General features: G+C 46.0%; 2 protein-coding genes across 4 annotated transcripts in view; one reads left to right on the forward strand and one right to left on the reverse strand.

Annotated features, from left to right (window-relative positions):
* HMGCS2 (3-hydroxy-3-methylglutaryl-CoA synthase 2) overlaps positions 1–6408 on the forward strand; it is a 20971-nt gene extending 14563 nt beyond the window's left edge. The window contains exons 7-10 of one of the 2 annotated variants that reach the window (XM_015149389.3): positions 1443–1549; positions 2156–2281; positions 3920–4031; positions 5946–6408. In XM_015149389.3, coding sequence (XP_015004875.3) covers positions 1443–1549; positions 2156–2281; positions 3920–4026 — 340 coding nt within the window. In that variant the 3' untranslated portion in view covers positions 4027–4031; positions 5946–6408. The remainder of the gene's footprint in view (positions 1–1442; positions 1550–2155; positions 2282–3919; positions 4032–5945) is intronic. The other variant, XM_001114146.5, reaches the window with a different exon arrangement.
* Positions 6409–10103: 3695 nt separating this feature from the next.
* Positions 10104–40302, reverse strand: PHGDH (phosphoglycerate dehydrogenase). 2 transcript variants are annotated; one of them, XM_015149371.3, is made up of 12 exons: positions 40082–40302; positions 30981–31132; positions 28867–28932; positions 25404–25458; positions 25207–25305; positions 17929–18061; positions 17252–17400; positions 15455–15607; positions 13804–13936; positions 12434–12564; positions 11281–11518; positions 10104–10438 (listed from the first exon to the last, which is right to left on the reverse strand). In XM_015149371.3, the coding sequence occupies exons 1-12, from the start codon at positions 40217–40219 to the stop codon at positions 10284–10286; spliced, it is 1602 nt and encodes a 533-aa protein (XP_015004857.2). In that variant the 5' UTR covers positions 40220–40302; the 3' UTR covers positions 10104–10283. The 2 variants fall into 2 exon arrangements, with proteins under 2 accessions (XP_015004857.2, XP_015004870.2); XM_015149384.3 differs by lacking the exon at positions 40082–40302 and adding an exon at positions 36294–36575.
* Positions 40303–64095: the final 23793 nt, after the last annotated feature.

Below are 64095 nucleotides of genomic sequence, written 5' to 3' on the forward strand. Positions count from 1 at the left end.
TTTGTATGCATATTTTTGTCTCATTTATTTAAAATCTCTATATGTAGTAGAGCATGGTGGTTAAATGGGTCTGACTTTAGAGCCCACAACTTGGGTTCAAAATTTTTTAACCACTTATTAGGGTTGACCTTGGACAATACTTAACCTCAATGCACCTCATTTTCCCCATCTGTAGCATATGTGCAATCACGATACCTGTGTTCTACTGTTTTTATGAGCATTAAGTATCTAAACCAATTAAAATAGCAGTGCTCAGCAGGTGCTCAAATGTTGGATGTTATTTCTATTCATTTTCTGTTGTGTGGGTTTTATAAGGAAGTATTGCATATAACATAGGAAAGGGCTAGGTGAGGTGGCTCATGCCTGTAATCCCAGCGCTTTGGAAGGCTGAGGCAGGAGGATCTCTTGAGCTCAGGAGTTTGAGACCAGCCTTGGGAACACAGGGAGACCCCATCTCTACAAAATTTTTTAAAACAATTAGCCATGGATGTTTGCGGTGGCTCATGCCTGTGATACCAACACTTTGGGAGGCCAAAGTGGGAAGATCATCTGAGGTCAGGAGTTTGAGACCAACCTGGCCAACACGGCAAAACCCCTTCTCTACTAAAAATACAAAAATTAGCCAGGCATGGTGGTTCGCGACTGTAGTCCCACCAATTCGAGAAGCTGAGGCATGAGAATTGCTTGAACCCGGGAGGCAGAGATTGCAGTAAGCTGAGATCAAGCTACTGCACTCTAGCCCAGGTGACAGAGTGAGACTCTGTCTCAAAAAAGAAAAAAATAGCTGGGTGTGGCGGCTTGCACCTGTAGTCCCAGCTACTCAGGATCCTGAATCCTGAGGTGGGAGGATCACTTGAGCCCAGGAGGTAAAGGCTACAGTGAGCCATGATCACACCACTGCACTCCAGGCACTCCAGGCTGGGCAACAAAGCAAGACTCTGCTAAATTAAAAAAAAAGAAAGAAAGAAAGAAAGAAAAAAAGCAGGAAAAAATGCTTATGGGTGAACTTGATCAAATTATTACTCACAGGGGATGATCAAAAATTATGACTGCTGAACCATTACCAGTCAACATGTGAGCCTGAAGGGTGAGTCCAGTGGTCTGATCTCCACTTGGAGGCACTTTCAGAAGGTGCTGAATTTATCCTGTCCTCATGAGAGGGTAGAAGCTCTATGTACACCAAAAATTATCTTGTTGTTTCTCTGCCTTATATAGCTGGGATATTAGCTGCTTTCCTTTTGGCAAGATTTCCTACACATAGGCCTGTCCCTGAGGTCTACCAGAAGTCCCTCTTTATGTAGGATGCCTGGAACCCATTTCTAGTTATGTGAGGTAGACAGGGAGAAGATCGGGATGATAGGCTGTTGTTCTATTTGCAGTGCAGAATATATTATATATATACATATATAAAATGTGGTTTTTATTTGATTTTTTTCCCATAGCCACTCTGCCCAAGAACTGGCTGGCTCCAGGATTGGTGCCTTCTCTTATGGCTCTGGTTTAGCAGCAAGTTTCTTTTCATTTCGAGTGTCCCAGGATGCTTCTCCAGGTGAGTCTCATCTTTCTAGTAGGCAATCCTGACAAGATTCATCTGGTAGAATAACCATCTTCTTCCCCACCATTGCCGAGGCTGCCATCTTGAGAGAGTTAATGTTATTATTAATAGCAAAGGAAATCACTGAAGGGATTTAAGCATGGAGTAAGTTGGTTTAATTTATGTGTTTAAAGCACTTCTTTAGCTACTACTTAGAGACTAGATTGAAAAGGAACAAAGGTGGATATGGGGAAACCACTTAGATTGTTCCAGTAAATAGTTCAGGCAAGAGGTAATGGTTGCTTGGTTGCAATTGATTAAAGAGAAGTTGATGGATTTGAGATACCTAATAAGAATTTATTGATTATTTTGTGATTGATGTGATTAAGGACATGCATCTAAGTACCATGTGGCATACACCTTGATCAAATCAGTGTGTCTGCCTGCCCGTTTTGCTAACAAGTATGTTTGCTTATCATTTCGTGGTATTCTAAGCCACACACACTGCACATTCCTCCAGGGTGTAACCTCCCACAGAACCTGACTCTCTGTTGGACTCGTGATTGGCCATAGTGATAATGACAATGAAGAAGGTATAACAATCTTGCTTTTGCTTACCAGGCTCTCCCCTGGACAAGTTGGTGTCCAGTACATCAGACCTGCCAAAGCGCCTAGCCTCCCGAAAGTGTATGTCTCCTGAGGAGTTCACAGAAATAATGAACCAAAGAGAGCAATTCTACCATAAGGGTAAGAAAAGGGGCAGGAAGAGAGGAAGAGAAGGTAACTCATCTCAGACCCCATTCCAGTAGCTGGGAGTCAGGGATTCCTCAGAAATCTAGAATGTGGTAGTCCAGGGTCAAGACTTCTATGAGATATGGTTGGGAGAAGATTTGCTAGAAGATCTGTTGTCCAAAGGGGCAAGAAGTAGTTGCGAAAACAGAGGATAGAGTTGGGAAGAGGGAGGCAGGATGCAGCTTCCCAGTATAGAATATAGCTAAACACCCAGAATGTGTAGTCCCATGGAAGCCAGAAGTATAGTCTTTGAAAATACTGTCTGCAACAGTTGACAGAGTGCAGACTTTAGAGCTAGATATCCAAATCTAACCCTGAGCTGTGCCACTCACTAGCTGTTTATCTTTGCAAAAGTTGTTAAACTTTTCTCAGTGGTCTTACTTCTAAAATCATACTGATTTTGCAGGATTTCCAAACAAATTAAATGAATTACTCTACATAAATATGTTATCAACTAATATTACTGTCTCCTCCAAATTGCCCTCTTTCTCCACCAAACATAAAAACAAAATATTGCCCCAAAAGCGACAAATAAAAGGAAAATGAAACCCAAATGTAATACTAGAGAGATTAGTTAGTGGTTTTAAAACCATGGTACTGCACAGTTTTACCATGGTTTCTATAGGTTTTATATATATTCTCAAGCAAAACTTGAGATACATGTTTGTAGCATGGTCTCAAAAGAAGACAGAATATATGGAATTGGAAACGTTCCAGAAAACCTAGACCTAGTGGTCATTGCTCTCTTCTGGACCAGTGGATATGTTATAGCAAAGAAAGACAATGAGAATAAATATAGACCCAGGCGCAGTGGCTCACACCTGTAATGCTAGCCCTTTGGGAGGGAGAGGCAGGTGGATCACTTGAGGCCAGGAGTTCGAGACCAGTCTGGCCAACATGATGAAACCCCATCTCTACTAAAAATATAAAAAATATAAAAACATGAATATAATATGAAAAAATAAAAATTATATAAAAATTAGATGGATGTGGTAGCACACACCTGTAATCTCAGCTACTTGGGAGGCTGAGGAGAACTGCTTGAACCCAGGAGGCAGAGGCTGCAGTGAGCTGAGATCACACCACCACACTCTAGCCTGGGTGACAGAGCGAGACTGCGTCTCAAAACAAAAAAAAAGAAAGAAAAAAAAATAGGACCTCTAGGACAAACATTCATGGACAAAGCAGTGAAATACTGCAATGAATCAGAACCAGAAAATTTAGTTTAGAAGGAAGTGTCTGTTAGGAAACAGGAAGCTGGGAATTACATCTCAAAGTAGGAACTATTGGCAAAAGGATGGGATGAAGGTTTCAGTGGAGGAAGGCTATGCTTGCTGTAGGAAAATTTTGTACTCTTATAATAAAAGTCTTAATAGCCTTTTATTAAGGCCTTAAGTGCTAGATTCAAGATGGCCGCTCCTCTGGTTCCACGGGTCCAGTGTTCTATTTGGTGGACTGAGGGTGACCTTGTAGCCCCTTTCAGCACAGCCAAGAGAGCTTCACTGTGGAGGTGCAGACATCTTCATGACCATTTTCTCTTCCAAAAACTCATACAACTCTTTGTGAGTACTGCCTCTTCTCCTCATTCCACAGCGAATTTCTCCCCACCTGGTGACACAAACAGCCTTTTCCCAGGTACTTGGTACCTGGAGCGAGTGGACGAGCTGCATCGCAGAAAGTATGCCCGGCGTCCCATCTAAAGGTGGTGAGTGAGAGTTTGCAGAGTTGGTGGCATAAAACCCTAAAGTCTTCCTCCGGGTAACAACACAGAGAGAGAGAGGGTGGGGACATGTGCAGGGAGAAGAGAGTTTAATGGAAGAGGATTGGGGTGAGAGGAGAAATGGGAGCATTATTTGTGGTATTTTTAAAAGGAAAAGCAAGTATTCAGAATAGGAATCTTGCAGTTTGGGAACATTAACCAGGCCAGGGAGGGTTCATAGCTTTCAAACTAATCAGAAGTGGAGATTTGCACCATAAAGACCAATTAAAACTCTTGAGGCTCTTTGCCTTGGAAGGCAAAAGCCTGGGGGGAGAAACATGTTCTGAAATCTTGAATGTGAGAAATAAGAGTGGGATTTGTTTTCCTGATCTGCTGAAGATAGGAAGCTCTCCTAGAAGAAGCTTGACAGATTAGCATTCAGAGCATCTGTTGAGTGAACAGGCTATGAACCTGAACCTACAGAAATCATTACTCTAGGGGGATGAGATCAGCAGATCTGATGAGCAACAGAACAACCAAGATGAGCAGCCCCAGAGCCTCAGAAATGGTACACACCAATGTGTGGGAGACAAATTCATAAGGAAACGGGTGGGTTGAAGAGTCCCTTAAAGCCAGGCACTTCCGCTGGAGGGAGTTTTAGGCTAAGGGTCGTGTAACAATTCTTATGTCATGGGATTCCTTCTGGGGAGAAGCAGTGAGGTTCAGGAAATTCATGGACACAAGGATAGGGAGAAGAGAGCAAAATGAAAGAGGATTGTGGGGAGAGGAGAAATGGGAGAATGCTTTATGATCGTTTTAAAAGGAAAGCAAACATTCAAAATAAGAATCTTGTATGAACCCAGGTAGCTGCCTTCAGTTGACCGAATAGGTAGGATAAACGGAATGATAGAGTGAGAAGAGATTTATTTTACAACCCGTACATTTTAATTAGTGCAGTCTCCATGCTCAAGTTTTTAAGATTTTCCCCTCCTTTTGGTAGATGGAGAGGGAAGAAGAAAAAGGTGTGCCGAGGCAGGGATGGAGCAGAGGAAGAGAGGGAAGAAGTCAGTGGGAGGCGGAGATGCACAGATACAGCCACCTCAGAGGAAGCAGAAGTGCAGCTGGAGGGATCCTGGGTTCATTCCTCACCGCTGGGATATTCGCAGGTGCTAGGCTGCTGCAGCCCAGGTGTTGTTAGGGCTAGGAGAGGTGGACAAGCGGGCTGAGGGCCGCAGGATGCCGTTGAGAGGGCGAGCTCAGTTAGCAGGCCCTGAAGACTGTGGTACTGCCTGGGAGCCTGTGTGCGTGTTGGAAATACGGTTCTTAAGGGCAGGTCAGTAGCAAAGAGGGGCTGTTAAATGTGTCGACTTAGTTCATTTATCAGGAGAAATAGGGAGGGAGTGGGGAAAGGGAGAGAGAAAGAGAAATTTGGAATTTTTAAAAGAGAATTTCCACATCAGGCTCCCTCCCTCTCATGGTAGACAAGCTTCTCACAAGTGCTTAGGCAGCATTATACCTGAAAAGAAAAGCTGGAACTCTTGAACTTTTCTCATATTGATTATTAATATGAGCAGTGAACTTCCAACAATGAGATTTTAGCAGAAATGAAGGGTTGCTGTCGATGCAGAGCTCGTGGTGGAGCTCTGCAGTTCTCTGCACTGCCCTAGCCTGCCCCTCCTGCTTTCCTATCACAAGCAGATGTGCGATGGGGGACCCTGCCTACCCCCAGGCTTGGCTCCAGTAGCATTGGGCACAGATCCCTCAGGTGTCCAGGCTTGGCACTGGGTGCCTAGTGGGAGCACCCTCAGGATACATTTAGGAGAGCCCCTCTGCACAGCCACACCTCGGGCAAGAAGCAGGCACTGGGGGCAGGGTGCCCAAGAGGAGACCCATGATTGAGTGACCTTTTGTTTATTTAAGTTCTATAGATCCGTGGAGAGCTTCCTGGGAAACGTATGCTAGCAGAGCTTCTGCCCGTGAATCATATTTTGAAGATCCCACTCTTAGCTGGTAAATGAATTTGAATCGACATAGTAGCCCCATAAGCATCAGCCCTGTAGAGTGAGGAGCCATCCCTAGCAGCCCCTTCATTCCTCTCCATGCTGTAATCACTGTCCTGGGCTTGTGGTGCTAAGGACTAGGGGTCCTTTGTGGAAGAGCAAGATGGAGCAATGGAGCAAAGATCTCTTCATGAATCACTGGCCTCCAGAAATGTGCATGCGGATCAGCTGTTGCCTTCAAGATCCAGATAAACTTTCCTGTCCTGTGTTATAACTTTATTATTATGAATATTGTTAAACTTCGGTGCCATTCCTGTGAATCTCCAAATTTTGTATCTTGTTCTAAGCTAATATATGGCAATTAAAAAGGGAGAAAGAGGAAATGATTCCTGTGTTTCTTGGAACCCAGAATACAAACCCAGCTAACAGGCAGCAAGCCTGCTAGACCTCCTGGGTCAGAGGGCTGGGTCCTTGCCTCACAGGCTGCCTCTGTCCCCTCGCAATTCCATTGTATTTCTGCCACATGCCAAGTACTATGACAGAGACAAGGCAAATAAGAATGGTAGAACACAGCTTCCTCCAGCCCTGATCTAAAGACACTGCATAGACAGAGAGCAGCAGACAGGGGCCAGCAGGAGCTGTAGTTAAGATCTTCTTGGTCATTCCTTGCTGCTGTTATTTGAACAAATAAACACAAGGCAAAGGTTAACAAGTTTTTGCCTTCTACAGCCAAAAGTAAAAAACTAAATAAATGTTGATACCTGGCAGGAAATTATTCCATTACAGGATCTTTCCCCCTTCGGGGAGGGCACTGCTTCTTCTAGGGTCCTCTTATAAAATAGCAATGGTTCAGGGAGGTGGGGATTGAATTGAGGAAGGGAGTGGGAGGAGAGGGAAAGTATCAGGGTGTTGTCATCACTTCCTTTTAGAAAGTTTCCTCAGCCACCCCCGTGAGGAAAGGGCACCATGGAAAACAGAGAGGATCTTTTCTATTGGAGGGGAGCAGAACTGGTGGGGGCAGGAGAGGAGGCCTCAGGGAGCGCTTAAAAACGGCCCCACGGGAATGAGAAGCTGGATCTGTTCCCTTCACTGTTTTTCTCAAGGCTGGTCATGCCACAACAAATCCCGGATAAGCCCCAATTTGTTCAGCGAATCCAGCATCAGCTGACTGCCTTCCCAGGCCTCTCTCAAGGTGCCTGCAAAACTCTACTCATCACACCAGCTGCGGCCACCACTTACCAGCCTCTCTTTGCTTCCCTCCTGCTGCCTGCACCTCCTCAGCAAGATGTTTAGGGGCCCTCAACCTGGTTGGCATCCCTAGCAGAACAACATGTGCCTTTCGGTGTCCGTGTGCAGGGGAGAAAAGCCAGCATTCATCTTAGCTCTGGAGACAAGAGGCCTGGGGCCTGGCCTTCTATCCACACAGGAGCTCACTGTGGGGTGTTGGTGCTGAAACTGGCTCCCTCAGCCTCAGTCAGCCTCAGCAACCAGAACTTCCCATACGTCCTGCATCAGAGGCCAGGCCTGTCTCCACTAGGGAAGCATTTGAGCACAAATAGGATATTAAACATACTCGACAACCAGGTTGTCAAGGGCTGACCAACTGAATGGACACTGCCCACACCCCGTACACCAGCTGGGCATCAGCACTGGTTCACCCGCAGGGCCTTAGTTTTTGCCACCATTGCACGTGCAGAGGCCCCGGCTCCCTCCAACTTCCTTTATTCACCGACTTTTATTCTGAGCCCGAGGCCTTCCTCTGGCAGCTCTGGGACACTGATCCCTGCCTGCTCTGAACAAAGCCCTCTCCCCCATGTAAGGTCAGCACACGAGGGAATGAGCTGCCAATGACTCTGTCAACATTTTCACCCTAAAGTCTACAGATATCCTGCAAATAAAGACTTTGCCTGTGGGCAAAAATTCACGCAGGGTGACCTAGGGCAGGAGAGAGGATGGCAGATTGGGCAAGAATTGGGCTATGATACACTCATTCAAACGGGAATACTCAACATGTGATGTTAAAACTGATGGAAAGGATGGCCCCGCCACTGACTGAGAGACAAGCGCAGGCTCTAGGGGGACACACTGATCACACCTTCAGGAGTCAGCACGCTGAGGTAGATTCTGTGTGTGGCCCAGCTTTTGCCCTGCCTCCACCCTGAGCTCACAGCCAGCCTTCTGCTTCCCAGCCAGTGTGCACAAGAATGAACTTCTACTCTAGAAGTTCAGAGTGCAGTGAAGGGCAGTGAAGAGATGCCACATGCCACAGAGAGCACGAGGGAGTCCATGGCACCCTCCCTGTAGCACTAGCTGGGTTTTTCAAAAATTTCATTGTATATGTTTGAGGGATAGAACATGATGTTGTAAGATACATATATGTAGTAAAATGGTTACTGTAATGGAACAAATTAGCATGTTCATTATTTTACAAAGTTACCCATCCCCACTGCCATCATGGCAAAAGCAGCTGCAATCTACTAATTTAGCAAAAATCCTCAGTACAATACAATATTATTAACTATAGTCCTCATGTTGTACATTAGATCTTTTGACTTACTCATCCTATGTATTTTCTTTTTTTTTTTTTTTTTGAGACTGGAGTCTCGCTCTGTCGCCCAGGCTGGAGTGCAGTGGCCGGATCTCAGCTCACTGCAAGCTCTGCCTCCCGGGTTCACGCCATTCTCCTGCCTCAGCCTCCTGAGTAGCTGGGACTACAGGCGCCCGCCACCTCGCCCAGCTAGTTTTTTGTATTTTTTAGTAGAGATGGGGTTTCACCGTGTTAACCAGGATGGTCTCGATCTCCTGACCTCGTGATCCGCCCGTCTCGGCCTCCTAAAGTGCTGGGATTACAGGCTTGAGCCACCACGCCCGGCCTATTTTCTACTTTACATTCTTTGATCTATATCTCCCTAGACACCCCCCTCAACTGCTTTTCCAGTCCCTATGTCAATAGATGTGACTTTTTTTTTTGATTCCACATATAAGTGAGTACATGTAATAATTTTCTTTTTGTGTCTGGCCTATTTACTTAGTCATCAGGGAAATGCAAATCAAAACCACGGTGAGATACCACCTCATACCAACACTGAACTCATGGTCAGACAGCTTCCAAAGCTGACGGTGGCATTCACACCCAGGCCCATTCTCTTCAAAGTTAGCTACAGCAAGGACAACGCCTCTGAGCTCACTGCAGACGATAACACAGCCCTTAATGCTGGAGTTCTTACCGACGCTTAGCTCCATCACAAAACGAAGGAGGCCAGAGTGCTGGACTCGCCCCTGCCAGTGCCAAGCAACTGCCCCATGTCAAGCCTTCTTAGCCAGGCCAGGAATCTCAGAAACAGACACTACTGGGCACACACTAAGAATGGATCATCCCTTATTAATGGGGGAAAAAACTCTCTGAAGTGAATCTTTTGGGTAGAGTACTGTTTAGCTGTATTTTTCATGAAAATAATCTTTCAAAAAAAAGTGACATGTTCATCAACCCACACTGAACTTACTTTGTGAACTTGCCAAATATTCTCATATCCCCATGATTTTACACTTTCCTTCCCTTATGAAATCCTTCTAAACATCTCCCGAGATACCAATCTCCTTAGCTCAAATAACTTCCTCCTCTGGACTCAAGAGAATTTCCTATACGCCTCTGTTGTAGCATCACTCACCGCTTCCAGTGACCTCTGCATGCTCTGTCCCTCCCACCAGACTTCTATGGAAAAAGGGTCAGGTTTGAATTCTCCTCTTAAAGTAAAGCACCTAGCCCAGTGCCTGGTACATAATGCTGGGCTTGTGTGTTGTATCTTACTTATTAATGTGCATGTACATTCCCAGATGGAAGGGATCTGAAATACCGTAGCACTGTGAAATACATTGAGCTGTGTAAAAGTGCCTCTGAGTAGCCTTAGACAGACAAGAGAGAGATCATCTTCAAGCAACTCACAACCAAGCCATTTGCCCATCCCAGTCTTCCCCCACATCCACTACCCTCCCGCAGTCTAAAGCAAACCCTACGTCTGCCTTTGGACGCCCTCTGGTGGCTCTTTAGGATAATGACCACACAAAGATGCAGGAGGAGTTGGGGGTTGGCTCTTTATTAAGATAGTTATTGCTGTACCACAGGGTCAGAGTGCAGTGTAAGCAGTGTCAGAGGCCTGTGTTCAGCCCAAGAATGTGGATCTTCTCTCCCTGTTGATCACAGTGGGTAGGTTTCTTCAGAAAAGCCCCAGAGGCGGGGACCAGTGAGTGAGCCCCAAGGTTAGAAGTGGAACTGGAAGGCCTCGGTCACGTGCGGCTTCCAAGCTTCCAGGCTGGGCAGCAAGGAGGAGATGCCCATGACGTGCCAGGTCTCCCCATCTGACACCAGTGATGTCTGGTAGGACAGCAGCCGCACGCCTGCCTCTGCCAGGAGGCCTGGAAATAGAAGAAACTCCTGGATGGCACAGGGCATAGGGGAAAAAGGAGCGAGGGATTGGGAGCAGAGTCAGAAGTTCTAAGCTTCTGTGATCAAAGGTGCAATGAGGGGACGATGGTCTCAGAGTCAAAGAGCTGAGATGGGAGAGCGAGAGGGCATCTGCCCAGCTTCCATGGATATTCCTGACTCTCTGGGAACACCGTGACCATCAGCTGTAGCTCTTGACTTCCTGATTGCCAGTTGTATCCAGCCAACAGCAAGGGAGAAAAGCAGGAAAGTTCCCTTGGGCAGCCAGCAAGAATAGTGAAATTAGGCCCTTCAGGGTTTGAAGGCACACCCTCCGCCAAACATGGATGTGCTCCGAAACACCTACAGCCCAAGTCCCCGCGGACTGGGGCAGGTCCGAGATGCCCACCATGGCTAGAAGCTTCGTAGGCTTTGCTGCAGCTGGGCTGGCCACCAGGGACGGCCATGGGGCCAGCAGGCAGGAGTAAGAAACCTGCTCTCAATGTCCCTGAACTCCTGGGCTATGGCTCCACAGGCAGGTCCAGTGTGCTTAACACGGCGAGCTGGGAACCCACAACTGGGCAGGAATAGAGGCTCTGGCCCCACCCCTGCCATGCTGCTCTATGACCCTGGATAAGGCACTTTCCCTCTTTGAACTGAGTATCCACTCCCTGAATGTTCTGGAAACTGGCATGACAAACTCTCTGTATGGTGCAGATCCAGAGACACCCTGGGGCATGAAGAGGGGCTAAAGGACGGTGGGTAGGGTCCAATTCCAGGGCAGACTCCACCCCAGCCTCAAGGACACCAGCCAGCCCTACAAGGCCCTCCTCACCAATCATGGTAGGCAGCATTGCAGGGTCAGAGGTCTGAGTTCGGAATAGGAGCAGGGGCAGGCCCCTGCGGAGAGGCACTTCTGGCCTGAAGACAGCTCCATTGAGCCCCTGCAGTACAGGTGTAGTGCCCTGGACCAAGCCCACAGCCTGGTAAGGGGCGCCTGCCAGGGCCACGGCCAGGAGGCATTCCCCGAAGCCTTGCTCCCCTGGTGCAGCGGGGCTGTGAGAGGTGGTGACCTGTGTGGAGAAGGCAAGGCGACAGTTACTCCTCCTGGCTGCACCACACCCACCCTCCTCTCTTGGCCGAATCACGCATTGGTAGGATGTAGGGCTCCAGCCTGGATAATGTGCTCAGTAATTCAGGACCAGAAGGGAGGGGGCAAATGGGCCAAGCTGTGTGCCCTTCGGCATCAGCTTCCTGGAACAGCCAATGACCTCCTTAAAGAGAGGGCAAAGAGGTCTGCCAGGCACAGGCGAAGGCTTGGAGGGAAATAGGGAGGAAAGAAAAGGAGGGAGGCAGGGCTGTGAGGAGACTCCACTCTGGCCCCTCCTGCTCTGACACTGCTTCCTGCATAGCATCAGTGGCATGACTGGCATGCAGGAGTGGAGTGGAGCAGAGGGGTGAAGACATGGAAGTTTTACTGCCTATCCCTTCTGCCAGCTCCCACTGACTGAGCAACAGGCTTTGAAACAGACTTTGATCTAAACAGGGAACCAGAGGGGAAGGCGCCAATAGGAAGCCGTGCGAGGCAGTAGGACATGCTGCTTGCTCCCAGAGCTTGCAAGTGAATCAAGAACCCGGGTACTACGGCATGAGGAGCCCTGAGGGGAGTTAGGCAGAGTCAAACACGGCCTGGCAGCCATGTCGGGCAGAGGCAAACACACTGGCTCGTCATTTTCTTTGGCTGTGAAATGGGGCCGCTGCTACTGCCTCCGTTCCCACAGCACTCATACACAAAGCAGTGCCATTAGCAACCCTTGGGGCCAGGCAGTCTCCATTTTGCAGATGAAGAAACTGCAGCTACCCCTCACAGGTAGACAGGCCGATGCAAGGCTGGCACCTAGGCCTCCGCTCAGCGAACGGGCTCTGGAAATGTGGGGAAGACTAGGGCTGACAGGGATGGGGAGGTAGCGTCGGGGAGGGGGGCGCACATCGAGGCCAGCCTCTTTCACCAGCAGCTTGGCGTTAACCAAATTCACATCCGCCTGCTTGGAAGCCTCTTTCAGGAGGCCGACAATGACTGCGGGGCTTAGGCAGTTCCCAGCATTCTTCAGGGATGTCCCTGGGGACAGAGAGAAGCCACCATGAGGTCACTGTTTGTTGAGCACCACAGGAGGGGGGCAGGAAGCCACTGGCACCTAGCTCTGGACGATAGGCTCCTCGCTATCCTGGGGACTCCAAGGAGTCTGCCCCAGGCAGGTCCACTTGCCCTTCAGTGGGCTCAAAGGAGGCATAATCTGGGCCCAAGCCAGGAAACCCAGGATGTTTTAACCACCCTGAGAAACTCCTCTCCAAAATTCAGTCCAACTCCACTCCACTCCCCAACCCTGCACCTGGCTTGGCCATCCTGGCCTACCTCTTATTCTCCCAGGGGACACTGGCAAATTCCCTACTCTTACCCCTCCCTGACACTCAGAGCCTTGCCAGCCTCAGGAAATCGAAGCAGAAAGAAGCAACTGAAGCAACTGCTGCCCAGCTCCCAGGCTTGTTTCCTTCAGGGCTCGGACACCCAGGCCAGTGGGGACCCCCTGGCTCTGCCCTTCCCTGGTATTGTCAATGCCTGGGGTTTAGCTGCCCTCACCCTGCAATCTCTCCCCAAGAGTGAGACGCCCAACAGTCCGTGGAGAAAGACACACTTCTACAGGGTTAAGGAAACTGGAGCCCTCCTCGGTCACTCAACCACATCTGCACAGTACTGGATCCACTGCAAAGGGGACCACAGCCTGCTCAGCAGCCCGAGAGGTGGACAGAGGACACTGCTCTCATTCCCACTCCACAGCTGAGCAAACACCCTCAAGGGCTGTCAGACGGCCCAAGGGACCACCTTGGTTAGTCACAGAGCACAAAGTGTCCTCCCGCCTTCGGTTCATCTGCCCCTAACTCTCACTTTATAACTGAAGAATCCAAGCCTCAGAAGGGAGAGTCACACAGCAGGCAAGAGACAGGGCCCAAAACCAGAATCCAGCATCCTGTTGCTTAATGAGGGCCTCCCTCCGGCTATCCTACGCCCTCTCACACGAAACTCTATCTCCTGTAGAGGTCTCTCTTGTACCCAAAATATCTACATCTTAAAAATGCTACATAAACATGATTTATGAATACTCAGTACATCTTTCCAATGACTTTTTCTACCCCTCCCTTTACCACCCTCCCACCAGTAGTAAGGGAGCTATACTCAGGGCCCAAGCCATCCCCACTGCCTCTCACTAACCCTGTGTCCTGTAGCAGATACACCCAGCAGGGCAGATCCCACACCCCCTCATGCCCTCCTTCCTCTCCCTCTGCAAGGTCCCCAGCTCACCCTGTGTTATCACCTGGATGGTCCCTTTGGGGGACCCAGCCCAGGCTCGCATCAGTGTCCCCAGAGCTTCTGCCAGACCAATCCAAGGCTTGGTGTGTGGAGAGAAGGCACTGGTCAGCGCCTGGGCATTAACCTGCAGAGAATGGAGGAGCGGGGCTGTGGTCTGGAAGAGGCATGGCAGAGCCTGAATCAAGATCTGGCCGCCAAGACCCAGCTCCACCAGAAAGACAGTATAGGGTCACTCATGCTTGGTGCCTGGTGGGTGACAACTTCCACCAGTCACTAACAACAGGACAAGGACTTGTTCCTACAGATGAGGGGAGCTGTAGAGCCAGCAATGGACACAGAAGGCCACAACCACTCAAAATGGTTCCTTTCGCCGAACTGTGTCCGCCCCAGCCCCCTCCATGGAAGTGGTGGGGCGGTGGGGGCGGGGGGAGTCCATGGAAGTCAGCAGGGCTAGGACCAGCAGCATGCGAGGAGGCCAGCAAAGACTCCGACCTGTCCGCATCCTCTGTCCTCTCTGCTGTGTGGGCTTCCTCAGGATGGAGGGGGCAGAGAGGCCTGGAGGGCTGGGCTCTCAATCCAGAGGTGGGAGGACAGAACCAAAATCCCCGCCTCTCCTGCCACAGTGCTGTCCTCACCAGCAAAAATTGCCCAGCTGAGGGTCAGCCAGGACAGCTGAGAACACCCAGCCCATTTCCCTGACTCTGACTCCATGGCCTGGGCCCACCCACACAAACTGCAGAGAGGCTTGCGTCACGTTTTTCTGTCCTCAGGGAGCTTAGAATTTAGGTTAAGTAGGAAGATTAGGAAAAAACAAAACAAAACAAAAGAAAACAAACAAACAAACACCCCATGGGACTGAACCTTAATAACAAGAAAGAAAGTGGTTCTCAGAATTGAGAAGGGGCTGGAAAGGCCAAGCAAGACTTCAAAAGGAGGCAGCAAGCCCCTGGAAGGAGAGCTATGCCTCCCTCATGCACCTGCGTCTCCCAAGAGCTATGACAACGTCTGGTATCCAGTGAAACTTAAGGAATATCCACAGACTGAATGAATGAGGCAGGACTTGAAGTGTAGGTCAGGTTAAGCTCGTAGGAGACGCACATGTCAGGAAGGGCTTGACAGAAGCAAAGACAAGAAGTGGTGGTCTTATGCCATGATTTGGGGAAAACAAGGGGGTCAGCCAGCATGGCGGGTTCATTTGGGAGTAGGAAGGGCAGGCTGTCAAGGCAGGGTCTGGGGAGCTTACAGGGTGCAAATTTTCTACACAGGCCACCCCCTCAACCACGTCCCCACCTGCTGCGTCCAGCTGGCACCTAAACAGCACTCCTTCATTCCCAAGGCATGTGGAGAACAAAGGAGCCTTTCTCTAGAGGCTGGGCCTGGGAAGGGCCACAATCTCTGCAGCAAGACTACGATATAACAGGCCTGAGCCGGGCTCTCTGCTGCCAAGGCCTCTGCTATCAAGGCTGGAGACGGGAGGCTCCCGCCCACCCACTGCGGAGAGTGCTGACTCAAGCAGATTTCCCTTATCTTTAGCTCCCAGGGCTGAATCTGTTCACCCATGCTGCCACCAGCCCCTACAAGATGTCTGCCTTCCTCTCCTTCCTCTGACTCCTGGCCCCCAGCCCCAGGTGGTGATACTTACAACCCCCGCGAGAGATTTCCCCTTCACCATGTCCACGAACTGCACAGCTATCTCCTCCCCACAGCGGCTCTGCGCCTCCTTGGTGCTGGCACCCAGGTGGGGACAGCTGATGACATTCTCATGGTCCACCAAGGCCCGGTCCCGTGGTGGCTCCTGTCCAGAAAGAGATGCCTCTAGGCTGGCTGCCACGGACTTGTCACACCCTCTTGGACCACCCCAGGGAACAGGGAAGGTTGGAGGGAAGGCAGTCAGGAGTGCCGGTGCCTTCCACTTCTGTTTTGTCAGGGTGGTCACTGGACTCAATACTGGGTTTCCTCATGAATGTTCCATCTCAGCAGAGTGGACAGAGCAGAAAGTGTGAACCAGATTCAAATCTCACCTTCACCACTTAACCACCTAGGTGCCTTGGGGGTGAACCTTGATCTAAGCTTCAGTTTCTTTGTCTGTGAAATGGGTTGATCCTATCTCCCTCATAACATTACTGTGGGGATTATGCACGTTTACCATGGGAGGTTGTCAACCCATGGGAGCTACTGTTGTTGTTACTGGGCTTTTCCCTGAAACTCACCCCCCCGCATCCATGCAGCACTTGCTGTCGATGTGCGTTGCTGGACTTGTAGCACAGTGTCCTGCTCTTCCAAGACACTCCACGCAGGTAACTGCATCTTGGCTCTCATCAGAACAGGTTGTCCATCTGTGGCACCTCCACCCCACCCTCCAGGGTCTTTTCCACCTTTCTGCTCACTGAGAAGATTGCCCCTGGGAATGTTATTTAGGCATCTTCTGGCCATTCTCCTCAGCTCTGTTGGTCCCATTGAATTTTGACCATTTAACCCTGTGAGTCCTGGCCACATGTAACCAGGTAACCCTGTGAGTCCTGTACCACCAGGAAATGGTACAAGGATGCTGAAGAGAGCAGGAGGAGATGCTATATTAGGGAGGATGGTGATACAAAGATGGACAAGGCTTGCCCTGCCTTCAGGGAGCTTATGATCTAAGAGTTGAGAAAGATGACCAATGTTACAAACCAAAAGGCACTGTGTGCCCTGGGCTGGGAGTACACAATGAGTGCTACAGGGGCTCAGAGAGGGCCAGTGACCTTCCAAGGACACACAGCTAATAACCTGCAAACCACAACTACCTAATCCAAAGTCCATGCCCTTTCCCCTTCCTCACCGGGGGAAGATCCAATGTTGGGGGCAGGATCTTTCAGGAGAGGAGCCAACAGGATTCAAGCGCAAATGCACTCTTCCCTACTGGATCTGGCATGAGGCCGAGCCTCTGCTCCTGCTGGGAGAGCAGCCCACCCCGAGGACCCTGGGGGAATACTGCCAGTATCCTCGGGCTTCTGTCCACCCAGGAAGAGAAGAAGGAAAAAGGAGTGCCCATGGACACTGAAAAGGACATCTTGGCAACGGGACTGCATATCCATCAGTGTCCCTCAACTATAAACTAAAGCCCCCTCTCTCCCTGCTCCAGACCCTCAACCTCAGAACTGATTTGTGGCTCTATCTTTGTCAATATGTTAGCAGTCTGAGAAGCCTGGAACCAGGAATTGGGTCCCCTTTAAAACCCGAGTTTTGAAGAAAACCACATAGCTGCCTCCATACGAGGCTCCGCAAGGACTCCTCAAACCACAAAGGTGTGTTTTCGGCAACACCGTTTTCACCTGTTTACCATGGATGAAAGAGACTATAAGCTACAGGCCTTCTGTAAAACGCCAGGCTTTCCCTGCCATGGGCCTCTCTGCTCCCTCTCTCTCCCCTCCTCCTGACTCTGAGGCTGCCAGGCACTTACTTCCGTAAACACGTCCAGTGCAGCCCCGGCACACTGGCCAGACTGCAGGGCCCGGAGCAGGGCGCCTTCGTCCACAATCCCTCCACGGGCACAGTTCACCACACGCACCCCCTTCTTGCACTGGGCAAAGGTGTTGTCATTCAGCAAGCCTGGAAGAAAGCGAAGCATCTTCCTGCTGGGGCAGCACCAGGATCCCCACGCTCATCCCTGGCTGCCAGAGGTCGTCCCTTTCCTCGAGCCAGCTCTTTCTCAGAGCCTCTCTCCTGTAGGATGGCAGCTTCTTTGCTCTCATCTCTTCCTCCTCAGATGCTCTGGGGCAGGAGTCCCTGTTATGGATCTGGGCCAGACTCAGTTTAGAAACATCTTAGAAATTCTTGAGATATTACTGTTTCAAGTGGGTCTGGGAATCAGAAAGCCCTGTAGGGGCTGCAGAAAGCATCCATGGGGGTCACTGGTCATCCCTGTGCTCAGCTCACCTAGACCCCAAGCACTTCTAGCTGGCTCACTCTCCCCTATCCGATGCAGCGGTGTCTAATAAAGCATCAGGCTCTGCAGGACCCAGGTGGACCTCTCCCCGCAGCTCATTACCACTGTCTGGAGAAGGCCCAGATGGAGGGCCCATTTGTTAACTGGTCTGTGGCTTCTGTGACCAATCCACAATGTAAGGACACACCTACCTGTCGTGGAGGGCAGGAGAGGAGTGTGCACAGTGATGAAATCACAGAGAGGCCAGATCTCCTCCAGGGGCAGCTGCTCAACACCAAAGGAGGCCGAGACCTCTGGGGAAATGATGGGGTCATACCCTATAGTCTGGTAGGAAGCAAGAGAGAGGGAGAGTGCCATTCTTAATTATTAGTAGTGTTATTATTAAGAATGGCAAACATTTTTTGAGCATTTACCATATATTAAGTACCATGCTCAGCTTAATTAATTCTCCAGTTAATTTACCATACACTAAGTACCATGCTCCCTATAGTAAGCACCATCTGCAATATACTAAGTACCATGCTGAGCTTAATGAATTCTCATGACAACACAATGATGCTGGGACTGTTCTTGTCTGCTTGAGAGCTGAGGGAAGCAGGGCTTCCACAGTGAGGAGGGGCACAACCAGAGCTCAGAAGAAGGTGCGTCTGCCTCCATGCTCTGACCACACACAGATGCAACAATAGCGCATGTACGTCTGGACAAGTTGGAGCTTGGAAGTCCTTAGAAAGCGGGGAGCCCTGAGGGAGGGAGGGAGGGCAGTCATGTGGGGAGTGGACAGCCAGGAAAGGGAGGAGGAGAAATGGCAGCTGCAGCTGGAGGGTCCAGTCCAGAAAACAGACAGGTGCATCAGGTACTAAAACAAAGTGAGCAGAGGCGAAGGAGGAGGGCAACAGGGGTACAAGGCAGGACCCGGAGTGGGAGTGAGACTGCATGTCCTCTAAACCAGGAAGCCTGGCCTGTGTCCTCCCCCAGTCACTGCCCACTGTGTGGAAAGGTACAGGTCAGTTCCCCTGGACCTGGGTCGTCAATCCTAAATGAAGGAGCTGGGCGGATCATTGCAGCCATCCCTCACTCTCACGTGCAATCACTGGGAATTATTTGAAGAAAAATCCCCCTGAACTCCGAGAGAGAATATAAAGAGTGAGCCCAGGATTAGACAAAAACAAAGAACACACAGCATAGTACTTTCACAGCGGTTGTCTCTGGGTAGTGGAATTATTTTTCTCCTTTATACTTTCCTGTGGTTTTAAGTTCTCTACTACATTATTCATAAATTACTTTTGAAATTAGGGATACAGAATAGATACTTTAGAACATAATGGGAAAGCTGGGTGCTATGGCTCATGCACTTTGGGAGGCTGAGGCAGGAGGATCATTTGACCCCAGGAGTCGGAGACTAGCTGGGGCAACATAGTGAGATCCCACCTCTACAAAAATTTTTAAAAAAATTAGCCAAGTGTGGTGGCACGCACCTGTGCCACTCAGAAGGCTGAGGCAGGAGGATCACTTGGGCTTAGGAGGTTGAGGCTGCAGTGAGCCAAGATTGTGCCACTGCACTCTAGCCTGGGTGATAGAACAAGATGTCTCAGAAAAAAAAAATAAATAAAATAAAATAAAAAAGAACATAATAGGAAAGAGGACTTCAAATTCAGTAATTATAAGGCAGAAGCTAAAATGGTATGATTAAGGTGAAGCCTCTGGATCCTTTTCTTCATCATTAGCCTTGTGGAATAAGGAAAGCCAAGTGGCCCCACACCAACCTCCAGCTCAGAACGCTGGTGGTCTTTTTCAGACACTGCGGCTCCCCTCAGCTCTAAGCTACTCATTTCTGGTGGGAGGAGACAGTGTCCAGGGGAGGAGATGGGATCCCTGCCATCCCCTGCCATCATTGTCACAAGTCTTCTTTGTCTGCTGGTCCTGAGGCCGGCCCGAACAATGGCCCTGTTCATCTCTAATCCAGATGTATATTTTTTTTCTCATATGGAGCGGGGAGAGGAAGGGAGCACCAATAGAGATCACAAGGTCCAGGCTGACTGACGTCTACTCCATGCTCAGGAGCCAAGAACGACCTGGGGGCTGGCAGGAGGAAGGACGCTGCAGGCTGAGCCTGACCTCCTCCACAGACAGGTGCCTGGGGCTGGAGGGAGGGGCCTGGGGAGAGGAGCAGGTGAGCATCTTCCTCAGTGGTCAGCGAAGCACTGACCCAGCTTCCTTCTTTCACAGAGAGTATTTCATTTATCTGCAGATGACTGCAGGGAAGGAATCTGGCTGAGCAAACCTCTGTTCTCATTTTCCACTTGAGATAACCAGGACAGAGAAGAGCTGAACTCAGCTGGGGGTTGGGGTTCTGATACTAGGAGACAATGTTGAGGGGATGGAAAGGGTGACAACAGGCCCAGGACACACGTGCCTGCCAGGGTCCTGATGTGTGCTGGAAAGGGTCAGATGTCCTAATATACAGACATTGGAGCACCTCTGGGTACACACGATTCAAAGACTACTCCCAGAGAGAAGCCTTGGGGAGAAACATGAAGGAGTCCCCTCACCTCAATCCCAGCCCCAGGCCAGACTCCTGATGTTGAGGCAACAGAGGAAGCCTCATATTCTAAGCAGGACTCCAGGGCAGCTGGTGGCTCCTACCTGCCTGAGGCCACCGAAGGCAGCCCTGAGAGGCTGGTATGCTGGCTGCAGGGCCTTGCTGGCTTAGCAGAGCAAAGAGGAGAGCAAGGAGGCCTCCCAGTTAAAGAGGCTCTGAAGAAGAACCCTCACCGTCACCTGCTCTCTCTGCCCCATAGCTGAATTTTCAGTTTAGCATGGGAACCCTCCCTACCAGGGCAATGAAATCTTAAACAGAGACCCAAATATACAAACAGGTCAATTCAAAGCTGCAGAGGTGAAGGCTCAAAGTGCCACCACCTGCTGTCTCCCTGGGCCCCTCCTGGCTCCCACCTGTGTCCTGAAGGCACCTCGCCAGAACCTGAGGCTCTGAGTTTGAGAATCACTGCTCTGGGCAGTAAGCATTCCAGGTAACACACTGAGATAGGAGCTGCCTATCCTGAGAGTGTCTGTCCTTGGAATAGCTAAGCATACTGGCATGGCACAGCGACTGTTTACCTACAATGGATCAAGAATAAAGTCAAGTGGTACTGAGCAAAGAACGCCAGCCTGGAAGGCTGAGCCAGAATTCACCAGTTAGTAGTCGCATTATCTTCAGCATATCATAGAACCTTCCTGGGCCTCAGTTTCTTTATCTATAACCCTGGGATAATAATTCTGACCCCGCAGAGTCATTTCAAGCACAGGAACTGACACAGCAGACCTCAGCAAACATTAGCTGGACCTGAAAGAATCTGTGATAACTGGTGCCTCAGGTTCAACATCCATCCCTCTGGGCTAAAGCTGGATTCATCACAATGCTGGCTACAAAGAAACTGTTAAAGAGATGCTTGTCTGTTCCCTCTTCAAAAACCTTGATAAGAAAGCACAAGGCTCGCTTCTTGATTGGTTTGTGCCTCTTAACACATTCTAAGGAACACACCAGCATGAATGAGTTGCGTCTCTGAGGTCACGACCTATTATTCAGCAACACTACTGAGAAAAAGTCTCATGCAGACAGAACAGTCTAGAGCGTAAGACCTGTATGACTCAGACCACAGGCAGGCTGCAGGCTGATCAGGCCAGAGTGTGAGGAATGTCACCTCCCTTGCTCCGGGAGCCATACTTCTTTTAATGCTGCCAAATGTCAGGTTACCTTTTCTATCAGCTATGCCGCTGATAACCACACTGCTCTTTTGTAAACCAAAGTCCTGCTCCCCTAGAAAAGCTTTTGACAAGTGCTTCTACACCTCAAACTTGTCTAGCTGCTTTTTGGACCCACAAGTAGGGTGCAGAAGTGCATTCTAGCTAAATTTCCTGTGAGAGTGCCCACCCATTCTAGCCTTCACAGGTCTTTTCGGACCTGATTCTGCACCCTTAAGTATTAACTACCTCTCCTTGCTTCCTGCCATCCACAAATGACACATGGTTCAAGCTGTTGATGAGAACGGTGGGCAAGGCAGAGCCTGGCACTATCGCATACAATCTCCCTCCAAACTGAGGTGGCCCATTCCACAAAGCACCAAGCACTAATCCCTTTAATAGCACCAAGCTCAAGGGGCTCCATCTGAACCCCGAGGGAATCATGAAAGATGTCTTACTGAAGTCCACATCTATAAACAAGCTAAATGCCCATGATTGAGAGACTGGCCAAATAAAAAGCAATTTATCTGCGCAACAAAATTCCACACAACTGTTTAAAAACATGCTAGATTTAGTTGTTCTGAGATAAACATGTTTTTTTTTCTTAACATCACCAAACAATATTCTATTCTTTGCAGCCACAGAATCCTTCCACAGGCATGGAACTGTACGCATTCTGTGCAAATGCATAGAAAAGTCCGGGATGACATGCTAAACTGATGTTTACCGTTCAGGTGGTAATCAAGTATAGCCTTGTCTATGTTTTAATTTATATGAGAATGCATTCCTTTATTACACGATTAAAATATAATTTTAAATAGTCCAGGTATATGACATCTACGGATTTCCATACCTTACCAGTTTAATAATGGTTTCCAAAGGCAGAATGAGGTTAGTTTGAAATAACTTGTGTTTAATAAACACTTATCCTCTTTTCCTGTCTGGATGCTTATACGTCTCTTTCACAATATGTTCAAGAATCTTCCTTTCCCTTTAGAAAATCTTGTTCTCCAAGATCACTAGAACTGGTGAGCTCTCCGCCCTGAGACAAAATTCATCCAGACTCAAAAGTATGATAATGACGTGGTCGAGGTAAGCAGCTGAGCATGAGGAGAGGCCACTTAGACCCTCCGGAATGATGAGGTCCAGGCAGCCCCGGAGGCGCTGAAGTGGGAGGCAGAATGATCCCAGCCATGTTTCCGGGCTTTACAAAGAGCATGTTCTGGAAGCAAGACAGTTAAGAATGACCCTCCAGAGACATCTGGACAGAAGAAATGCAAAGCGAAGGCACCGGCACCCTCCACACCGTGCTGGGAATGGGAATTAAACATTCAGTGGGTCACCTGCCCTGAGGCACAGATTAACACTGAAATAAGCAAGCCTTAGACATCTCTTTCAATCAAACACATGCCTGAGAGGTGTCAGACATTTCCTGACACTGATGCTCAAGGTCCCAGATACCCCTGCACCTCTCGGAAGCAGCCCAGGGTAGAGAGTTGGGCAGTGCCAGATGGACAGACAAGCTTACCTATCACCTCAATCATTCAGGAATGAGGTGGGGCTTTTCGTTTGGTTTAAGTCACTGCCGAAGTCTCCATGATGAAGAATGTTGCTGAGCCAGGAATTTGATGTGTAGTGGTGCCACGGAGAAGGAAGGCCCGGGAAGAGGAGTCATGGGGAAGAGGACCCCCTGGGGAAGGGGGCAGGAGCCTTGGAACGGCCACTGGTTTGGAGCCTGTCTCCAAGTTACTGCTTCATCAATGAAATGCTCACCCATTTGGCTATGAGTGCTCTCAGTTTTACTTAACCCCTGACCTCTGCCTTTTAGATCAAAATTCTCCATGGGCTAAACCTTGACCCTTGATCTCTTACAAAAGAGGATGGAGGAGGGAGTGCTCTTTGTGGCTGATGGCATCCCACCATCCCTGCACAGAGGGCAAGGCTGTGGTTTGTTTACATGATCAATGATCCTGCTGGGCTACATCTGCCTCTCTCAGGAGTCCAGGGGTCAAGAATACACCTGGCCCTTCTCAGTGCAGAGGCTTAGGAAACATATCTTGCTGACTTAAATGAATAAGGTGGAGAGTGGAGGCAGGAGAGAGGGGATAACATTCAATGTGTACAATGCGATGCGCACCAGGCTCTAGGCTACTGTCCATTTGCTATGAGTCATTAGGCATAAGCTTACAAATTCTAGATGTCAGTGTAAAATTAAAGGTTAATCTGTTAAGATCCCTTCTAACTCTAAGAAGGTAGGAGGGATGTAGAAAAAGGGAGACGAGAGCTCCATAGCAGTTCTATGTACACTTTTCTAGATCTGACATGATCTGGTTGTCAAAACGAATTTCCTAATGTTTAAATAAAGACTCCGTGGCTGCCATTTGACTCCATAATCCCTGTAATTCCCTAAAACAGAAAGCGAACAGAGAGATGTCCGATAGCAGCCTTAGTGGGTTCATCTCTTTGGCCTATCTGGGAAGCCCTGCAGATCCCCTCTCTTAGCTGAACTGCCTCTCTCATTTGCAGGGGCTGCAGGATTAGCCCACGTGGATGGTACTGCTAGCAACTGCAACCCTCCCTTAGCCAGAAGCCTACTGAGCTCCCAGAGTAGGAAAAGGAAGAGGCCTGGGGGAAGACAGGAGTCAGGTGTGATTTCTGAGACAGGTGTGAGGTCTTCCAGCCACCATAGGCTCTACAATCATATCACAGTGTACATACAAGCATTTTTAAATCTTTTCTGAAATATGGAGGGAAACTGGAAGGACAGATGGACAATGGATGTAATCTCTACTGTGAGGCCATAAACCTGTTCCTGTTTTCTAAATTATCACAGGAAAGCAGACACAACAAAACCAGGAAGGAAAGGAAGGACGGGCAGGACACAAACACCCTGCCTGTGATGTAGGATAGGTAATCACGGAAGTGCAGCAACCTTGGTGATCCTACAGTCAACACAATAAGCCTTGGAATTCATATTATAACTGAGCTCATTCAAGCAAAGCTGTCTTCAGTAGGGAACTTCCCATCTAGACAGCCTGTGCACTTTGATTTTTCCTGTCCTCAAACTGACCCCTGCTCATTCTAATAGTAAAAAACACACTCCTGGGTGGAGATTTAAGATGCTGATAAGACATGCGCAGAATGAACAAGCATGTACAGCTAGTACTCATGTGCACCCAGAGGACCACCCGAAACATGCTTCCTAGTAACAGCTCTTCCCACCTCCTTATGAATAATCACGTAAAACTCCCATAAAGGGAGTTTCTCCAGCAATAATCAACACTACCTCATTCTTATGAGCAGCCCACCCTAAATTCTCTCTCTCTCAAGGTGTACTGTCTGCTCTGCACTGAACTTTCAAAATATTCTTTTTCCTTTGCAATAAACTCCTCAATGCTGCACTGCACCTCTTGTTTAAATTCTTTTAAACTAAGAAGACAAGAACCAAGGTCTCAAAACAGCTATCAACATCTGGCTCACCGGGACTCAGGGCTGGCTATTCATTCACCAGAGAGCTAAAGGACCCCCACCAAGTATTCCCAGCTTTTGAGTCCAGATTAGCAGGCCAGTGTTCGCTCCCTCCTTGGCTTTAACGTTTATTTAGATGGGGGCTCCAAGGGAGGGTCAGACCTTCCTAGAACAAAGCTTCTGACTTCTGCCCAGACATGCTGCCTTTCCCAAAATTGCTGCAGAAAGTCCCACATCACAGGGTTCCAGCAACATCCTACCTTCATCCCAAAGGACTGCATCCGGGTAGCCACCTCTCTCCCAATCCTGCCCAGGCCCAGAATTCCCAGGGTCTTTCCATTCAGCTCTGTTCCCATGAACTGCAACCAAACAGGCAAAAGGAAAGAAGCTGAAGTCAGCAACATGAGTGGACCCTGGGCCCTGAGCCCAGGTGGGGCGAGTCAAGGCCGCTGCTCACCTTCTTCCGCTCCCATTTGCCATCCTTCATCGAAGCCGTTGCCTGGGGAATCTGCCTGCAAGGATAGACACAGGTTCAGAGGGTCCACCTGGACTCCCGCCAGCCCAGGAAGGAGACACAACAACAGGTTTGCGCAGTCACTGCCCGTAACAGCCACTCCCCCAAGAACTGGGTCTGGGGGTTCAGATTCAGGAACACTGATGTAGGGTAAAGGGAAAACAGAAGAGAGAAACCCTTGGCAAGATCTGACTTAGAAAGCCTGGGATTTCTGTGACCAGTCAGGCGTCTGGGAGGAGGTACGGATTCCACCTCAGCCACTGAGGCATCAATCAGAATGAGTTTTTTACTTTAAGCGATTGCCAATCCTCCGGGGTCTGTAGGGATAACTGAGTGGGGTACTGGGCAACTCTGATGACATCGAGTACTCCAGAAGCTTAAGGAATTATTTTCATCTTCCAATCTCATCCAGCACCATAACCTATGACGTCTTCTATTATTATGAAGAGGACACCTAATGACCTATGCTTCCTTGAGAGTTTCTTAACTCCGAGGGCCTTAGATGAGTCTGGAGTGGGTGGGTGGATGCCAAAGCTTAGACACTTCCATTCTGTCCTGAACGCGTGGTCCCAACATTTTTAAACATCCACACCACTTTCCTGTCCCACCACCACCAAAACACATACACACACACACACACACACACACACACACACACACACACACACACACGCTTCACAGCCTGTCTCCTCCTATTAGTTCAGATGGAAGTCTGTGTTTTCTGGAGGAGACAGAGGAAGTGGCAATTAGGACAACGTTAGAGGTGAAAGGGCGATATGTGTCCTGTGGGCATGGGTCATCAACACATCTCTGGAGGCCAACAAGGAAGAAATGAGGAACAATGTTTAAGGAGCACTTTCTCTATTTTAGACATCCTAAAATAAATGTTTAGACACACATTAACTCCTCTAATATTCACAGCTGCACGGAGGGAGGCACTGGGCGTTAAACAACTCACCCCAGATCACCCAACTGGAGGCACTTGAACAGATTCAAAGCCAGCAAAGTCAAGCCCAGCACGGCCAGCCTCCTGAGTACTTAAATGTAGGCCTTTAACCTCCTGCCAAAAACCTCGGAGTGAGCGAGCATGCGCAAAGAGAAATCTCAAGATGCTACTTCTGTGCTTTCACTTCACTAACTTCTAACACAAAAACATTCTCTCATCTCTACACATCACTAGGACATCGATCTCCCTCTGAGGGTAAGGCTGAAGGTGGAGTCTGTCCTCCTCAACCACAGAGGCGCACCATCTTCTGGGTAAACTCAGAAGAACTTCAGTACCAAGCCACATGGGGGACAAGCTGCATTCACCTCACTGCTCTGACCCACCAGGCGGGTAATAAGGACAGGGACTTGCCTTGAGGAACTGTTCACTTCTTGGGAAAGCTTGCCTGATAAAATGCCTTTGACCTAGTGAGACAGAGCCCCTGCCTGGCCCCTCTCTCCTCTCCCTCACATTCTGTTTTCTTCCCACCACACTCCACAGTGTTATCTAAGATGTATGCATGCGACACCACAGAACACAAGAAGTCCCTAAACCCTTTCTCTGGCTGCTGCCCCCAGCTGATCATGGAGCCTCTCCAGGTTTCAACACTTTGGAATCCTTACCAGGCCAGACTGGAGAGGACTCTAATGTGGACGAGGGGCCTCACAACAATTAAATGGTTGCTGGCCTGACTTACTAGAGGAAGAGACGGTAAAGCAGGCAAAAATGGTGAAACCTACATTTGTTGATTCTCTCCTTCCTTCTTTTCTGTGTGCTGTTCTTCTGCACCTCAGGAGCCTCCTCCATCAGCTCAAAGTCCCCACTGTGGGGCCCGGCCACGCCTGCTCTCCACCCACATTGCCCAACCCTGTACAGTCTACATATAGCATCCACTCTCTCCTACAGTCCCCTCTGCTAGGAACAGCCTGAAGAAACGAACGTATTCCTTCCCAATAGGGTGTGCGCATTTCCTAGTTTTGATGCATCTTTGATGAGTGAGGGCATGGGAAGCCGTTGACAATGGGGAGCTTCTTTTAAACCACAGCGCTTCACCGATTCCTTTAAACAAAGCTCGTCCTGGAAAAGGAGGGAAAGTATTGCTGGCTCCCAATCCTTTCCTTCCAACTCCAGAAAAAAAGTGAGGTAATTAATTAGAAAGCCACATTGAGATCTTTTCCCTTACTCAAAAAAAAAAAAAAAAAAATCACTGAAGGTAATAGCTACAGTGAAACCAGGGCACCAGGCTTCTATACTTCTCCAGGGGGAGAGACGCTCAGCCTAGATGTTCTGGCAGAACCAGGCTGCCAGCTTGGGAGCCCCTTCTAGGCTGAGACCCTACTGCTGTGTAAGCTATCCCTGTTTCTCCTTTCCCTGCACTGCCTCCCTTCACCTACCAGTGAATATCAGTGAATACCAGACAGCTCAGATGGAAACTGTGGGGGAGTTAGAGCAGAGGTAAACTCCTCCAGATCCTCCTCCAGCAGGAGGGAAAGCAGGTCTTGCCGTGGGAAAAGTAATTTCTTGGTCCCGGAAAGTTTCAGGACCAGGGAGAGAAACAAGGAGTGCTTGATGCCTATGTCCCCTGGTGGTGGGAATCCATGGAGCTTCAAAGGGACCTAGAATAGCTTCCTCCCCTGTTTAGTGGGAGGCTTGTTCTTCCCCTTGACCACATAAATGCTTGAATTGCCCGTTCAACAGAAGTGCTCCATGCAATCAGTTTTGCCAAATTACTAAACGACATACTGAGACTCAAGTACATTCTGTGCCATATCCATTTGATTTCTAGGCTGCCCCATCCACTCAAGAGGCCTGGGACTCCTGCTAGAAGAGCAAGAGTCTTGCCCATTTGAGTTCCATTGCGTTATGAACCCACAGGAACACACAGGGACCCTGAAGCAGGTTCTTATTCCAGTCTATGACAATACAGATTTGTAAGGGCAGTGGCAGAGATAAGCCCTGAGGGCCAGGGGAATCAGAGAGGGACATGGTCTAGCTGGGGAAGCCAGAGAGCTTCTTGGATAAATTAACACTGAAGCTTAATCTTGAAAAGTAAGCAGAGGGTACCTAGAAGTTGTCCATACCCTGCTGCCTGGAGCATCCTTCCTTGTTATCGCCAGGCAGCAGGGTACGGAGAACATTTGCAAGAGTTGGAGGCTAGAGAAGGCAGAGTGTCTGCCGCATGGAGAATAGAACACGAGTAAAGAGAAGTGCACCTTTGTGCACTAGGGAACCTGTGTAATGAATGTTGAATAGAGGACCTCATGGTCTTAAAGGTTCTTTGCAGTCTGCATGTCACCTTCTCAGCAGTCCGCATGTCGCTGAGATGAAATGTTTCTAAGTTTTTCTGGGTCCGTTTGCTTGGCAAATGGTAATAATTGGCAGATCGGAGAGACTAGCTTTGCTGAGAAGTCAGGGACTTACCTGGCCAGACACATGATCATCCCACAAGTGAGTTCTGCGGCACTGAGGCTGTTCCCATTGGGGGTGCTAAAAATAAAAAAAAGGGGGACATCAATAGGCACAGACCCAGTATTCCCACTCCTGCCCCAAGAGAAAGCCTTGAGTGCAGGCTGTGCTCGTTCTCTCCTGCTTCATGAGCTGACCACGCCACTGTCCAGAGCTCTCTGATGTACTCTTGCCCTAAGCAAAGGGCTGGAAAGAAACCCCCTTTCCCTGGGTTTATGTTTCCCTGCAGAGGGACCTCCATTAGAGAAACATATCTGGCTTCTCTCTACCCAAACACTCACTTCTCCCAAGGCAGAGAAGTGTCTTATATGATCAGATTTGCGTGTGGTTCAGCCCTTTTCTTTCTCCTATTTCAGGATTTACCTGCCTCCAGAAAGCACAAATTCCCTGCTGCTCTTACCATTGATCTTACCAAGGACGAGTCTCTCAAATTCAGGGCTCAGCCCATTGCCTGCATATCTTCATCAAGTTACCCAACCTTTTTTTTTTTTTTTTTTTTGGACAGGGCCTCGCTCTGTCACCCAGGCTGGAGTGCACTGGCATGATCACAGCTCACTGCAGTCTTGACTTCCCAGGGCTCAAGCGATCCTTCCAGCTCAGCCTTCTTAGTAGCTGAGACTACAGGCTGGTGCCAACATACCTAGCTATTTTTTTTTTTTTTTTTTGTATTTTTGTAGAGATGGGGGCGGGTCTCACTTTGTTGCCCAGGCTGGGTTTCGAACTTCTGGGCCCAAGTGATCCTCCCACCTTGGCCTTCCAAAGTACTGGGATTACAGGTGTGAGCCCCCACACCCAGCCCCACCCTAGCTTTTATTAGTAATCTCCGCCTGTCTGACTACTCTTTCTATCTCTCTACAAGTTCTGAACTGAGAAAGCCTCCTCATACCCTAAGTCACAGGGCAGTGCAGACTCTGCCCATTTTATAGAAAAAAGAATAGAGGTGGCAACCCACAAAACTATTTTTCTTTTCTCAAAGGCTTTTTAAGTTTTTGAAAGAATTTCATATACGTGTTCACCCTGATTATTCCCCTACTGAGTCTGTCTTTTTCATCTCTGGAACGAAGGTTAATAAGGTTACAAGAAGAAAAAGTCAGGAGATCCTGTATAAGATAAAGGGACTCTCAGAGTCATCTGTCTGCAAAACCACCTGGTTTCTCATCCTCCCACAGCAGACAGGCTGTATGGGGGAGCAAGTAGAGGCGCAGAGGCTGGGGCCTGGCTGCCTCTGGGTCCAAGGCAAGAATGTGGGATGGGTTACCGTTTAACATTTCTACTGTTGAATATTGACCTCAGTCAGGTGACCAATTAACCTCTGCCCTACAGGGGGAAGTGCAGCGCAGGGGAGGGGAAAGGTCTTAAGGACAATGAAGTCCACAGGAGAAGAGAAAAGTCTTAAGGACGAAGAAGCCTGCGGATGGCCTTGCCATACCATCTAAGTGACAGAACAGGTACAGTACAGCACTGGCGTGCTGATGACCTCTGCCCCTTGCTTTTGCTGAAACAGCTTTAAAGGGGACCCTTCTCCTCTTGCCCTAGAGCACTGAAAGAGAAACTAGTGTCTTAGCTCCAGAAGGTGGCAGGGAAGTGGAGAGGACAAGGATTCTAGTCACTAGTCTACTAGCAAAGGTTGTGCCTCTGTACAAGCACAGTAAAGTAGAGCTGACAAAAACCTGCCACAAACAGCATTAATAGAGGCAGGCGGGGCTGGATGGGAGCAGGAAATGCAGATAAATTCACTGACCTTCCGATTCCTGAACCAGGTCGCAGAGGTGCAAGCACTGCGCATGGAGTGGGTCCGTGAAACATTTTGAGATTACGCAGGGACTCTCAATTTCAAAAACTCTGGAAGCCCCTGATGGTATTGGTGACGTAGTGGTGAGCACAGCTGCCTTCCAAAAACCTTGGAATCACTATGCTGTGTGTGTTGACCATGCAGGCTCCAGACCAGGCATCCTCCTGGAAGCCCTTCCAATGGACTCAGCTTTCTCTCAAGTGAGTTTTTTCTCCCGTGGTGCGGTCAGTCTCCTCACTCACCACCGCTCCCCGCCCCCGCAGCTTCCATGACTTACTTCATAACCAAGACGCCCTTCCTTGTTGCAGCCTCCAGATCCACATTGTCCACACCTGTGCCAGCCCTGCCCACCACCTGGAGTTTCTCAGCTGCGTTGATGACATCAGCGGTCACCTTGGTGGCAGAGCGAACAATAAGGCCTTCACAGTCCTGAAGCAGAAGAAACATGTGGGTCCAGAAAGTCATTCTGTGAGAACTCCTAAAACCTCAGGCACATCATTGCTTACTCCTGAGTAAGAGATGCATTCCCAGAACCTTAGGAAGTCACTGATGACTGCCAGCTCATAGACATCTTTGGTATACTCACTAGGGAAATGTGGGCTAGGACTCATGCTGGTTTTTACTTAGAGTGGAGGAGACTGTGCCTCTAACACACCAAGTGCTTTGTTTGGCATGCTCAGGAAAGGGCAGCGTTGGCCCATGGGCTCTGGGCACCTGGCTTATCTCTCTAGACAGCACCGTGATGCCTGTAGCCTGGATGTCCATCAGACACATGCTGGAAGTCAGGGGCCATTTCCTGTGCCTCTCCGTATACCCTATCATTCCTGCATACTGCTTGCTCAAAATGGGGGTTCCTATAAGCTGACTGATTTTGACATATCCAAAGAAAGAAAGGCAATGTCATCAGTGCACGCATCTGATAGGTTCTGCCATTGGTCAGGCCTGGGTTCATATCCAAGGTCCCTGCCTTCCCAGCTATGAATCAGCTTCGGCCTCCTCAAGTGTGTGAGGAGGAAGCAAGAGAGAACAGGCACAGCACCTAGCACAGTATCTGGCCGTGCTTAATGAACATCACTGCTTCCATTAGACACTGAGCTACTGAAGGGCAGAGGTGGGATCAAATTCTACCTTGTAAGTCCCTGTCTCTGACACAGGGAAGACACTCAATAAATGTTGGTTGGCTGAATGAGTAAATAATGAATGAAATGAAATGTTGAAAGAAAAACATTTCCTAAAAAAGAGACCAAAGGAAGAGGGGCAGGGGAAGAAGGAGAGCAATTAAATTCATCTAGGCTTGCTCAGACACTCAGGCAATATTAGACTAAAAATATACATATGCAAAAAATAAGACACTGAATTCATCACAGCCACTATACGTGAGCAAAGTTAGATCCCCAAGACCATCTTCCTTATGTTCACCCAGAATCCTGTGGTATGTGGTTCCTTCCAGAATAAGAATATTCTTGCTCAAACACAGAATGAGAATCCCTAGGAAACGGAGCAGGTGAGCAAGTCCACACTCTGTCCCAAAGTGGCAGACCCCAGGCCGGTGAGAAAGCAGCAAGTGTACTTGCAAAAGCACCAAGCTAGGAATCAGGAAAACAGAGTTCTAATCCTAAGTCTGCCAACAATGAGTGGCTCACTGTGGTAATTCACCTCCTTCTATACCCCTACTCTCTATCTGTAAAATAAAAGAAATGGCTCCTCAGATCCATTTTCCCCATAGAGCTCTCAGCTGGATCCCGTGAAAACCTTCTTTTCCCTTCATTCCCACTGCATGGATTCTGGAGACAGGGAAAGGCCATGAGAAGTTGGCTCCTAGGGTAAGGGCCCACATTGTGTTTGTCGTGCAGAAGCCTAGAGCACAGGAGCAAATATGGACACAGTAAATGTAAGGAGAGCAGTGGGTAATTTTATCTCCACTGAGAAGAGAAGAGGAATGATGCTTAGGTCGCTGCATAGAATATTTAAGCCTTAAGAGCTTCTAAATACCGGAATAATTGTTCAAGGGCAATAGTAGAACGATTCCTCCGAGGTGTTTATGCATCGCGTATCCTCACTGCTTGGGGGCTATGCCTACCAGCAGAGAGAAACATGCAGGCTGCCTGGAAGACACTCCAAGCCCTTTTATGTCTGAGGTTCTGAAGTAGAACCTCAGAGTGGGAGATTCGAAGAAATGTTCCCCAGCATCTGGTCCAACCCCATTGTACAGCAGAAACACTGAAGCCCAACAGAGTTAAGCCCGCCCACTTCCCCTTCCCCTCCTCTGTACTTCTCTTTCTTCATTTTATTGGATGCCTGCCATGTATGTATCTGGCATTATGCTAAACTGATGATGACCTAGGTTTATACAAGTCACACGGGCACCCAGGGCTTAGAGGAAGCAAACAGAAGCCACCTCAGTGCTGACTGCCCCAATGCTGAGGCCAACACCAGGTGAGCACCTGGAGGTACTCTGATTTCCCCCGATAGCAGCCTAGTTAAGTATCAGCCAAGCCAGGCAGAAAACGGGATACTGACATCTTTTTCACATTCAGGTCCACCACACAGGCTCCAAAGAAAAGGATTTCCCTGCCTGGACACACTTTACTGACTTTTCAAGGCACAATAAAGTTATCTTTCAGGAAACATTTGCCAACGACCCTGAACTAACTGTCACTGCCCCTACACCCCGCCATTTTTGTTGTGATCACCAATATAATATGTTTCATATCAGTTGTCCTCTCTTAGACCTGCAGTTTGGTCTCCTTAGTTATATTGTCTATGCCTAATGCAGGGATTTTGTATTAAAACTTTATCTACTCTATACCATATATCCATAGTACCAGCCTCACCAGCACATAAACCATTTATCGAGCCCCTGCTGGGTACCAGGCATTACACCAGTTGCTTTACATTATTCTCTCCACAACTCCAAGGAGAAGGGGTATAATTATCCCCACTTTCCAGATGAAGAAACAGAGGCTTTGAGAGGTAATCTGCCCAAGGTCACTCTTACAGATCAAAAACCAGCCAAGAACTGGAAAGTCATTGCCACTGGCTAACTCTGAGTCTGTAACTGAAGAAGAGTGGGTGGACCTGCCAAGATGTCAAGAAGATAAGGCCAGAGCCAAGGCAATGGCCAGTTAGGTGCAAAAACCAAACCATAAAATCCGTTGGAGAGATTTACTAGTAACAATAGCTACCATTTTTTGAGCAAGTACTTTACGTCCAGCACTGTGCTTCACAACAATCCTAGGACAGACGTTACAATTATCCCTATAGTACAGACAAGCAAATTGACAAAGACTTTAGAGAACTTGCTGAAGTCATATAGCTAGCATATGGCAGAAGCTGGAATCAAGTCCAAATCTGTTGAGTACCAAAGTCCAAGTTCCAACTACCTTCCAAAAACAGCATTGAGACACCTAAACCAGGAGAGACACTGCCAGAAATCATGTGGCTTCTCCAAGATGGCGGAAGCTCCCTAACAAAGGTCCCTGGATCTTCTGGTGACCTGCTCCTCCCAGCTAGCCTGCCTACCGAGGGATAATAGAAATAGGCACAAATGCCTCTGTCGAGAAGAGCAAGTTGCCTGTGGCCTGTAGGCAAGCTCACAGTTGGTACTTCACAATGAAGTGTTTTATACACTTCCATTGAATAAATGAATTCAGTGACGAGAGGCCCATAGAAATCACCCTCATCAGTCCCCCATCCTCACACCTTCACCCTCCTTCCCAAATAACTTTAACACTTCACATGCCTGAATATCGCCGCTCAGAAATCCCTTCCTTTGACTGCGATAAGGAAGCATAAGTTCTATTTCCAAGAGTGCTCAAGGATTTTCAAAAATCTTATTAAAAGAAGTTGAAAAAAAGCAGGAAAAACATGTTCAGAAATTGACAAATCAATCAACAGAACTAAACAGACACTAGACAGAATATGTGAGAATTTAGAAAATAAAAAGTAGAACTCAAAGTGATGGGGAAAGGAAGAACTAAACAAGAAATAGTGTTATGAAAATTCAGGAAGAAAAATAATAGATGGCTACTTCACTTCAGATTTTTAAAAATCCAGATGAATTAAAGAATTTTTTAAAATACAAGCATTAGAAGAAAATGTCAGGGGATATTTTTATGACTGGGATTGGGAAAACCTTTCATAAACAAGGCACAAATCCCAGAAACACTGGAAGAAAATATTGACAAATTCAGTTACATTCAAATTTTAAACTTCTGCATGGAAAAAGATCCCATAAACAAAGGCAAGTAGTGGTCCTGATACGCGGAGAAAACGCCTTTCACCATATGTAACAGAACAAGGATTCATTGCCAAAAGTGAAGGAATTCCTACAAATCAACTTCTTCTTCTTTTTTTTTTTGAGACAGAGTTTCGCTCTTATTGCCCAGGCTGGAGTGCAATGGCGCGATGTCGGCTCACTGCAACCTCCACCTCCCAAGTTCAAGCGATTCTCCTGCCTCGGCCTCCCGGGTAGTTAGGATTATAGGCATGCGCCACAAATCAACTTTTTTAAAGGATAAAGAACACAATAAAAAAATAGGTAAATATATAAATAGGCAATGCACAGAAGAACTACAAAGTGGTCACTCGTTTCACTAGTTTACAGATTCCTCAACACTAGATATCAAGGTAATATAAATTTTTAAATGTGATATTTTCGGGCATCGTTTTGGCAAAAAGAAAATGAATAATATTCGACATTGGTGAGCATGGAGGGAAACAGGAGTGTACACTGCACGGCCTTTTTGGAGGGCAACTGGACAGTGAGTGGGTATGCACATTTTTAATGGGCATTTCTTTGCAGCCAGCAATGACACCTTAGATAATTGGTAACACACTGAGGAAACACAACCTCCTTTCAAGTGGTGAGCCAGGACCAAATGTCAAAGTGCAACTGACAAGAAGCAGGCATGGAGCAAGAGGAGAAGGGACCACCCAGAGTCATCTATCTTACCATCTTTGTCTCTTTAGCATCAAGTTCCGGAGCCCACATCTCAGGCCCAGTCCTGCTCCAGAGGCTCTACCCAATCATTCCGTTGGGCCTTAAGGGTCCAGCCTTCTTCAATGCTCTCTCCAAAGCTGCCACAATGCTCCTCAAACCTTGCAAACCTACTCTCCACAGACAACACTAGCTGGAGAGCATGCAGACTCCTCAAAGTCCACCCGCTCTTGTAGCCCCTGAACAAGCACAGAAACAGCACTATTTTTCCTTTCATGAGCACAGCCTCTCTGGGTGGATCTCCCTTGTGAAGATTTACGCTGTAGTCTCTGGACTTTTCCCTCAAACCAGCTTTCTTTGGTGCCAGGGAATCTAAGAGTCCCCAGTCAGACTCCTACAGATGAGCATCAGGTCTCACCTGTCCCAAGGGCAGAAACTGTCACTCAGGAGACCTTGGTCCCACATTAGAACCAGATATCCCACACCAGTCAGAGTTAATGAGCTCCCAAGGCCTCTTACAACCTCAACTACCCACTCTATCCACTCATTCAATCAGCACATATTCACAGACAGCCTGAATCCAACCTACCTCCTGCTGAACCCTCAAACCCCCTGCACCCAGGCCCCTTCCCTCCTCAGGCCACAACTCACCCCCAAGCTGCCTGCTCCTGTCCTCTACTTATGCAAACTGCAGCCCTAACCAAATGCACACATCCGCTCACATCCTCTGCAGTTTGCGATTAAAACTTCTCCAGCGCCCAGAGATCCTTCCTCCTCTTTGTCGTTCCCTGGGTGAGGAAGCAAGTCTCTCTCTACACAGCACCAAATTCTGATGTTCACTGCCCTCTGCGTGTGGCTTCTGTGTCTGCACTGTGGCTGGAACAGGCACTTCCCACACTTCCTACAGGTCCTCCCACTCCCCTGTCCTTAGCTGCTGTTCAACGAGAAAACTGCTTGATTTATGGCTGTTCCAGACAAACTGCTAACTCAGCAGTGGGAACCCATTCCCATTCCTCAAGTTCACACATGCTTCCTTTCCCAAGAGGACAAGCTTGGCCTAGGAGGTAATTCTAGCACGGCTGTGCCTCCGACGTAAATCACAGGACAAGACAATGAAACTATCCAGGTCATGTTCCCCAGCTATAGGGGAGGCAGGTCTACCCTGTTCTGCACAAGATGTGTGATCCTGATTAATTTGGTGGTTATTTAACTTTTGCAAACTAAATCCTTGTGTAAAGTCTGGGAACTTGCTATTTTAAGGAGGCTTTGAAAAGAAATCTTGCATGGAAAGATTTACTCCCTTCTTAATCTTTCTTAAAGTTCTGATATGAAGATATGGATGTGCTTCAGTAAATTAAATATCATTACCAGTGTTTAGTTTAGTGGTCCTGACCAGCAATGCTACTTAATGAAACAGAAGAAAATACCAGAATGCATCATATGTAAAAAGAGTAAGTATTTCATAAAATTTGTGTGTGTCTGTGTGTACACATATGTATGAGTGTTTAAGTTATGACATAAAACAAATTTCTTATTGTGGGCCACAGTCAAAGTTTAAAAGCTATTGATACATGGTAATATTATTTAAATATTTTCCTGCATATTAGGTATATTTAAGATGTGAGTTCCAAACAAGATGCTTTATTATTTTAAGCCAACGTTTTCCAAACTTTTTCACTGAGACTCATTGTAAGAAACACATCTTTTTTGGTGGAGGGACAGGACAGGGTCTAGTTCTGTTGCCCAGGATGGACTGCATGGTGAGATCATGGCTCACTGCAGCCTCAACCTCCTATGCTCAAGCGATCCTGCCACCAAAGCACCAGGTTGGGAAGAGTGACAGCAACCAGGGCCTCAGCCCTCCACCCTGCTCCCCAGTAGCTGAGGCTACAGGCTTGTGGCAGGTTGCTTAGCTAATGTTTGTATTTGTGTAGAGACAGGGTTTTGCCATGTTACGTTGTCTGATCTCAACCTCCTCGGTTCAAATGACCTGCCTCCTTTGGCCCCCACAAAGCATTGGGATTACAGGTGTGGGCCACCATGCCCGGCCAAGAAACACATTTTTAAGTCGTAATTTCATACTCACATACCACACACATACAACTACACACATAATTGAAACAAAATTCATGAAAAAATACTTATGGCCTTACTATCTGCATTGCTGTCTGATATTTCCTACTTTGTTTTTTAAAATGCTAGTCATGACCCATTAAACTGAACTATGACTTGCTTCAAGTCTGAAAAGCACCACTGAAAGGGCAGGGAGGAATGATTATACTTCCTGACCAGGGGGTGAGTGAGAGGAGACTGCCTGCCCAGAATACAAGGCAGTGGGAACCAAGGCCAGGCCGGGTTCTAGCAATGGGGCCAAAGCTTCCTTCAGCATTAAAGAGATTTCAGTGGGGGAGGGCAGGAGACACTATGCCAGACACCTCTTCATGCAGAATAAAAAGGCATAGTGTAGAAATGAGGGCCCTTCAGTGGGCTGACCAAGGAGATTAATTGGCATTCTGAACCAAACGTGTTGCAAAGACAGACAGCAAAGCTGAGCCCTCCCACCAAACAGTCCAACAATGCCCAGCAGTCAAGTTCGCCAACAAACACCCCTCCTCTCCTGCCAAGAGTTTTCAGTGCCTTTAAAATGTTCTCCAAGTTTCAGCACCAGATTCCCAGCATCCACCCAGCTGATTCCTGACTTCGTAGAACAACCCCTCATTACGGAAGAGGCCTCCCATTCCTCTCAATTCTGCCCTCCTCCCTCCCTATCCCCACCCCCTCATTGGGGTATCAAGTTTCTAATTTCCTTTAGAGAGGTGAAAGCCCTTGATTGCCACCCTCTCCCCAACTTGGAGCTCTGGTGGAGGTGAGAGTCAGAGGCGGTTCTGGAGGACACCCCACTGTCTTTCCTGGTCGTTCCCCAGAGCCACTGATACCATTTCACACAAGAAATGAGGTGACAGATGTGAGGAGTCTGCCTACTGAGGTCCTGAGCTCTTGCCCACCAATTCGGTGCATGATGATCGGCCCCTTCTCTCCCTTTTCCAGCAAGGGAGCAGGCAGAGGTTAGGGAGCTGGATGGTCTAATTCGGCGCTATGCTCTGTGTCATCTGCTCAACTGTCTCCTGCGTGTTAGCCACGCTCCCTAACCAGGCTACAAACTTCTTGAAGGCAGGGACCAAACTCTTCTGAGTACAGGGCAGGACTGGATACTTGGATATAGTGCCACGCCATGGTGACAGCATCCATGCCAGCAGATACAAAGGCAGACAAAGAGAGCCAGGCAGTTTCCAGGACCACGTGGTTGTGGCACAGCTAAAGCAAAAGCAGCAGCCTCTGCAGTCTAAGGGGTCCTCGGAGGAGGAGATGGCTGAAGGTGGTGGACAGAGCTGAGGCTGGCAGAAGGTGGCTGTGCGATTTGGAGGGTGGGGGAGAATATACCGGATGAGGTGAGGTAGAGACTGGGCAGCTGGGTCGACTACAGAGGTCGAAAGTGCAGGCACTGGAGTGAAGAGTTCACAAAATAAATATCCTGAACAAGGCCACAAAGCGCAGCAGGCCTTTTCAAACACGGTAGATAAAAATTTGAAGTAGATTAATTACATATCACAACAAACGGAGATAAAAATTTACTAAGACTATAAATCATCTGGGAGCGTTTGGGATCGGATTCTAGTCGAGTCTGGTCACTCCCAACCAGCGATAAACCAAAGGTGGGGAGGAGGCTAAATCTGGATCCCAGCGCTCCCCGCCCGTCCCCCTTTCCTCCGAAGGCTCCCAGGAGGCAGAGGGGCGGCGAAAGCAGGGAGCAGTCTTGCATCAGACGAGGGGCGGGTACGTGTTTGCTGCTTTACTAGGGCTGCCTTCCCCTGCAGCTGCCCCAGCAGCCACGAGACTGGCTGGGACTCTGCCAGCGTTCCCCCGTCCCCCGACTCCCCCACCGCCAAGGAAGGCTGGAATCGGCGGGGTCGCCCAGAACTTGGCTGGGAAGAATCGCCAGTCCCTGGGTTCTCCGCAAGGAAGCCACTTTGGCCCCCCTCTCCCGATCCCCTCGCGAGGAGGCGGTTGGGGGGGTGGGGGGAAGAGGCAGCCCGAGGCTGCCAGAACAACTGCGCGCGAAGGCACAGGGGCGCCGCGCTGGCATCCGCGAGCAGCCTGCAGGACCAGTTGGAGCAGCCTGCACTTCGCAATGCTAGCGGGGGCATGCCAACGTGAAAGACGCGGTTGCAAACTAAAAGCAAAGTTTGCTTCTCGCCGCCGTTTGTTCTTCCCTCTTTCTGCCTCCCCCCCGCCGCCTTTCCCCACTACCCCCCAATCTCAGGAGGTCCCGGAACTAACTGATACAGGGGCACGTGAGGGGGGCGCCATGGCCAGGGCGCAGTCAGCCTTTTCCCGTGGAGGTTGCCCTGGAGACCTCAGTTTTCTCTCGCTCGCCTTACCTGCAGCTCGGCTATCAGCTCCTCTTTGCTAAGGTTCTGCTTTTCCACCACCTGCAGCCCTCCATCTTGCAAGATTTTCCGGCAGCAAGGGTCCAGGCTGTCACTGATGAGCACTTTCCGCAGATTTGCAAAAGCCATTGCTGTAGTTGGCCTCGGAATCTGCCGCTGTGAGTAGAAGTACCTAAGTCAAGAAGTTGCGGTTCGGCCTGGCGAGCTAGAGTAACTGGGCAGTATTCTTGAGCTCCCGCTACCCCGTCATCTCCCCCTCCTCCTCCTCCAGTCTCCTTTTGATTGGACGGAAATACTCAAACTCTCCGCGACTCCGCCCCCTCCTCGCGGCTCTGAACTTGCCAAATCCCCTCCCGCTTTATTTCTCCCGCGATGAATTTCTCCATCTCAGCCAAAGCTCTTACCTACACCTGGTGAGCGTATAAAAAGCACAATTTACGCTGACTAGCTGATGCATATCTGAAAGGAACGGAGAAATACACCTTCTCATCGTGAGAGAAAACCTTCATTTTCACTTTTCCTCCTAAGGATTCATTTATTCCTTAAGAAGCATTTTTTTTTTTTTTTGGGGGTGGGTAAATGTGCAAGGCACTATGCTAGACGTTGAAGGGAATTCGACTATCAAAAAAATATATCCTCTTTCTTCTGGTAGCCTAACATTCTAGAGTATCAAGCACACAGACGTGGAAAGTTACGTAGTGAAAAGCAATAGGAAGCTTTCTGAGACACCACGGAGCTGTGATTAATTTCAAATTAGTGATGCAATGAGAATTATGAGTTTATAAAAAGAGCGGGGACCCGGTACATTTAAACTAGGCATACTTTGTTAAAGTTATTTATTTCCTTTCCCTCCACTTCCTCTCTAATTATGAAAAAGAAGAAAAGGAAAATGGGATGTCAGTGTGGTTTAATTGACCAAGGAGGCACTTCTCAGTTGCCCTGGAGAAGCAAACTTTGCTTTTAGTTTAAACCCCATAACCGATGTGCTCTCTCATGCCCCATTTTATAGAAATGTCAGAAAATTCAATTTGGGATTAAAGTCACCTAGAATCAGAAGCAGAATCAGAGATGCTCACAGTTGAAATAGAATTCAGCTTTATGGACATATCCAGTCCAACTAACCACTGTATGTTGTGTCATCCTGAGCTATTCATAACTTAAGTGCTAGATCCTTATCCTACATAACTATGCGATATCAATTCAATAAAATAATGAAAATTCTATACTGATAATCCCTAGGCACAAATCAGATTTTTAGACCCAATGTTCCCAATGGGGGAAAAATTGTCTATCTTGTTTACTTGTTCAGATGAATTGTTATTCCTACATTCCAAGACTCATGAGTATTCAAATTATCTGCCTCCCTTGAAGTGCCCAGCAGTACCCTGGGGTCTAGGGACAGACAGGAGACCTATCCCAGGAGGCTTAATGGAGGGCCTTGGGAAGCATCCATTTTTGTAACCGCTTTCCTTCAACTCCTCCTGGGGCTCACTGCCTGCTTCCTTTCTATGTAGAATCTAAACCCTGCTATCTCTAACATGTAATCCCACCCCTTCACACCAAGTCAAACTTCTTGGATACTGTCTGAATGCACAACCCAGAGGGCCTCCTAAGCCTGATCACCCGTTTTCTTTATTTATTATTTATGACCCACCTACTTTTAAAACAGATCCAAGACACACAATAAAAGACACTTCTAAACAATTAAGAAAATAATTAACAGATAAGAGTCCATTTCCAAGTGAAAAGGAGGGTGTGTGATAATTGTTACATAAGTCAGAAATGTTCTCTCCTTTTAAATTTCTGTAGAATTAACTTCGAGTTATCTCACAGTGCCCTAAGAAATATATTTATGGACTTTTCATGTCTTGTTCCCCATGGACTCTCATTTCCTTAAGATCAGAGACACGACTTTGTATACCCCCAGTAGTACCTAGCACCATGCCTTCCACATCACAAAGGCTCAGAAGAGGTTTGATTCAAAAATTAATTTACCCAGTGCCTCCTATGTGCTAGACCCTGTGACACGTAAGACACAAACCCTTTCCTCAAAAAGAAAAAAAACCCAACATTTTAAGAAGAGTACCCCGGCATGGTGGCACACTGCTATAGTCCTACCTACTTGGGAGGCTGAGGCAGGAGGATCGCTTGAGCCCAGGAGTTCAAGGCTGCAGTGAGCCATGATTGTGCCACTGCTCTCCAACCTGGGCAACAGAGTGAGACCTGTCTCTAAAAAATAATAATAATAAAATTTAAAAGGTATAGTTGAAGAATTATAAATAGAGGTGTGCTGGAGTGCTTTGGGAGCAAGGAGGAGAACCACCTCCTGAGGGGCCAGGAAGATTTCCAAGCAAGGTTGCCTTTCAGCTAACCTTCTGAAACTCATTCAAGGCAGCTACTTTGAGAGGCTCAAGGATACAGAGATTGGTAAAACATAACCTGCCTCGAAGCTGCTCATGGTTAACTGCCTAATCTTGAGAGCTGAATATGAATTAGCCAGGAGGAGAAGAAATGACATTTCCAAAGGCTTAGAGTTGTGAGGAGTTGCAACATGTTCATGTCTTCTCTACCATGGCTGATGGGGGATGTCAGTGGGACACCAGGAGGTGAGACTGCAGAGGGGCTAGGGGTTGCTCACGAAGGGCCTTGCCCTGAGGAAGAGTTTAAACTTGACTCCAAAGTTAGTACAGAGGTACCGAGTGATTTTTAGAAGTGATATCATTAATTGTGTTGCTGGCCAGGCTGAGACCTGATACTGCCAATACAGATATATCCCTCACCACTACATCCCAGGATCTCCAACATCAATTGCAAACTAAGGGTTTTTCTTCACTAATTGAGGGTTGGAGTTGGGGAAATTTCTCCCTCTCCCTGTGTTATTGCATCCATCCATAAAACAGGAACTTTGGCCCACTTGGAAGTATTAGGAAAACAGTTCTGCCCTTCTCCTCAGACCCCTCCTTCCGTCCCTTCCTCTGGCCCCAACCCCTTGGGAAGAGAAAACCATCCTGATTAGTGAAGTTTGGGGAAAAGTTCCTAGTGCGTGCCCAGGCCAGCCCCTTTTGGCTCTCTCTTTCGAAGCTGGAAGCCTAAGATAATGTACATGCTCCTGCTTCCTTGTGTGTAGTGAATCTGTCAAGGCAGGACCTACCCCTACCTAAGGTTGCAAGCTGTCCAGCTGCTGTGCCTGTAACTCTGAGGATAAAGTTAATGGGGTTAAGGGGGAGGAGAGTAGGAACTCTGTTTTTCTACTTGGAGACCAGCTATGGTATCCAAACTCAAAGCATGAGAAATAAAACAGATATTTTAAGATGTAGAAAATGAGCTGTCATTCACAAAGCAGGCATATCTTGATTTGAATTCAGCTTCTCAAGTTATGAACAATGTGATTTTGGGCAAATTACACTGCCCCTCTAAGACTTAGTTTTCTCCTCTGTAATATGGAATGAGTAGTATGATAGTGCTTCCTTCATAAGGCTTTGGTAGGGATTAAATAAGGCAAAGCATGCAAGTGAGTGTAATCTCTAGTGCTTGACTTTCCTTCACTCATTCACTCAATCAGTGTATATTTATTGAAACCGTAATGTATCAGGCACTGCTGAGGGGGTTGGAAATGAAGCTTTGATTAAGACCGTCTCTGCTCTCATGGAGCTTACATTGTGTTTGAGGATAGAAAATAAATAAATAAACAAAAAAATTGAACTGGATAATCTCAGGGCATATATAATGAATAATGTAAAACCAGATGATGTGAGAGACAGGATCGGGGAGTGGAATCATAGACTTTATGATCAGGAAAGGCCTTCCTGAAAAGGTGGAGCTTGGGTTGAGACTGAAATAAGAAGAAACCGGCTATGCAAAGAATTAAAGAAAAAGAAATCTAAGCAGAAGGAAAAGCAGAACAAGTGTGGCACATTCAAGAAGCCTGCCCAAATATTTCTGTAGTACTTACTATGTGCCAGGCACTGGAATAACAATGCTGAACAAGTCACGTGTAGTCCCTGCCCAGAGGGAACTTGCAGTCTAGTGTGTGAGCATGTATGTGCTATGTGTGTAGTCTGTGACAGAAAAGCCTCGGAGAAGGTAACGCTTAGGCAGAGATCTGAAGGTGAAGACAGCCAGTGAAGACCGTTTAGAGGAAAGAGAACAATAAGAACAAAGTCCCTTGGGTAGGAAAGTACATGGATTTTTCTAGGAACTGACAGAAGTCAGAACAGCAATGATATAGAGAACATGGGGGAACGTGGCAGAAGACGAGGTGGGAGACATCAGCAGGGGCCACACCACTGGACTTCGGGAGATGCTAGTATCAGAAACCCAATGTAAACTGGTTCAAGGAAAAAAGAGAATGTATTGGCTCAGGTGTGCAAAAAGATCAAGTGTGGACAAAAACATGCCCAGATAGTGTCATTGGCAATCCACGTCTCTCTCACCTGTCTGTTTTCCTCTGGCTTGCTTCATTTCCAGAAAGGCAAAATGTGGCAAGAATGTCACAAGTTAGTAAAGAACATAAAATTCAGCCATATTAGTCTAGCAGTTTAGCAATCCTAAAAGATTGCACTGGTTTTCTAATAATTGCCACAAAATGTCCAGACCTTATCCTCATCAGACTCCCCTGGGCCACATATCTGTCCTTGGATTAGTCACAGTGCCCAGGAGGATGGATATGCGATTTGTCAGTCCTGAATAAAGCAACCATTTCAGATCTGAGGAAAGAATTCATTCTATCTGGAGTATACACTAAAATTGTAAGAAAAGTGGGTCCCCAGAGGAAAATTCAGGGTGCTGAGCTGAAAGAAAGGAAATGGGGATTGGAGGACAAGCTAGGAACACCAACAGTGACTACTCTACCATGGTTAAGAAGTTTAGATTTAATTCTGAGTAGACAAGAAACAATTGATGCGTTAGTTTTAAGGAGGGGACTAATACTAAGTTTTTTAAAGAGCACTCTACATTAACACAGAAGCTACATTTCACAGTGTTTTCGTTATCACAATGACAATGATGATGATGGTGAGCAGGGAGGTGATTCCCTTGTGGGGCACATGAAGGGACAGGATAAGGCACACCTATAACTTGAAAAGGCAACTCTCTGATAGTGAAAACTAAGAATCAATGAATCGTGAAGGGAGTTAACCATCCAAGAAAGTCACCTATCCTGAGAGAAGGCAGATGCAGGAAAAGGGATTGAGGAGACACCAGATCAAAAGAGACTGCTCATCAAAATATAACTGAACATTTAAAAAAAAAAACCCTGTAACATAATGAATTATAATTTTTCTGTGGAAAGAATATACTAATAGAAAGGGCTAGTTAGCATATTCAACAAAAATGAGCCAACAAAAGTCTTGGCTTTTACTGAGAACTGTTCCGAGAGAAAGAGGAAGATCGTGCGTGTGGCAGACAGGGGTCCTGTGGTCATTAGTGAGTTGTACTTTGATGTGGTACAGAGGGAATTCATCAGATGTACAAAAACATGCCTTCTGATTCTACAACTCCCTTTCTTTGCCACGCTTCTGAGTGGTTATTTTGTTTTCCAGATATTCTGATGCCAGTAAAGAGCTGCTGGGTGATCTGTTTCCCACCAGTTCCCGTTGTCTTCAAGTCTTGTGGCAAAAGGAGGAAACAGGCAGAGCGACAAGATGGTTTAAGGGCTCCCTGTCTGCAGGGAAATGCTGCTCAGGTACCCCGGCCAGCCAGTACGGGAGAGGGGAACTGGTAGCATGGTCACTAGATGGGCAAGCTCCACCCTCACACCACTGAACATGGTGGCTTTTTTGGTTTGTATACGAATCTCATGTGAGTTAGTCTGAAACTCTGCTCAACACGAAGGGCTCTGATAGTATCACATTCTTAAATTTATTGATCTGAGGATGAAGCCTGAGCTGTTGCCTTGGAAGTCTCATAATCAGAGAGCTTTCCTCTGATATCTCAAGTTGAAGTTCTTCCCTTCAACTATTGTGCCTCCAAACCTGTTACGGTCACTGAATCCAACAGGAATCTAATGAAAGCTACAAACCTTCTCACCTTCTAAGCTGTGCACTCAGTTTTGAGGATACATATACCTCCTGAAACCTGCTCATGGGCCTCCTAGGATCCCATGAACCTTTTATTGGAATTCCATATGTTATATGGTTTAGGCATGGTAACAAGTGCAAAGTAGGCCTAATAATATGTAAACCAAAAAGTATCTGAGACAGTTCTCAATCAATTTGGAAGATTATTTTGCCAAGGTTAAGAACATGTCCGGAAGACAAGAACACGGAAACAAAGAAACAGTCTGTAGTTTGTGCCTTTCTCCCAAAATTATTTTGAGGGCTTTGATATTTAGCCACGAAAAGTGGACCGGAAGGGGAAGAGGGAGGGTATGGTAATCCACATGCTGCAAGAGAAAAGGAGCAGAGAGGGGAAGAGTCAATTCTGTTTACATCTGGCACCCAGTAAATGCACAACAGGCAGCACAAATCCTCGATTTCTGTCTGTCATTAATATGACATTCAAGCCTTTTTGTTTCTAAACTTAATATAATAGTTTAGAGATTGAAGGATTTTAGATTACATTTTGAAAGATTCAAAGGACAACAACACAATTAGAAGCACTTTCTTAACATGATGGCAGGAGAGAGACAGAGAGAATGAAGGGGAAAGTGCTACACACTTTTAAACAACCAGCTCTTGTGAGAAGTAATTCACTATCATGAGAACAGCAAGGGGGAAGTCCACCCCATGATTCAGTCATCTCCCACCAGGCCTCTCCTCCAACACATGGGGATTACAATTTGACATGAGATCTTGGTGGGGGCACAAAGCCAAACCATATCATCCTGCCCCTGGCCCCTCCCAAATCTTATGTCCTTCTCACATTTCAAAACAGAATCATGCCTTCCCAACAGTTGCCCAAAGTCTTAACTCATTCCAGCTTTAATTCAAAAATCCAAGTCCAAAGTCTCATCTCAGACAAGGCAAGTTCCTTCTGCCTATGAGCCTGTAAAATCAAAAACAAATTACTTACTCTCAAGATACAATGGGGATACAAACATTGCATAAATGCTCCCATTCCAAATTGGGGAAATTGCACAAAACAAAGGGGTTACAGGCCCCCTGTAAATCCAAAATCCAGCAGGACAGTCATTAAATCTTAAAGCTCCAAAATTATCTCCTTTGACTTCTTGTCTCACATCCAGGCCACAATAACACAAGGGGTGGGCTCCCAAGGCCTTGGGCAGCTAGCTCTACACCTGTTGCTCTGCAGGATACAGCCCTAGTGGCAATTTGCACAGGCTGTCATTGAGTGTCTGTGACTTTTCCAGGAGCATGGTGCAAGCTGTTGGTGGATCTACCATTCTGGGGTCTGGAGGACAATGGCCTGCTTCTCAAAGCTCCACTAGGCAGTGCCCAGTGGGGACTCTGTGTGGAAGGTCCAATCCCACATTTCCCTTCTGCATTGCTCTAGCAGAGGTTCTCCATGAGAGCTCTGCCTTTGCAGCAAACTTCTGCCTGAACATCCAGGCATTTCCATACATCCTCTGAAATCTAGGTGGAGATTCCTAAACCTCAACTCTTGACTTCTGTGTACCTACAGACACAACACCCTGTGGAAGCTGCCAAAGTTTGGGGCTTGCACCCTCTGAAGTCATGGCCTGAGATGTACCTTGGTCCCTTTTAGCCATGGCTGAGACACAGGGCACCAAGTCCCAAGATCGCACAAAGTAGCAAGGCCCTGGTGCCCTGTGTCCTAGGCCTTTGGTTTTTGGATGGGAGGGGCTTCTGTGAAGACCTCTGACATACCCTGGAGACATTTTTCCCATTGTCTTGGCAATTAACATTTAGTTCTTCATTACTTGTGAAATTTCTGGAGTCAGCTTGAATTTCTCCTCAGAAAATTGGTTTTTCTTTTCTATCACATTGTTGGGCTGCAAATTTTTGGAACTTTTATGCTCTGTTTCCCTTTTTAATATAAGTTCCAATTCCAAACCATGTATCTGTGAATACATAAAACAGAATGCTTTTAACAGCAGTCAAGTCACCTCTTGAATGCTTTGGTGCTTAGAAATTTCTTCCACCAGATACCCTAAATCATTTCTCTCAAGTTCAAAATTCCATATATCTCTAGGCCGGGGGCAAAATGCCTTCAGTCTCTTTGCTAAATCATAGAAGGGTTGCCTTTATTCCAGTTCCCAACAAGGTCCTCATCTCCATCTGAGATCACCTCAGCCTGGACTTCATTATCCATATCACTATCAGCATTTTGGTCAAAATTATTCAACAAGTCTCTAGGACGTTCCAAACTTTCCCACATCTTCTCGTCTTCTTTGAGCCCTCCAAACTGTTCCAACCTCTGCCTCTTACCAAGTTCCAAAGTCTTTTCCACATTTTCAGGTATCTTTATAGCAGTGTCCCACTCCTGGTACCAATTTACTGTAGTAGTCCACTTTCACACTGCTATAAAGAACTACCTGAGACTGGATGATTTATAAAGAAAAGAGGCTTAATGACTCATAGTTTTGCATGCTTAACAGGAAGCATGACTGGGAGGCCTCAGGAAACTTACAATCATGGTGGAAGGTGAAAGGGAGGCAAACACCTTCACATGATGTCAGGAAAGAGAATGAAGAAGAAAGCACTGCACACTTTTAAACAACCAGCTCTCGTGAGAACTAATTCACTATCTTGAGAAAAGCAAGGGGTAAGTCTGCCCCCATGATTCAATTACCTCCCACCAGGCCCCTCCTCCAACACATGGGGATTGCAGTTTGACATGAGATTTGGGTAGGGGCACAGAGCCAAACCATATCATCAAGTATCTATTTCCTGGAATGATTAACTGATTAAGCATGCCTGAGGCCAAAGTTGAGCAAGATAGAAAATGTTTCCTATTCTCCAACCAGTTCAAGGGGCTGGAATTTTAGTCTTTGGAGCTTGGTACTATAGGCAAAAAATTTGAAAGAGCTATTTAAGGAGGTGCCCCTGAGACACAGGGAATGCTGCTTAGGTGCACCTAGGTAGTAGAGAGGAGAGAGGTGAGGGGATGCATTGTCCCCACTCTTCTATTCATTCTTTCCACTGGAGGGAAGTTCAGATTTTCCCTCTGAATGTTCTAGTCTAAGTCTGTTGAAGTTAATTGACAATAGATGGAGTAATAGGGAAAAAAGGCATACAATCTTATTAACAAAGCACAGTGAAAAAGCAGGAAAATAATAATAATAATAACTATTATTATTATTAATTTATATTTTTTGAGATGGAGTCTCGCTCTGTCACCCAGGCTGGAGTGCAGTGGCCGGATCTCAGCTCACTGCAAGATCCATCTCCCAGGTTTATGCCATTCTCCTGCCTCAGCCTCCCGAGTAGCTGGGACTGCAGGTGCCTGCCACCTCGCCCAGATAGTTTTTTTTTTTTTTTTTTTTTTTTTTTGTATTTTTTAGTAGAGACGGGGTTTCACTGTGTTAGCCAGGATGGTCTCAATCTCCTGACCTCGTGATCTGCCCGTCTCAGCCTCCCAAAGTGCTGGGATTACAGGCTTGAGCCACCGCGCCCGGCAAGCAGGAAAATTATTATCCAATAACCTAATGGGAAGAGATGGAGGATGTAGGCAATTCTTCTGAGGTACAGTAAATGATTATTAGAGAGAATGAATGGACCCAGGAAACAGAAATTAACTTGTAGAATGCGAATGAGCCTGAGAGACAGATTAAAGTGAAATTAATCAAATAATCACACAAATGAGAATACATTTATAGCCTAGGATAAATGTACTATAGAATTGGTTCTTTGAGAGTTTTTAACAAAAGAACTTAATCAAGACTTGTGGAAGAAGGAGGAAGAAGAGAATTGAGGTTTCTTTGAGGGAATGAAGATCCAGATGATATCTGAAGAAAGCTGAGATATAAACTAGCCCTCTGAATCTCTCATGGGGAAGAGACACAAAGGGGGAAAGAGTGCTCCAGGCAGAGGAAACAGAGTGAATGCAGATACTTTGGGGTGGGAGAATGGGAAGTGAGCATGGAATGTTCATGAAACTGAAAGAAGGCCAGTGTGGCCAGAGTCCAGAGAGCAGGGTATGCATGGGTATGCACAGACTGTCATTCTAGTATCTCCAGGACTTGTGACTGTGTCACTGACAGAGATCGTTGTATCATCACTGTGATCATCAGCAGAGAAGCAGAAAGGAGGCAAACTCAGTTGTGTAGGCAAGTGGGGCAAGAACCTGGAAATTCAGACTTTCACTGTTAATATAATGTAAGAACGTGGAAGTTATATCCAAATGAAAGGATCTTCTGCAGTTTGAGGTGTAGTCCTCTATCACAGCATTGAAGACTCAATCACTGTCATCAATGCGTAGAGAAGATGCAGTCTGATCCCTTGATGCCACTAGAATCTTAGGCAGGACTGGGTTGGAAGAGGGCCCTGGCACTGTCACTCTTTTGATAATTGCCATGCACATAGAAAGTGGAATTCAAGACAAAATGAGCATCTCTAAGAAGACACCAGCCAGAAAGTTTCTTCCCATTCCATTCCTGCCGTTCCTCAAGATGAATCAGAAAGACCTATGGAGAACAGAGGTACTTGCAGCAAAACGTACTTTCCTGAAAAACCTTTACCATCCCACGCCCCCACCCCCAAAAATTCCAGGCTCTAAAGTCAGATTTCCTCAACACATATCAAGTCCAAGATACTTCTATAGCTCAGTACACATGAGATTTCAGAATACAAATATATATATACAAATATTATATATATGGATGAAATTAGTTATAAATTCATAGTCCCCATTTATTGTTATTTTTTTTTTTTTTTTTTGAGACGGAGTCTTGCTCTGTCGCCTAGGCTGGAGTGCAGTGGCCGGATCTCAGCTCACTGCAAGCTCCGCCTCCCGGGTTCACACCATTCTCCGGCCTCAGCCTCCCGAGTAGCTGGGACTACAGGCGCCCGCCACCTCGCCCGGCTAGTTTTTTTTTTTTGTATTTCTTAATAGAGACGGGGTTTCACTGTGTTAGCCAGGATGGTTTCGATCTCCTGACCTCGTGATCCGCCCGTCTCGGCCTCCCAAAGTGCTGGGATTACAGGCTTGAGCCACCGCGCCCGGCCCCCATTTATTGTTTGCATTGATTGTACTGGAGGCATTAATCTTTCTTTTTTCCAAGTTCTTCTAGTTTTACTGCTTTTCCAGACAGCAAACTCTCTTCTTCATTCCTTATCTTGATCTTGGAATTACTCTTCTCTCTTTTTAGGTTGCCTTCTCATACCTTCAGGCCCCAGTTGCCCTCTCTCTAAGCCTTCATGTCCTCAAAGCGGCAGCATCCTTTTCTAACCAGGCTCCATGTCCTGTTCAGTGACTTCTGATAAAACATTTAACATTACATTTTAGGGCAATCTGGAATAATTCCTTGACCAACCTACTATCATCTAGGCTCATTCTTCTGTATTGGAGCCCTAATCTCTTACTTGTATTTTGGGGAGTGAAAAGGCCTGGGGCAAAAATAGGTAGCTACCTGCAGTTCTACTACCAACTTTGAATCTGTTTCAGTAAAAGCTCTGACTAACACATTCTTACTAAAGTACAAATGACTGATACAATTTTAATATAACTTCTCTCACACTTATTTGTATGCATATTCCATTTATTCAAATAAGATCTTATATTTACGTATGAATTATATATTTCACAAAATAACAATAACTTGGTAATGTAGAACAGAGTGATATTATCAGCACCATTTTCAAAATAAGAAAATTGGGGCACAAAGAAACTGCATAGGATTTCTGCTTCCAGCCAAATAGAGTAACAGAGTCCAGGTTTACCTTCCTACCTGAAACAATTGAAACAATGGACAAAATGCATGAAGCAATGGTCTTTGGAGATACTGGTCATTGGGTGACAAAAGACAGTGATCTCTGAGACACAAGAAATACACAGGGTATATCCTATGATTGCCCGAGCTTACTGTATAGAGAGAGTAGGTTACAGGGCAGGCATGAGGAAACCAGGTGGAGTCCAGTGGTCTCCCTGACTTAAGGAAATCAAGCTGTGTGACAGAGAATGTTGCAGAGAAGAGAGGTAAAAGTTGAGATAATTCTGGAGATCAGCAGAAGAGTCCCTTAGAATTTTTAGCTGAGACTAGCCATGGCATGCGTGTGTTAACACTACTGGAGGAAAAGGAAAAACCTGCAAGGATTAGAGGGAGCAATCTCTAAAGCTCACACAGGCCAGGAATCATTCCTATTCTCACCAGCCAGACTGAAAACTAAAACCTTCATAATTTATGGGCCGCTGGGCCTTGCCTCAGTAAAAGGGAAAAATTAGCTCCAAACTAAGCATGACTTACTTCCCGTCTAAAAAAGCTTAAAAGAAATTCCTGAAAGGATCAAATTGTTCCCAATTAACTTGACCATGTCCCAGAACAACTTGAGAATAGAAAAATATATATATATATAAAAAATATATAAATATATATATAAAAAAATATATAAATATATATATATATATACACACACACACACACACACACAATGAAAGCCAGCATGCAACAAGGTAAAATTCTCAATATATAGAATTCAATTTTTAAAATTACCAAACATGAAGTTCCAAGATGGCCAAATAGGAACAGCTCCAGTCTGCAGCTCCCAGTGTGATTGACCCAGAAGATGGGTGATTTTTGCGTTTCCAACTGAGGTACCTGGTTCATCTCATTGGGACTGGTTGGACAGTGGGTGCAGCCCATGGAGGGTGAGCTGAAGCAGGGCTGGGTGTTGCCTCACCTGGGAAGTGCAAGGGGTCAGGGGATTTCTCTTTCCTAGCCAAGGGAAGCTGTGACAGATTGTACCTGGGAAAACAGAACACTCCCACACAAATACTGTGCTTTCCCCAAGGTCTTAGCAACTAGCAGACAAGGAAATTCTCTCCTATGCCCATCTCAGTGGGTCGCCAGACCATGGAGCCTTGCTCACTGCTATCTCAGCAAACTGAGATCCTACTGCAAGGTGGCAGCCTGGCTGGGGGAGGGGTATCCAACATTGCTGAGGCTTGAGTAAGTAAACAAAGCAGCCAGGAAGCTCGAACAGGGTGGAGCCCACTGCAGCTCAGCAAGACCTACTGCCTCTAGACTCCACCTCTGCGGGCAGGGCTTAGCTGAAAAAAAGGCAGCAGACAACTTCTGCAGATGTAAATGTCCCTGTCTAACAGCTCTGAAGAGAGCAGTGGTTCTCCCAGCATGGCGTTTGAGCTCTGAGAACGGACAGACTGCCTCCTTAAGTGGGTCCCTGACCCCGTGTAGCTTAACTGGGAGACATCTCCCAGTAAGGGCCAACAGACTCCTCATATAGGACAGTGACCCTCTAGGATGAAGCTTCCAGAGGAAGGATCAGGCAGCAATATTTGCTGTTCTGCAGCCTATGCTGGTGATACCCAGGCAAATGGGGTCTAGAGTGGACCTCCAGCAAATTCCAACAGACCTGTAGCTGAGAGACCTGAATGTTAGAAGGAAAACTAACAAACAGAAAGGAATAGCATCAACAAGCTGGATGGAGAATGACTTTGACAAGTTGACAGTACTAGGCTTCAGAAGGTCGGTAATCACAAACTTCTCTGAGCTAAAGGAGCATGTTCGAATCCATCACAAGGAAGCTAATAAACCTTGAAAAAAGGTTAGACAAATGACTAACTAGAATAAACAGTGTAGAGAAGACCTTAAATGACCTGATGGAGCTGAAAACCATGGCATGAGAACTTCATGACACATGCACAGGCTTCAATAGCTGATTAGATCAAGTGGAAGAAAGGGTATCAGTGATTGAAGATAAAATTAATGAAATAAAGTGAGAAGACAAGGTTAGAGAAAAAAGAGTAAAAAGAAACGAAGAAAGCCTCCAAGAAATATGGGACTATGTGAAAAGACCAAATCTATGTTTGATTGGTGTACCTGAAAGTGATGGGGAGAATGGAACCAAGTTGGAAAACACTCTTCAGGATATTATCCAGGAGAACTTCCCCAACCTAGCAAGGCAGGCCAACATTCAAATTCAGGAAATACAGAGAACACCACAAAGATACTTCTCGAGAAGAGCAACCCCAAGACACATAACTGTTAGATTCAACAAGGTTGAAATGAAGGAAAAAATGTTAAGGGCAGCCAGAGAGAAAGGTTGAGTTACCCAAAAAGGGAAGCCCATCAAACTAACAGCAGATTTCTCAGCAGAAACCCTACAAGCCAGAAGAGAGTGGGGGCCAATATTCAACATTCTTAAAGAAAAGAATATTTAACCTAGAATTCCATATCCAGCCAAACTAAGCTTCATAAGTGAAGGAGAAATAAAATCCTTTACAGACAAGCAAATGCTAAGAGATTCTGTCACCAGCAGGCCTGCCTTACAAGAGCTCCTGAAGGAAGCACTAAACATGGAAAGGAAAAACCAGTACCAGACACTGCAAAAACATGCAAAATTGTAAAGACCATCAATTCTATGAAGAAACTGCATCAATTAATGGGCAAAACAACCAGCTAACATCATAATGACAAGATCAAATTCGCACATAACAATATTAACCTTAAATGTAAATAGGCTAAATGTCCCTCTTAAAAGACACAGACTGGCAAATTGGATAAAGAGTCAAGAACCATCAGTGTGCTATATTCAGGCAACCCATCTCATGTGCAAAGACACACATAGGCTCAAAATAAAGAGATGGAGGAAGATCTACCAAGAAAATGGAAAGCAAAAATAAAGCAGGGGTTGCAGTCCTAGTCTCTGATAAAACAGACTTTAAACCAACAAAGATCGAAAGAGACAAAGAAGGCCATTACATAACAGTAAAGGGATCAATTCAACAAGAAGAGCCAACTGTCCTAAATATATATGCACCCAGTACAGGAGCACCCAGATTCATAAAGCAAGTCCTTAGAGGCTTACAAGAGACTTAGACTCCCACACAATAATAATGGGAGACTTTAACACCTCACTGTTAATATTAGGCAGATCAATAAGACAGAAGATTAACAAGGATATCCAAGACTTGAACCCAACTCTGCACCAAGCAGACCTAATAGACATCTATAGAACCCTCTACTCCAAATCAACAGAACATACATTCTTCTCAGCACCACATCACACTTATTCTAACATTGACCACATAATTGGAAGTAAAGCACTCCTCAGCAAATGTAAAAGAACAGAAATCACAACAAACTGTCTCTCAATCAAATTAGAACTCAGGATTAAGAAACTCACTCAAAACCACACAACTACATGGAAACTGAACAACTTGCTCCTGAATGACTACTGGGTAAATAACGAAATGAAGGCAGAAATAAAGATGTTCTTTGAAACCAATGAGAACAAAGACACAACATACCAAAATCTCTGGGACACATTTAAGGCAGTGTGTAGAGGGAAATTTATAGCACTAAATGCCCCCAAGAGAAAGCAGGAAAGATCTAAAATCAACATTCTAACATCACAATTAAAAGAACTAGAGAAGCAAGAGCAAACAAATTCAAAAGCTAGCAGAAGGCAAGAAATAACTAAGATTAGAGCAGAACTGAAAGAGATAGAGACACAAAAGACCCTTCAAAAAATCAATGAATCCAGGAGCTGTTTTTTTGAAAAGATCAACAAAATTAATAGACTGCTAGGAAGACTAATAGAGAAGAAAACAGAAAACAATCAAATAGATGCAATAAAAAAATGATAAAGGGGATATCACCACCAATCCCACAGAAATACAAACTACTATCAGAAAATACTATAAACACCTCTACGCAAATAAACTAGAAAATCTAGAAGAAATGGATAAATTCGCCAGGTGCGGTGGCTCAAGCCTGTAATCCCAGCACTTTGGGAGGCCGAGATGGGCAGATTACGAGGTCAGGAGATCGAGACCATCCTGGCTAACACGATGAAACCCCATCTCTACTAAAAAAAATACAAAAAATTAGCCAGGCATGGTGGCGGGTGCCTGTAGTCCCAGCTACTTGGGAGGCTGAGGCAGGAGAATGGCATAAACCCGGGAGGCGGAGCTTGCAGTGAGCTGTGATCCGGCCACTGCACTCCAGCCTGGGTGACAGAGCGAGACTCTGTCTCAAAAAAAAAAAAAAAAAAAAAAAAGAATAATTTCCTGGACACATACACCCTCCTAAGGCTAAACCAGGAAGAAGTTGAATCTCTGAATAGGCCAATAACAGGCTCTGAAATTAAGGCAATAACTAATAGCCTATCAACCAACAAAGGGCCAGGACCAGATGGATTCACAGCTGCATTCTATCAGAGGTACAAAGAGGAGTTGGTATGATTCCTTCTGAAACTATTCCAATCAAAAGAAAAAGAAGGAATCCTCCCTAACTCATTGTATGAGGCCAACATCATCCTGATACCAAAGCCTGGTAGAGACACAACAAAAAAAGAGAATTTTAGACAAATATCCCTGATGAACATCAATGTGAAAATCCTCAATAAAATACTGGCAAACCGAATCCAGCAGCACATCAAAAAGCTTATCCACTACGATCAAGTCAGCTTAATCTCTGGGATGCAAGGCTGGTTCAACATACACAAATCAATAAACAAAATCCATCACATAAACAGAAACAATGACAAAAACCACATGATTATCTCAATAGATGCAGAAAAGGCCTTCAACAAAATTCAACAGCCCTTCATGTTAAAAACTCTCAATAAACTAGGTATTGATGGAACATATCTCAAAATAATAAGAGCTATTTATGACAAACCCACAGCCAATATCATACTGAATGGGCAAAAGCTGGAAGCATTCCCTTTGAAAACTGGCACAAGACAAGGATGCCCTCATTCACCACTCCTATTCAACATAGAATTGGAAGTTCTGGCCAGGGCAATCAGGAAAGAGAAAGAAATAAAGGGTATTCAATTAGGAAAAGAGGAAGTCAAATTGTTTCTGTTTGCAGATGACATGATTGTATATTTAGCAAACCCCATCCTCTCAGCCCAAAATCTCCTTAAGCTGATAAGCAACTTCAGCAAAGTGATACAAGATCAATGTGCAAAAATCACAAGCATTCCTATACACCCGTAACAGACAAACAGAGAGCCAAATCATGAATGAACTCCCATTCACAATTGCTACAAAGAGAATAAAATACCTAGGAATCCAACTTACAAGGGATATGAAGGACTTCTTCAAGGAGAACTACAAACGACTGCTCAACAAAATAAAAGAGGACATAAACAAATGGAAGAACGTTCCATACTCACAGACAGGAAGACTCAATCTCGTGAAAATAGCCATACTTCCTGAGGTAATTTATAGATTCAATGCCATCCCCATCAAGCTACCAATGATTTTCTTCACAGAATTGGAAAAAACTACTTTAAAGTTCATATGGAACCGAAAAAGAGCCCGCATTGCCAAGACAATCTTAAGCCAAAAGAACAAAGCTGGAGGCATCACGCTACCTAACTTCAAACTATACTACAAGGCTACAATAACCAAAACAGCATACCAAAATGGAGATATGGACCAAGGGAACAGAACAGAGGCCTCAGAAATAACACCACACATCTACAATCATGTGATTTTTCACAAACCTGACAAAAACAGGAAATGGGGAAAGGATTCCCTACTTAACAAACAGTGCGAGGAAAACTGGCTAGCCATATGTAGAAAGCTGCAACTGGATCCCTTCCTTACACCTTATACAAAAATTAATTCAGGATTAAAGACTTAAATGTTAGACCTAAAACCATTAAAAAACCTAGAAGAAAACCTAGGCAATACCATTCAGGACATAAGCATGGGCAAGCACTTCATGACTAAAACACCAAAGCAATGGCAACAAAAGCCAAAATAGACAAATGGGATCTAATTAAACTAAAGAGCTTCTGCATAGCAAAAGGAACTATCATCAGAGTGAACAGGCAAAGTACAGAATGGGAGAAAATCTTTGCAATCTACCCATCTGACAAAGGGCTAATAACCAGAGTCTACAAGGAACTCAAACAAATTTACAAGAAAAAAACAAACAACCCCATCAAAAAGTGGGCAAATTATATGAACAGACACTTCTCAAAAGAAGACATCTGTGTAGCCAACAGACACAAGAAAAAATGCTCATCATCACTGGCCATCAGAGAAATGCAAATCAAAACCACAATGAGATCGTGTCTCACATCAGTTGGAATGGCAATCATTAAAGAGTCAGGAAACAACAGATGCTGGAGAGGACGTGGAGAAATAGGAACTCTTTTACACTGTTGGTGGGAGTGTAAACAAGTTCAACCATTGTGGAAGACAGTGTGGCAATCCCTCAAGGATCTAGAACTAAAAATACCATTTGACCCAGCAATCCCATTACTGAATATATACCCAAAGGATTATAAATCATGCTACTATAAAGACACATACCTTCATATGTTTATTGGTGTTTATTGCAACACTATTCACAATAGCAAAGACTTGGAACCAACCCAAATGGCCATCAATGATGGACTGGATTAAGAAAATGTGGCACATATACACCATGGAATACTATGCAGCCATAAAAAAGGATGAGTTCATGTCCTTTGCAGGGACATGGATGAAGCTGGAAACCATTATTCTCAGCAAACTATCACAAGGACAGAAAACCAAACACCGCATGTTCTCACTCATAGGTGGGAATTGAACAATGAGATCACTTGGACACAGGGTAGGGAACATCACACACTGGGGCCTGTTGGTGGGGTGGGGGCCTGGGGAAGGGATAGCATTAGAAGAAATACCTAATGTAAATGACGAGTTGATGGGTGCAGCAAACCAACATGGCACGTGTATACCTATGTAACAAACCTGCACGTTGTGCACCACATGTACCTAGAACTTAAAGTATAATAATAATAATAATAATAATAATAATAATAAATTTACCAAACATGCAAAGAAGCAGGAACATGTGACCCATAATGAAGAGAAAAAAATCAATAGACGGAAATCAACCCAGAACTTGACACAGATGACAGAATGAGTAGGCAAGAACATAAAAACTATTATGATAACCATATTTCATATATTTAAAATACTAAAAGGAATATTGGGCCAGGCACAGTGGCTCAGGCCTGTAATCCCAGCACTTTGGGAAGCCGAGGCGTGTGCATCATATGAGGTCAGGGGTTCGAGACCAGCCTAGCCAACTTGGCAAAACCCCATCTCTACTAAAAATACAAAAAATTAGCCGGTTGTGGTGTTGGGCGCCTGTAATCCCAGCTACTCGGGGGGCTGAGGCTGGAGAATCACTTGAACCTGGGAGGCGGAGGTTGCAGTGAGCCAAGATTGCACCACTGCACTCCAGCTCCAGCCTGGGCGACAAGAGCAGAACTCTGTCTCAAAAAAAAAAAAAAAAAAAAAAAAAAGAAAAAAAAAAGAAAAGAAAAAGAAATATTGAACATGTTAAGTACAGACATGAAAGATATATAAGGCCGGGCGTGGTGGCTCAAGCCTGTAATCCCAGCACTTTGGGAGGCCGAGACGGGTGGATCACGAGGTCAGGAGATCGAGACCATCCTGGTGAACATGGTGAAACCCCGTCTCTACTAAAAAATACAAAAAACTAGCCGGGCGAGGTGGTGGCGCCTGTAGTCCCAGCTACTCGGGAGGCTGAGGCAGGAGAATGGCGTGAACCCGGGAGGCGGAGCTTGCAGTGAGCTGAGATCCGGCCACTGCAACTCCAGCCCGGGAGACAGAGCGAGACTCCGTCTCAAAAAAAAAAAAAAAAAAAAAAAAAAAAAAAAGAAAGATATATAAAAGACTCAAACTTCTAGAGATGGAAGTAACAATGCCTGTGATGAAAAAAATCACTGGATGGGGGATAACAGCAGATTAGACATTATGGAAGAAAAGGCTGGTGAACTTTAAGATATATTAATATAAATGACCCAAAATGAAACACTTTGAAAAAATGATGAGAAAAAGTAAACAGAGGATCAGTGAGTTGCTGGAAAATATCAAGTGGCCTAATATCAATGCAATTGGAGTCCCCAAAAGAGGTCAGGGGACAAAGTAGGAGAAAAAAAGTTTGAAGTAACCATAGCCAAAAGTTTTTCAAGTTTGTTGAAAATTGTAAATCAACAAATTCAGAATCTCAGTAAACCCCGAGCATAAAATATAGGAAAAAAGACACCAAGTATCACATAATAAAATTGCTAAAAACAAAACAAAAATTCAAACAGGGACAAAGAAAAAATCTTAAAAGCAGCCAGGGACCAAAACCAAAACAAAACAAAACAAAAAAACATGCTAAATATAGAAGAATAAAGATAAGAATGATTGCAGATTTCTCATCAATGCAAGCCAGAGGAAAGTGGAGCAACATCCTTAAAGTACTGAAAAGGGAAAAAAATCTATCAACAAGTATTCTATAACCAGCAAAAACACCTTTCAAAAATAAAGATAACTTTTTCAAACTACAAATACTGAAGGAATTAATCACCAGCATACTTTCACTATTTAAAAAAATCTTAAAGGAAGCCCTTCAGCAAAGTAAAATGATACCAAATGGAGATCTAGATCCACACAAAGAAATGAAGAGTCCCAGGAATGCTATCTATGTGAGCAAATACAAAGATGACTTGCCCAAAGTCAGAAAGTGGTAGAGCTGGGACTTGAGTGCAGGGCTTTTGACACCAAGGTCAATCTTAACCCACTACACTGCAGCTGCGTGTAACTCTGCCATTAATTTAAATTAACAAACACTGATTACATTCTTATTCTATACAAAGTTGGTACAACATTGGTAGTGTTGCGGGGGAAATCTAAGAGTAAATGAAGTACATGCTCTGCTCTCAAAGGAGCTTGTCTTCTATTTGGAGAATCAGAGATAAAAAGGAAAGGGAAGTTTAGGGAAGAGTGTGGGAAGTTCTGAATATGTCCTGAGAGTGCAACTCTACCATCAAAATTAGAATGCTGATAAAGTGAGTCCACTTTCAAATCGAGAGCAGGGTCATTTCATCCATTAAGGATTACAGGTCCAAGAGCCCAAGATCTGTGATGATCTTAAAACACTACTCAATGACAGTTGAAGCTGATTCTGGCATTAGAATATTTAAATAAAAACACAATACCTGTTCTTTCATTTGACAGACATTTATTGCCATGGGCTGTAAAGAATGCTGAGAATGTAAAAACTGGAACAAGGCACAGTGTTACTACGATCAGTATTATCAAGCATCAACAAAGTGGAATGGGCCACATGTCAGCTGGTTAGTTCAGAGGAGGGCTAGATCACTGGGGGCTAGCATTCCTGGAAGGCTCTATGAGCTAAGCCTTAAGAAGGATAGACTAGAACAGGCAGTGAAGCGGGATGAACCGGTCCAGGGGGTTCTGAGCACAGGTTTGGAAGCAACAATGTGCATAGGAGGTAGGTGGAAGTGAAGAGAAGGACCCTAGTGTGCCTGTTGAAAAAGGAAAGAAAGGGGAGTAGTTTGAAAGAGTAGGCTATGGAGAAGCTTTTAATGTAGAGATTGACAGGGGGCTCAGGCTATTAATAGGCAAAGAAAAGACAAACTAATGGGTAAATTCTAGAATCAAATCCAAGATTACATATTCATTGGTAACTTGCTTCAACTATAACCAGTTATTAGACAATGTATAATCTATATAGTAAGCAATATGTTTTTTATTCTGCAGAGGGCAAACAGGGACTCTAAGGAAATTAGATTGGCAGGTAAGGTATAAATTAGCAATCTAGTAATCAGAAGCCATCCCAATGACTTGACTCCATGTTGACTTACAGACTGAGATGTTATCCATTCAGTTAGGCCACAGTGGCTATATGATCTTTGATCAATTGCTTCTCCTCTATGTGTCTCAATGTCTTCATCTGAAAAATAGAGTTGTTGTAAACATGTCCTGAAAAATAAAATGGATGTGAAAATGCTATGAAAACACAGTTCCTAAACAACTGTTATTTGTTATTATTATACAGTAATGAGGACTAAGAGACATGATTCCACACCCATTCATCATTTATTCTTCTGTATAAGTTTGAAGAGTATATGCTTGATATAAAGAAGGCAAACATACTCAAAGATGACCATTTTTTCTATTATTATACACCATTGTCATTGAACCTGTTTTTCTTGCAGTCATTTTCTGTATTGATCTTTCCTTTGCTACAGTGTCTCTTCTTGCTTCGTCCAGCTAAACAAGATTATAAAATATACATCGAATGCAAGTCAAACAAATGAAAGAGTTGAAGTGTGTGGTATGAACATTTATTTAACTATTTGTTTATTCACACTACTTGTTCAATGGAAATAGTCCAGAAATTATGCAAATAAGAAAAAAAAATCTACATCCTTAAGGAGCTCACAGTAGGAGGGTCACATAGTCATGTAAATAAACACTATCACAAAAGAATGTAAAAGGGCTTTGGAGGAGGGTGCTCCCAGATGCTCTAACAGAAATCAGATTGGCTGGGAGGCAGGGCTGGGCTGAGGAAGCTTCCAATGCCAGGGACCACTGGAGCAATCTAGTAAGTAAATCAGGCTTTGTGTAGAGGGAATGAGATGCCTAAAAGGATCAAAACATGACAAGCCATAACATATCCAGGAAACTGCAATAAGATGAGTAATTTCAGAGTATAGGTTATAAGGGAGTAGTGATGATGTCCATACAAGATAATGGACATCAGCCTGGTCAAGAAGAGCTGTGCAAAGGAGTATGCACAATCAGGGGGAAAAAAAGTGCAGCAGTGAAGGAATAGATTGTACAATAAGGTGGTGAGGTTTCATCTATGATATGTAAGAGAGATTCCAGGTGTGGATGTGTTTACAGTCATTCGATTATTATATATTGAGGAACTTTTTATCCTATTTGTATTGTGTGGTCCTTTTACTTCTCTTACTGGCCATCCCTACTGAACGTCTTTTGACCATTTCAATGTCAATTACCTTTGTAACAAGAGTAGGATGGGGAAAAAGATCAATTAACTTTGAACATATTACTCTAATAAGCATGTGAACAAGTGAAATAGCTCTACCACTGGTCCTCCAAATGAATCATGTGAGGGGGTAGACCAAATAGAATTATGTACGTGAAGGCAATTTGTGTGCACCAGTGCCCAACAAGGGCTAGCTGTTATTATGTATGTTTTGTGTCTAGCTGCTTTCAACAGAGAAATGATAACATAGGCAGCATTTTCAATCCACTTAATACTCAAAGAACTATTACCAATAAATCTGGCAGCACCATTGAGGGAAGTAGGAAATTCACTAAAAAATCAGAAGCATTGGTTTGTGAACAGCTCTAGAATGGAATGCTGTAAATAGTCATGAGTTTGGTGTAGAAGCAGAGCAGAGACAAAGAGAGAGCTTGCAAGTTAGCATCTTACCCAAACCCTGGAGTCCATAAATAATTACCCAGAGAGTGGAAAAACTGGTTTGTTGAAGTTTGGAGGACATCAGTAATGCTCTGTTTCTCCAGTGATCCCTTCCCTCAGGGGAACTGGCAGTGCTTGGCAAGCAGCCTCATTACTCACAACCCTGCTTCTGCTGGGCTGGCAAGATCTGGAGATATCATTAAACACATATAGCGGGTAGTCTTCCCCAGGCCACTCCAAGAAATCAGGTCCATTCAACAGTCAGTAAACATTTATAGAGTCTATATATGCTTCACACATAGTAAGTGCTCAATAAATGCTAGCCTTAGTTATTATGGCTCAGTGTCTAGCATATGATAGGTACCATGATTGTTTATCATGGAAGGGATCTAGAAATAGTTACCATGTCCCTGGGCCAAAACTTCTGCCACTCCATGTTCCTTCTAGGTCCTTCTAGGCCCTGCTAGGTTCCTTCTAGCTGATAGTGCTGGCTGATTACTAACCCTGTTCCTCTCCAGGGCACACTACCCTGTGGGCACAGATAGATCACATTTTCTACCCTTCCTTGGTGTTAGGTATTGTCACATGACTAAATTCTAGCCAATAGGGTGTAAGCAGAACTGATGAGGGCCAATTCTAGTCCTGGCTCTTAAAACCTCTGTCATAGTTTACATTTCCTGTA

The sequence above is a fragment of the Macaca mulatta genome, chromosome 1 (assembly GCF_049350105.2).
Source record: "Macaca mulatta isolate MMU2019108-1 chromosome 1, T2T-MMU8v2.0, whole genome shotgun sequence".
NCBI lineage: Eukaryota > Metazoa > Chordata > Mammalia > Primates > Cercopithecidae > Macaca > Macaca mulatta.

Coding starts and splice junctions, on each gene's coding strand:
- PHGDH (XM_015149371.3), bottom strand. CDS start 40,219: ATGGCTTTTGCAAATCTGCGGAAAGTGCTCATCAGTGACAGCCTGGAC. Junction 25,459..28,866: donor ATGATCATGTGTCTGGCCAG/GTAAGTCCCTGA, acceptor CTATCCTTGCAG/GCAGATTCCCCAGGCAACGG. Junction 12,565..13,803: donor CATCCAGGTGATAACACAGG/GTGAGCTGGGGA, acceptor CTCTGTCCCCAG/GGACATCCCTGAAGAATGCT.